General features: G+C 37.6%; 7 protein-coding genes across 16 annotated transcripts; 4 read left to right on the top strand and 3 right to left on the bottom strand.

The window, feature by feature from the left end:
* Positions 1-1,977: 1,977 nt before the first annotated feature.
* LOC103984127 (uncharacterized) lies at positions 1,978-3,497 on the top strand. The gene is made up of 4 exons (XM_009401564.3): positions 1,978-2,333; positions 2,509-2,708; positions 3,025-3,097; positions 3,208-3,497. The coding sequence occupies exons 1-4, from the start codon at positions 2,156-2,158 to the stop codon at positions 3,360-3,362; spliced, it is 606 nt and encodes a 201-aa protein (XP_009399839.2). The 5' UTR covers positions 1,978-2,155; the 3' UTR covers positions 3,363-3,497.
* Positions 3,498-4,293: 796 nt separating this feature from the next.
* LOC135598540 (KH domain-containing protein At5g56140-like) lies at positions 4,294-11,021 on the bottom strand. 2 transcript variants are annotated; one of them, XM_065092507.1, is made up of 7 exons: positions 10,723-11,021; positions 10,078-10,163; positions 7,932-8,035; positions 6,992-7,111; positions 6,796-6,912; positions 5,187-5,330; positions 4,294-5,050 (listed from the first exon to the last, which is right to left on the bottom strand). In XM_065092507.1, the coding sequence occupies exons 1-7, from the start codon at positions 10,989-10,991 to the stop codon at positions 4,901-4,903; spliced, it is 990 nt and encodes a 329-aa protein (XP_064948579.1). In that variant the 5' UTR covers positions 10,992-11,021; the 3' UTR covers positions 4,294-4,900. The 2 variants fall into 2 exon arrangements, with proteins under 2 accessions (XP_064948579.1, XP_064948578.1); XM_065092506.1 differs by having other exon boundaries at positions 7,932-8,080.
* Positions 11,022-11,590: 569 nt separating this feature from the next.
* LOC103984085 (protein PHR1-LIKE 2) lies at positions 11,591-16,177 on the top strand. 4 transcript variants are annotated; one of them, XM_009401533.3, is made up of 6 exons: positions 11,591-11,828; positions 13,844-13,920; positions 14,036-14,090; positions 14,690-14,759; positions 14,886-14,955; positions 15,643-16,177. In XM_009401533.3, the coding sequence occupies exons 1-6, from the start codon at positions 11,594-11,596 to the stop codon at positions 15,955-15,957; spliced, it is 822 nt and encodes a 273-aa protein (XP_009399808.2). In that variant the 5' UTR covers positions 11,591-11,593; the 3' UTR covers positions 15,958-16,177. The 4 variants fall into 4 exon arrangements, with proteins under 4 accessions (XP_009399808.2, XP_064948580.1, XP_064948581.1 ...); XM_065092508.1 differs by having other exon boundaries at positions 14,036-14,060; XM_065092509.1 differs by lacking the exon at positions 11,591-11,828 and adding an exon at positions 12,176-12,462 and having other exon boundaries at positions 14,036-14,060.
* Positions 16,178-16,887: 710 nt separating this feature from the next.
* On the top strand, positions 16,888-20,298 carry LOC135598541 (ubiquitin-conjugating enzyme E2 10-like). The gene is made up of 3 exons (XM_065092510.1): positions 16,888-17,028; positions 18,703-18,926; positions 19,755-20,298. Exons 2-3 carry the CDS (start codon positions 18,711-18,713, stop codon positions 19,983-19,985), a joined length of 447 nt encoding a protein of 148 aa, XP_064948582.1. The 5' UTR covers positions 16,888-17,028; positions 18,703-18,710; the 3' UTR covers positions 19,986-20,298.
* Positions 20,299-21,151: 853 nt separating this feature from the next.
* LOC135598542 (uncharacterized) lies at positions 21,152-38,772 on the bottom strand. Of its 3 annotated transcripts, none has more exons than XM_065092513.1 (13): positions 38,279-38,772; positions 37,917-38,183; positions 37,093-37,222; positions 36,892-36,994; positions 35,278-35,401; positions 32,269-32,334; positions 32,010-32,048; positions 30,962-31,042; positions 30,773-30,820; positions 28,725-28,775; positions 28,564-28,632; positions 22,058-22,300; positions 21,152-21,798 (listed from the first exon to the last, which is right to left on the bottom strand). In XM_065092513.1, exons 2-13 carry the CDS (start codon positions 38,073-38,075, stop codon positions 21,547-21,549), a joined length of 1,365 nt encoding a protein of 454 aa, XP_064948585.1. In that variant the 5' UTR covers positions 38,076-38,183; positions 38,279-38,772; the 3' UTR covers positions 21,152-21,546. The 3 variants fall into 3 exon arrangements, with proteins under 3 accessions (XP_064948585.1, XP_064948583.1, XP_064948586.1); XM_065092511.1 differs by having other exon boundaries at positions 38,269-38,772; XM_065092514.1 differs by having other exon boundaries at positions 21,409-21,798; positions 22,058-22,288; positions 38,269-38,405.
* An 882-nt stretch (positions 38,773-39,654) lies between these two features.
* On the bottom strand, positions 39,655-44,603 carry LOC103984041 (uncharacterized). The gene is made up of 3 exons (XM_009401449.3): positions 44,206-44,603; positions 40,901-41,053; positions 39,655-40,100 (listed from the first exon to the last, which is right to left on the bottom strand). The coding sequence occupies exons 1-3, from the start codon at positions 44,458-44,460 to the stop codon at positions 39,867-39,869; spliced, it is 642 nt and encodes a 213-aa protein (XP_009399724.1). The 5' UTR covers positions 44,461-44,603; the 3' UTR covers positions 39,655-39,866.
* A 1,470-nt stretch (positions 44,604-46,073) lies between these two features.
* Positions 46,074-49,047, top strand: LOC135583937 (protein RTF1 homolog). 4 transcript variants are annotated; one of them, XM_065092518.1, is made up of 2 exons: positions 46,074-46,313; positions 46,706-49,047. In XM_065092518.1, exon 2 carries the CDS (start codon positions 46,730-46,732, stop codon positions 48,728-48,730), a length of 2,001 nt encoding a protein of 666 aa, XP_064948590.1. In that variant the 5' UTR covers positions 46,074-46,313; positions 46,706-46,729; the 3' UTR covers positions 48,731-49,047. The 4 variants fall into 4 exon arrangements, with proteins under 4 accessions (XP_064948590.1, XP_064948587.1, XP_064948589.1 ...); XM_065092515.1 differs by having other exon boundaries at positions 46,094-46,232; XM_065092517.1 differs by having other exon boundaries at positions 46,102-46,238.
* The last annotated feature ends 11,766 nt before the right edge of the window (positions 49,048-60,813 follow it).

Here is a 60,813-nt window from a genome sequence, read left to right on the forward strand (position 1 = left end):
AATCTTAAACTCATCCTGATATTTTCTCCACTTTGTTTAGGAGTTTATATCTTCAATTATATTTTCATGGCTGGCCTCTCATGCTTGTGTAATGTAATGGTGATTTATACCTTTTAAAATTGTAATCTTATTCTGATTCTAGTCTCCTTGCAATCTTAAACTCATCCAACTAATTTCTGCTCTTTGTTTAGGAGTTGATATGTTCAATTATACTTTCATCTTTGTGTTGCTACTGCTGTTTATGATTTGGCACATTGGATGTGTTCTTCTGCAAGTTCGTAAGAACCCTGATATCTGCCTCTGTTTTAATTGAAGTTTACCTGCCAAGGTTTCTCCAGTTGAAATTCGAGTTCTTGCTCTCAAACATTGTGATAAAAATCTTTCTTCTATTAACTTCCATCAGCTGATGTGAATCTTTTTTATGGTTCATAAAAAAAATTGGGTGATATCTTTCTGGTTCTTTATATTATTGTCATTACTGCAGCTTGCTCAACCTTAAATGCTACCTGTTCTTACAGTGTTCATTCTTCTGAAGCTGCTCCAGCTTTAAGTTAAACATAAATCTTAGTTGATTAATCTTCCTGGTGTCTAAAAGTTTTGATAATTAATTTCTGTGAACAAGTGATTGGTTATTCTGCTTATGCACAAAAAACATCCTGCAACAAACATGAGCCAGGCACAGTGCATTGCTCAACCAAGAAAACTTTTGTTTCTTACCATCAGTGGCCTGACAAGACAAAACCCCACCTCTCATTGACCACCAAGAATGCCAGTGTTGGTTTCAGAGATGGTTGAAAGCAGTAGAGAGGAGAGGGAAAAGTTTGCTTCTACCTTCACTCTCCTCCACACATTCTTCCTCCTATGCCTTTATTTATAGTCATGTAAACCTTTTCATTTCATTTGTGGTGGAACTTCTTCATGATCAATGTTTTGGGTCACTGAGGTCATGAAGATCATGGTACTATAGTTTTTGGTGGTTTGACTGCAAGGGCAAAAAGGTCATTCCAGAGCACACAGCAAAGTTCGCATGGTCTTTATGTTCTGGCGATAGGATGAGTTTAGGAACAAGATTTCCTATGTAGATAGCATCGATTCTAATCCTTCAAACATATTGCTTTGGCAATAGTTTCACTTCCAGGTTGCATATTTCCACTGAGTTGTTTGACCAAAATTTCTTTTTTTTTTGTTTGGTGGAAGATGTCATTCTAAAACTTTATCCCTTCTCTCTATCTCATCTCTATCTGGTGCTCAAGAAGTTTTTTTTTTTTTTTTTTATGGTGAAAATGGAATTCAATCTCAAAATTTTGTTTATCAATGGTCAAAATTTGTACTACCCCAAACTAAGTCAAATATTTTAAATCTTTAATCTTTGATAAGTAAATCTAATACATCATATTGCAACTTAATATATATTGGAGTCTTTTTCTAACAACTTAGTTTTTTCGGATTGATGGTAATCCAATCAGAATCTTTCTTGCTATTAGTGGTGATAAGCATCAGAATCAGAAAATACAATGACAAAAATCATTTTGTTTAACCTTTTTTTCTTCTTTTCATATTGTTGATTTTGATTTAGGTTAAAGTATGCACATAACGATCATAATCTGAATGTGAATGATAGACCCAATTTTTTTTCTTGATTAAAAAAATTCCACCTCTATTTGAAACTTTTATGCTTGTGAGAAATCCAATGGACTCTTTTAAGAATCCATTCCAACAGTTCATTCTAAGAATTTAGAACAAAAGACTGTTCTTTCTAAGATTAATTATATATATATATATATATATATATATATATATAGTTTAGTTTAATCCCTCTTATCATTAGGGAAAAGGAGGAAAACTTGAGCCACAATAATTTCAAATGCTCAGATTGGTCTCCTAAACTCAACAACAGTCCTTCCGGGCTCTGAACTCAAGCCTTGCTTTTTTTTAGCTCAGGAAGAAAACAAGAGCAGGAGAAAAAGAAGGGCCACAGATAACACTTGTGGAGGATAGCATCCTACTTGCAGAAGGCTGAGCCCTGCCCTCCCTTCCTCTTCTCTTGCCAGTGGAAACAATTCCAATCCATTGCACACCTCACAGCCAATTCAAATACTCTTTATTTCACACTTGTGAAACTACTGGAGCTCCCTGTCATCTGGCCTTCTTCACCATGGCCTGTCAGTCCATCAACATTCACAGCGCCTTGACAAGGCAGGTGATGGATGCAGGCTTTTCCATCTTCTCAAGGGCTTCAATGGTTGGCTATCGTCGACAAGAGCCAGGAAGAATCATGCTCACCCATGGCACCGTTGTGTGCTCAGCCATACAAGAGTCCTCCACTGCTGCAGGTACTTGTGATTTAGCTGCTTCAATTGATTTCCTGTTTCATGGAGGTAAGAGGTAGTAGTGATTGCAGTGAACACGCCTGTGCTCATATGTATGATCGATAACTACAGCTCTTGGGGAGAAGTTTGATTTGTTGTTTAGGCCAACAGCTGAGTTGCTGTGATTTGTTTGTAATAGTTACTGATGTGAAGAAACAAGAGGTGGCGACCAAGGCAGAAGCACCAGCAGCAGCAAATGATGCTCCTGGGAAGCCCAAGAAACCCCCCGTGAGGCCATTGCCGGAGATGATGGAAGAGGAGGTGATTCCTTCGCTGAAGGAGTGTCTTGAGGCCCAAGAAGATGTCTCGGAGATTGAAATCTCCTTTCAGGATAACAGGGTCAGTGATTCTCCGAACCATTCCACAATATTTTAATTGGATCACAGGCCTAATTTTCTTAGTGCTAATGTGGACTAAAGAAGCAAAACTAAATTGTTCTTCTCATATTTGATGTGAGACCCATAGATAAGAAATGGTTTCCACAAACACCTCATCTAAATCAAGACAATGGATCATCTTTTTTTGCATCTCCCTTTCCCTGTATCATCAAAGAAGAAGCTTTCAGTGCACATAGCGTTAAATTCGGTGTTAAACGAACATCCTGCTTAAATTCTTGCTAAGAGTGATTTCTATTGTGGCCAATGAAAATTAACAGCTTGAAGGATCCTTCCTAAAGAAAGGCATTCCTTACTCCTTTTGGGCCTTCTTCCCCAACGGAGTCTTGACAGGTACCACCTCTCTCTCTCTCTCTCTCTCTCTCTCTCTCTCTCTCGGTGTCATGTCCTCCTCCATTGTGGCAACCCAAGAACTCACTGGCTTTCTCCCCCGCCTGCTGCAGGTCCTAAAGGGTTCTCCTTGTCGTCGTATGGCTCGGGAGTTAGCACGGTTGAACCCTTTCTCATCGATGAAAAGAGAATTAATGCCAAACTAGTAGTTTTCTGGGTGAAGAAGAGATTGGCAGCTCAAGGAATCCTCCCTGTTTGGACTGAGTAGATTGTTACTGGTATCGATCACAGTGGTAGTCACTGCACCAGCTGACTGCATCACCACCAATATTGTAAAGCTCATTCTTACCTTCACCGAGACTATGTTACTGGTATTTCAACAAAAGTTATTTGCTTTTTATCATGTGAATTCTTCTGCATCTCTTCCACGAAGGGTGTTTGCCTAAGCACTCGATATGCTTATAGCCCCGCTTGCAATTACTCGTCATGCAATGAGTTTGACTTCATTAATTTCTTCGATCGCGGTTGTACAAAATTCAAGATCAAGTATGTTAGGAAGATATACTCGAACAACTTCAGAAACTTACTTTTTGTAGCTATGATGGTAAGCAAATGCACACTCTGCATGCTGACCACATCAAGAAATGATATTATTGGACACCACCATCCGAGATGAACATTTCTTGGTGGTTTCTCCGCATCGATTTGTCTCTCCCACGAAGGAACTTCCTTCAGACTCTGCTTCTCCAACTAGCCATAGATGGCTCATGTCAACTTCACACTCCCAATACATTGATGAACTCTTCAGGATAGGAGATGAGCATATATCTTAGACTTGGCAATTAATATTGTTGTCAAGTTCATGTAATTTGCTTTTAACAAGGGTACTGCAATTATATTGAGAGAGCTTCATCTCATGCTGCATTTACAGCAGGCCAGCATCCATCCATTTTACCTTCCACCTCTGTTGCCTGCTTTATCTTGTGAAGCTTCACTAGCCAAAGTAAAAGAGAGTTCCTTTCCAGAGTTTGGTAACAACACATCCACCAGCTAAAGGAATAAAGACATGAAGTGATTGCTTATGAGTTGGAGGTCAGATTCAACATTCTCACTGGTTTACTTGTGAATTCTGAGGTGATCAAACATGTCATACTACTGGCAAAAATGGTTGCATCAATCACAGGATTGGCATCAACAGATGGTCCATAAAAATGCACTAACATTGTCAAAACATAAACAAGCAGTGTCCAGGAGACTTATTAACAGCCACAAAACTAAGAACATTATGACCAAATAGTCCAAATACAACTTAAAGAATCCATAACGACGGCACTCTGATGACGAAGATCTGCTTAGAGGGAATACCAACTCACTATTTGTACATATAGACCTGACTGATTATTCCATATACCTCCACACTAACATCAAAACTGTAATCACACAAAACAGTGTTTTAACTACATGGATTCATATCTGACAATCTAAACAAAAGCTTCTCTTCCCGGAAGGAAGACATTTTAAGATGACCATGGTTAAAGGCGTGTTCACTGATTCTTCTATACACCCCCGGACTAGTACCAAAATTGTAATCACACATTGCGTCAAAGTAACATGGCCTTTGTTCCTGACTAGGGCACATATATATGCAAACTCCACAACCCTATCTTCCCCCTCCAGCAGAAAGACACTGACATAACCATAGTTAGAGCCATGCCTTAGTCAAAGCATGGCTAACACTAACCAGCACATGACTATCAAAGATAAAACAGACACTCATAGCAGGGACAGCTAAATGACAATCTCAGTTTACCCCCTCGTCTTGGCTCTCTTCAAGCCAAGGCTGTTATGGAAAGGGGAGGCGGACCCTGATGTGTGAGAGCCTTCATCACGGAGGGTACCATTAAGCATGGCTAGCTCTCGCAGCTGCTGCTTCTTAAAGAAGTCTACCGACTCATCCTGCATTAGGATGGGGAACAATGTGAAATGACTATAATATAACTGAATCCTCTAGAGGAAAAGTAGGAAAAAGAAACAGTCCTTTTTTCTAGAACATTAACAACATTGAACTCCATGAATGAGAGTCGAGCAGTACCACAGGCTTCAGCATATCTTTGAGTATTTCGCGGGCTTGCAACAAGCGAGCATCAACAATTTCAACTGGCATGTCCGCTTCTACAAGAATGTGAAGGGGCTCATTCAGATGTTCATACCCTGGTTTCCCCCTCATCATCTCCTCCTATACATGATAGACGATGTAGATCCAGTGACTATTATGACAATTGACACAATCATACAAGAGACACATGCATACAATATGGTTTCATAAACATCACTGAAGCCAGGAATGCACCATAAAATTATAGGAAGCATGAAAAAGAAACTAAATGTCAAGTATCCATCCACACTAGTATGCAAGCAACTTTACTAAATGTCAACTATCCACCCATACGAGTATGGAATCCACCTTATTGTCTTCCTTTTCCTTAAGATGATAATAAAAAGCAATATCGAGAAAAATATAAAGTCTAAATTGGAACCAACATAAATCCAAAAGAACATTTAACTGAAGAACCATTGCTCGCCCGCTTAAATTGGGCATCAGCATACTACAACAGACTCCAAAATCTGAGACCCAATCCGTTCCCAAAACTTTAACAAGTTCCATGGTCTTAAAGAAATTTCTTTACCCTAAATGCTAAAATTTGCTCCAAGTAAATGGTATGCAAATAACTAAAAACACAAACAATTGAAGTATTTGTTAAGAAGATAATAGTGTAATGTGGCAAGAAAAAACATAGCAAAATGTATAATTTAAAGAAGTGAAAATTACATGTAGTATCTTCTAAAGAAGATTCAAGTTCAAAGAATTTATTGAATTGCTGAGCTGAGCTGAATAATATACTGACATGAACCTACACCCAAATTTCAATTAGCCTCAGAAATCATAGACATAATAGTATCCAAGAAATGGTCATTCACACCTCGCTATGACATCATATTTATTTTGAAGTTTTAGCATCCTTAAACACTAACTTCAAAGGTACCTCCTGTGACCATATCTAATCGAACACAATGGCTAAAATACTAATGACAGCAAAATGCAGGCAGGTCTGGCCGAGACAAAAGAAGGTTGTTATTCTAGAATAATTCAAGTTATCTTTACTGATAGAGCAGAATGAGAGAAGGAACTTGAGTGCAGAAGCATCTTTAAACTACTAAGAACATTTCATTAACCTAAGCTAAACAAGCTTCTATAGTTCTCTAGATGATGATACTAGTTGGGCAAAACCATGAACTTTTTGAGCTATTATTAAAACATCTAGCTACAACAACAACAACAAGATCATAAGTCTCAACTATTTGGGGTTGGCTATATGGATCATTTGCTGCAATCAGTTAAGATCCATGTTCATGAAATCTGACATAGTTTTAGGCTGGTTGTCAATGACCTAACACAACCCTCAATCTTTTTCATCCGAACTAGAGACCGACATTGGCGGTGTTTGCTAAAACATCACGCTATACATAAAAATAATATACAAGACCTGGCCACATCTGATAGTCACAGAATGACAATGACTAAAGAGCAAGCAGTGTCGAATCTTGTAACTTTATAAATTTTGTCTAAGTGGATCTGTTATCACAGTAGCATGAATGCATGCTCGATGCACAAGTACAAACAGCTGTAAGGAAATGATTACCCGTGCAGGATCTTTAATGCTGCCCCGCCCCCTAATTAGAACACGACAACCAGTATTTGCTTCAACTCGCTTGAGAGAGTTTCCTCTAGGACCAAGGAGCCGACCAACAAAGTTGTACTGCTCAACCATTAAAAGACAAATCTCATGTAATATGCATTTTTGATATACAGTTGAGAAGAAAGAAGCTGTGGCATACATTAGGGTATTGGTCAACTGGAATATCCACTCTAATAGTTCTCTTCACAACAAGACCAGAGGAGCTGCCTTGTGGCCCAACCCACCCATTCCCTGATGAAGGCTGTAATATACCCAATCTCTGCAGGATACAAGCAAAAACCATCACAAATGAAATCCATCGACTCACAACAAAAGCTAAGGACAACACATTTAGTTATATGAGGCCATGGAACATACATTAACTTCATAAAGTAAGAAAATAGTAAACAACAAAAAATGCCAAAATTTTTTTGACTATGAAAGTAACAGTGGGTCATTTGACAGACAATGGTGACATCCCAAGTTCACATGAAAACAAATAAAAATGATGTATCTTTTTCATAATATCTTCCAGATGCAGAAACCTAAAGCTGGAAAACCAAGGTAAGTTACTAAAACAAACAACAAATGCAAATACTTGGTTGGTTAATGCAAATAAGGAGACAATCAACCTGATTTTATAATAGATCAATGAAAAAGAGAGAAATATATTTATTTTCTGTACTCCATAATCATATGTAGCCTAGCATTTCTACACAATTGGGTAATTGAGTCAAACAAAATGAGCTTAAAAGAGGGTGGGACCCAGAATGCTTCAGTGACCTTAACCACTCACCAATCCACATTTTGTCAGAATCGGATACTTCAAATTGATCAATAATACTACAAAGGAGGCTAAGGTTCTGGACAACTAGGTTAAACTTAAGATGGATGCACATAACTATGCCGAGAATGCAAAAGTACAGACACCACGTCTACGGTTACATTAATAGCAAACAGTACACAAAGAATGGATGATCTGGATCAGGGTAGAAAATTTGTGTTAGCTTTCCACATCACCAAAATATGTAAGTTGCACATTACACAAGCAGCATACCAGATAAAAAAAGAAGAGTCATGTTAATGGTTAGTATCCGTACTTCAGATTGAAACGCTGATGCCCAGCCATTCATATCAGTAGTGCTTCCATTTGGAAATAATCCTCCACTGATTAGTGGGCTACCATGTTCAAGCCCAGTTTGATCTAAAAGAGAAGCATTCTCCAACAGCGTGGTTAAATGTAAAATTTCTGCTCCAAAATTTCAATTTCAAAAATTACCAGTTAGCTTTTGTAAACTAAATTAGTCAGCAGTAAATGGACAAGCATGGGTGAAATGATCAGGCAATCAGAACCATACCAATCCAAATGTCAAAGTTTGCAACATAAAACTATCACCAAGTATGAAAACAAGAAAAACAAGAATTAGCTTAAGCTAGTCCAATAAGAAACTAGTTAAGAGATATATTATCTGCAGAGAAAACAGAGCACATTAGATGTATGGCTTTCATTACTTCCAAAATAACGATCAACTCATCTTGTAACTCTGAAGTACAGAACTAGATAGTCATGTTATAGACCATTTTTATAAGTCTAATACCTGTTTGTGTTAGTAGCCCAAAATTTTCCCACATTGGATAATTGATGCAATGATAAGTGTGTTTGGTAGCTTGCATATTCCCAAAAACATACATTTACTTTTGTAATCTGCATGTAAATCACTCACTTTGTCGTTCAACCAAGTTAGCCACATGAATAAATGCATGCTTGCAAACGAATCTTGGGGCTCCATCTATATTTACTTTCTGCATCATCACTCCAAACATCTCAAGATATTCGGTTGCATTCTCAAACAACGTTTGCTAATACAAGTTGCCAACAATATCACCTTGCATTTTCAAAATGCATGCATTAGCTAATGCAATGCAAAGCATCCACAAGCCTATGATACGAAACACCCAGTTACTGTTGTCATAGTGATAGACAGAACAGGGATCACACAGTACCCTTTTTGTCTGTAATGCATGCACATGCACCCGAAACTCAGTAACTCACCACATAAATCAAAACTCATCACTAGACACGCATGCAGTATTTTCATGCTGAAACTATTCATTCCATATGAATTGAAAAGCTCAATGAATCAATGTCCAGTGATGCGTCAAATCAAAGTTTGGTTTTAGATGGTCTAGAAACCAGATTTTCAAAATAGGTCCTTTAGATTGTTCTATCAGAAGAGATAAATACAATTTCTAGAAATAAGTGCAGTTATCAACATTTCTAGACAACAACAAAAGACCATATTTTTTACATCAGTCCAGCTAGTACTGTTGTAGATCAAGGAATAATTTGTCAAAATATAATTCATACTAGAAGGGTAGTTTCTGTACATGTTTAATAGGAAACAGTTTTCCAGTAGGATAATCAGATACAATTATTTTCACAATAAAGTGTTCTTCAATTGCTTCACATAGACAAAAAAAAACATCTTCTTTTTTTTTTTGGTCAGCTTCCTGGAACAGTATATATATATATATATATATATATATATATATATATATATATATATATATATATATATATATATATATATATATATATATATATATATATATACCATGTTTATTGCCTTTTTATGGAACATCACAAACTTTTGGGAAAGATATTTATGAGATATAATGCCGTAGGACGTTAAGTTTTATATCCAATCAATAACTTATTAATTCTATTGCCTTCTATTTCTTGCTAAGATCTTTTTTAAAAGCAGAAGCACATCAAATAGTTCCCTATTTGAACATATGACGGTGTGACGATAGGATATACATTTATACATAGATATTCCAAACATTTGATCCTTCCATTCATTATGACCAAGTATTTCTTAAAAAGCAACTGAAATGATCAACAATGTCAGCTAGGACACTAAGAAACTAGGCAGATAGTCATGCTACTTGCATCTCACTGAAAAATATTATCAAGCTCTCGTCTTATGAATGACATTTGCACATCCCAGATCTTTCATCAGGAGAGGAGCAGTTGATGGGGTCAAACAGGTTTGTCATTTACCAAGGTTAACGTGGGGATGCTGAAGATAACATACAAAATTGAGAAGCAAACACAGGAATGAGGAAGCATAGTAAACGGTTTATATGGCATGAAATTATTCGAACCGACAGAAGTAGTGGATTTTAGACCATCGTAAAGCAAGTTCGGAAAAAAATTGATTTCCATAAGAAACAGAAACTCACCCTGATTAAGCAAGCGATAGCTGTGAGGCAGCACCAGCATAAACGGGCTCAGCTTCTGACGCTCTGTTAGCAACTCCGCTAGGTACCTGGCAAGTACTGCTCATTTAAGCGCTTTTCACAGGAAGTATGCTAAACAACTAACCACGCTCGTGAAATCAAAAGCACCAGATTCCAGCCAACTAACAGAGACGAAGAATACAAATTTTCTCAGCTTAAAGTTCACATCCAAAATAAGTAGATCTTCCATATAACCCAATACAAGTTGCAAAAGTAACTCTAAAAATGAAGCCTTGCATCGATTGAATGTCCCAAAGCTCATTCACACGCAAAAACGAAAAGGAAAAACTCTTTCTACAAAACATTCTTGGATCATACCACCAACAGCCCGCTCGATAGAAGCATCAAAAGCTCAAACAACAACAGAGAGATCTTTCTATTAGGATAAGCTTCCCTAAAGCCACAGCAAGATCAAGTCTTTAAAAGCTCCCAGCGATCCAGAAAGGACCAGATAAGAGAAACATAGCTGACTCTACTAGATGAAACCAAAGAAATCAAAACAAGCGAAAGAAATCGATCGCGAAGCAGAAAGATCACATCTTTTCTTTCTTCCGAACAAGAAGGATATCAGGAAGAGCGGAATCCTACTTCTCCTGCTCGACGAGGGCGCTACTGGCCGACCGCATGCCGGAGATGTGAGGGGACTGCGGTGCGGTGGAGGGGGACGGCGAATAGGCCATGTATCTGCCGGAAGCCATGGTTCCGGCCAGATCGGAGGCGGATTCCAGCAGAGCACAGCGATCGGGCGGCGAATTCCGCCGAGATCGCGATGCCGACGCCCTAAAGGAGCCGCCCTTTCTTACACTGGACGCGGTGGAAGAGGGACGAAGCCGTGGAAAAGAGGAACAAGCGAGCATTTATAGCGAACGACAAGAGACTCCACAGGAAAACTCCGTCCAGTCGTCACTGTGACAGCCAAAAATGGGATTTTGTTTTCCATTTTTATAAACATCAAAATCATAATTATTTTATCAAATTTAATGTGCTAAAGTTTACAAATATTAAATTCGATCATCAATCAATCCAATCCGTATAAATTGACTCTCATAACATCCATCGGTGAAAATATTTTCCATGGAGTTCAACTTTTTTTTACGTAATCAAGTTATTTTCGTAGCTATTTTTCTTTCATTTCTAACTAAATCACTGCCCAAAATTATCATCGACAGTCTCCATAGTTCAACTCAGCAGAAAGCCAGATAGGAAGAAAACCTTACAGAAAAGGCTGTAAATACATGTAATTTACGAAAATTAAGATATATATATATATATAATGCTTATATATTTATCTAACTGAAGCATTATTTGTTTTTGTTTGTTGTGATTACTTACCGGTGTGCGGTGAACTCGATCCTAAGAGTCAAGTCAGGAGCAGTTGAGAACATACATGCTTGATTCGATCCAATTCAACGGTTCCGCGACGCACGGCGAACCGGGTTCGCGTCAAGATTCCCGCTCGATGAGATCCTCGATGTTCTTGTGGTGTCGCGGTCCCCATGCTAGTTTGACTGGTGGGCCCCCCCAGGAGTCCCAGAATCATTCATCTCTCTCTCCCACAGCCGCCACCACCGACGCGCGCGCGCTCTCGCTCTCTCTGCTGCTGCTCCCGTCTGCGATCCCAGTCCCTTCCTTTCGACAGACCAGAAGCGTTCAGCGAAGGGCTAAACGAGACGGTCATCAGCTCGATCGAGCAGGTCCCTGCACCCTCCCCTGATTCGCTTTCATGCTGCCTTTTAGAATTCCGTTCCAAGATCCATTCCTTTCTCCTTTTGGTCGTGTTTTCTCTTCGAATCTTGGGGTTTTACGGATTCTGAGATTCGTTGGGTCGATTCGGATGAGAAGATGAGAGCGTCCTCGTTTCTGTTAGTCACTCTTTTGATCGTGTCCTCTTCTCGTTAATTTCTTTGATCGCACATCTCCGTCAACAACTATTATCCAATAAAAAAAGCAGAGAGAAAAAAAAAATACATATAAAAAACCTCCTAGCTTTCTATCTATTGGTCCACTGCCTGCACAAAAAGGGTCCAAATGCCATCTCGAATTAGTACGTGGAGGACAAAATGATATATAACTGGAGCTAAGAGCCAAAAAGGCTCGACCTTTCCCCTTTCTCTGCGGTTGCCTTTCTCCTCCTTTCCAAGATCGCTTTTCCACTAGAAAGGAGGATGTTTTCTGGCTTGATTCACCGACCGGAAGCTTCGATTCCACCGGAGGATGCACACGGCCCCAGCCTGGTACTCACGGCGGACCCCAAGCCGCGCCTCCGATGGACGGCCGACCTCCATGAGCGCTTCGTCGACGCCGTCGCCCAGCTCGGGGGCCCCGAAAGTTCGTACCTTTTTGCCTTTAGTCCCAAGTATTCGATGATTTTCCACCATTAATGGCCGAAAGGTGTGGTGGCTTCCGACGATCTATGGTTTGGTGGCCTACTGTTTTCCTCTTAGATTGGCAACCAAGTTTGCGTCTTTTTGTCTTTAGTCTGTAGAACTCGTTGACACTGTCCCATGAATGACGGGTTGGCGCGGCCGCTCTTGCTTTCCTTCTAGATCCCGTTACGAGTTCTTTGATATTGTTGCTTGTTCGTCCTTCTCAAGTATGATGCCTCCCGAATCCGCTCCAAAATTTGTCTCTTAAGAGGGATCACTCAACTCAAATGGCAGGTAGGCCATTGCTTTATGTTGCAACGAGTTTTGAACTCTTGACACCCTTGTATAATTCCAGAAAATGGAAGTTATCAGAATTGAGAAGTTTGATTTGTTTACGCAGACAAATTAAATAGATCCTGCAATTTGTTTTATATGAACAACTCATGCCACAGAAAACGAGATCAAAGATGCCCTAGAAATGATGAATCTGATAATGTTGTAGGCCCAAATATCGTCCCTGTTTATATATGGCAGATCTACTATGTAAAATACGCAAATGCTACAACAACAAAGTCCCAACTATTTCGGGTAGGCTATAAAGATCTTTTGCTGCCATTGAGATCCATAAAATATACAAATCATTATTGGATTTAAACTTATTATCTAAGAAGTATAAAATTAGAATAGATTGGTTAAACTAACATATGAAGAGCAATATATTAAATGAATATTTTGGAAAACAGTTCTTTGCTTTATGCCAAAGATCAATCATGTGTAGTATTTATGTACTAATATAAGTTGCATGTGATTGATTTCGAGAAGAGAGAGGATGCATATTTTGTATATCGATACTGGGCAGTTAGTAGACTATAGACTGCATAAGAGTGATATAACTGAGTTTCTTATCTCATTAGTTCTCACTTTTGTTGGCCCTAATTCACTGCATAATGAGAATAAAGAGAACTTGGGTCTGTTACTGTACCATTCTCTGTTTATGATGGTCAAAATATTTGTTCTGAGGTTTGTTTGCTTACAGAACTGTTCTGTACATGATTTCTCATGTAAATGAACTTCAATTACGAAAATTTAGTTTCTGTTTTCTGCTATAATGTAGTTATTGAGTATATTATGTTTTTCTTTTTATTTAGGCATTCATTTTTATGGTTGGTCTCTTTGTAGATAGATACACATTCTTTACAACATTACTTACCAATGCTATCACAGGAGTATAGGATATACAGAACCCTAAATACCTCACCTAGTTCTGTCATATTTTAGAAATTTGTCAAGGTTGTAAAATGTTGGTTCTAATTTACCATTTGACTGTAACATGATTATGACAGAGGCAACGCCAAAGGCTATCATGCGGACAATGGGTGTTAAAGGACTCACTCTTTTTCACCTCAAGAGTCATCTTCAGGTACTGATAGACATGTCAAAATTAATTCATTTCATGAAGTTCCATGTAGCCCTTTTTGTTGCTAAACTCTTAATTGTTTTCTCCAGAGTAACTTGTTTCATGTTAATGTTTCCAGAAATACAGACTAGGAAAGCAATCAGGTAAAGAAATGACTGAGCAGTCAAAGGATGGTGAGTCCATAAGTTTATCTTCTTTTCTCTTATCTATGTTGAAATTCTCTTATTGTTCATTACCTGCGCTTTCAAAAGGTTCCAAATAATTCAACAAATGATTTTGTTAGATATAGACATTCGGATTTCCTGTCTTCACTATGTAGATGCTATATTGGTTGGAGTTTGTCTCAGTTCAAGCTTAATTAGCTGGTTTATTTAAGACTCAATCACTCTCTTGAATTCCCTATTAAAGCCTCGATGCTGTTAACAAATCTTGCCACACATTTACTTCAAAAAGGTTTCTCGTGAGCTGCCACATGAGACTACAACACGGCTGATTGAATCTCAAAGTGAATGCAAAGACAAATTCCTGAATGAGGTTACTTTTGTACCACCCATCCTCAAAGTAGTATCTGGAATATCCAATTTTTACACGAGAAAATTGGTGGACTCAATTATATGGAGCACAAATTTCTATCATTCAGTATAAATGATCTAGCAAAAGCCTGATTTGTTTTTACATATATACATTTATTTCATTATTCTTTCCACTAATCATTTAATTTTACTAGAACCTTATCTGACATTGTCTTTAATTCTTTCAATCCAAATCTCAGCTTCCTACCTTTTAGAGAATCCAGGCAGCAGTTCTTTGTCTCCAAGAGTGCCTACTCCTGATGTGAATGAGTAAGATAGCAGTATCATGTCTTCCTAAGTTTGAGTTGTTTTTCATCGATTAATAATTCAAAATATTGTATGGTGCATGGCTCCGGTGTCGGAAAACACTAACGTGGTTTGTGCTCTTGCTTTTAGGGGTCAGGAAGTCAAAGAGGCACTTCGAGCACAGATGGAAGTGCAAAGAAGACTCTATGAACAAGTGGAGGTAATCTAGTTCTCTTTGCTTTCATTTTGGTTCTTCAACATTTTCTTTTTATGGCATAATGTAACAATTAGGCATCTTCTGGTCCAACATTATTAAATTGGGCCTTTAGTCTTTACAAATATTGCTAAGCAACATCAGGTTATAACAAATTTTCCTACTTTCTATTTTATGTGATCATAGGATACATATATACACATTTTATATGCTTGTATAAACACAAACATGCTTATATACACATATTATATATAGATATATATATATATATATATATATATATATATATATATATATATATATATATATATATATATACATGGACATGTATATCTATATATGTATGTCATAAACATATGCATATGCAGGAAGGTGCTTAGTATTTTGGAATGCTTTTGTCCATCTTTATTCTTTGGCTGTGATTATACAACTTATAGATCTATTAGTTTCTCTAATGAGTCTACCCTGTCTTGCTTGAGGTAAGTTTACATTTAATTAGTACCTAGGACTAGTAATTTGTAAGAATCCATCCGTCTGCTGCTCAAGCGAAACATAATCAACCTTGAGTGGACATTGGACTTAAAAAACAACTATAATCATGGATCTGCTTGTTTTGTCTATCTCAACCATTATCCCTGCCAATTGAGTACTTGATTCTATCATCCTAATTGTTGAACGCATCTATTTGATCAGGTTCAGAAGCATGTGCAGATTCGAATGGATGCTTACCAGAAGTATATTGACTCCTTATTAGCAAGGGCATGCAAGATAGCCTCAGAGCAAATTGCTTTAAATAGTTTTGGCACGGCCGAGCATGAACTTCCAGACATGACACCCAGAGTTGTTTGCCCCCCTTCTAGTCCGCTGAGTCCATCCATCCTCCATCAGTTATCAGTGAGCTCGATCAACTTGCAGAGCCCTGGTTGCAAGACTTCTCCATCATCATCAGCGATCGAAGGTCAGCTCTTTTGTCAGAAGCCACCTGAGCTAAAGAACAAACCTTGCTGAAGGACTGTTAAAATTCGTTACTTGCTAGCAAACCTTGCCGACCAAGAAGTTCCATGTAACTTGGGAACTGAAAACTAGCTTGATTACTGGAATCATGGAAAGTGATACCTCCTTGTAAGCTGATTGTGACAACCACTGCTGCTCCTCCAAAATTGTTGTGTAATGGTTTTTGGTTTGCTTATCGACTACTGTGCCTCCATGAAAGGAAGTTGCTTGATAATTGATGTTCTTTATCTGATTAGATTGTTGAGGGACTTAAAAAAGGATTGGAATGCCCTCAACTCTCTATAACTTCATAATAGCTATTTTCTTATCGATCCTCAGTTCGATTAGTGCTTATGAGTTTTTTTTTTTTGAAGTATTCTTAACTTTTTATTTATTAATCAAAGTTATTTGAATTTTCTTTAAGGGCATTTATTTTTTATTTTAAAAAAATGAAGAGTCTATTATATTTGTTATTCTCTCATCCTTTCCACGTGTCTATTCTAATTTTTGACCTTCTTCTTTTTCAATACATTATAAATTTTTTATATAATATATTCTTATTTTTATTTTTGACACAACATATCATTATTTAAAAAACAAGAAATTAACAAATCATTTCATCAATTTCTGATCTGATTCCGATAGTTATGATAGTAAGCACTGCAGAGCATATTCCAGTTCCCAAACTTCTAATGATTTCTAACATAGATATGATTAGAAAAAGAATATAATAAACTATCATATAAGGAAAAATATTAATCTCTAATGATCATGGCATTAACATGTCACAATCTAATTATGTAGCAAAACATTAGTTAGTTCGATGAGTGGAGATGAAGTTGCCTCCCATTCTACATCGTGCCTTAGAAATAGATTAAGCTGTTAATTACTAATCGTGTACATAATGTATATAATTGAATCTGACCGCATACGGCTCATCGAGGGGAACAATTGGAACCGGGAGGTGACCAGACCGCGAAGCGTGCGCCTAAAAGCGAAATCTCTTTCGCCTTTACCTTCCCTCCTCTCCCGATCTCGACTGCGATCCGGCAGTCCAGCGCGTCGTCGATCAGATTCTTCCAACCCGTAAGCAAAATCGCCTCCTTTTTCTCCTCAATCGCAGCTTAGATGTTCTCCAATGCCAGCTCTTAAGCATCCATCTTCTCCCCTTGTCTTAAAGAATTGTCTTGTTTTGATGGTTACAAAAGCCTAGAAATAGAGCCTATCTGAATTTGTTGGAAATATTGGGTTTTTCGTGTGGGTATTGTTTAGATCTCGTCGATCTGTCACGAATTAGCTCGTCGTCTCGCAATCTCTTGGAGTCGAATGGACTTCAGCGAGTGATTTGGTTAATTTTGATATCTAGAAGAAGGGTCTGTTGTATTTCTGCTCATTTTAGAGTTGTAGGCTTTGTTTTATTTAGTCCTTGGAACCAAAGTTTCGGTTTTTATTTCGACGGATCATATCTGAAAGCGGAAAGCTGATTCAGATTTGATGGGTCACGATTTGGGTACCGTGTATCACCTGGACAAAATACATCAGTTGATGTTAATAATAGTAAACTTCTCAGACCCTTGTAAGCCGATCTACAGGTAGCTGAAGTTGATAGTAACACTCGTGCAAACCCTTGTAAGTCAATCTTAATCTTAGCTACCGATACGAAATTAATCAGGTCCAGTAATGCAGATATAGTTCCAATAGTTTCGCTCCTCACTAGACATCCACATGAACAATGGAAAGGATAGAGAGAAAGCAAGATGTGATTTTGGTTGGAAGGTGAAAATAATTACTGTGATAATTATAGACATTAGGGAAATATAAGGAAAATGATTGTTAGTATGGGTTGGTAAAACTATTGAACAATAGAAAGGACTAATTCGTACAGGATGATGGTAATAAAGTTAGGAAATGAGGAATCAAGTAAAGTATTGAGGTGGATCGGTCGATGATCTTGATAAAGTATGTGAAGTTGATGACAGTCCCAATATTTTTGAAACATCATCATCTTAAGAACACATGCGGTGCACATCATATCATTATATGTTTCTGTATGTGCTACATTTGTGTGATTAACTCTTAACAATCTTTTGGGCTTTACATCTTAAAAGTCTTGATCATGCAAAAATAACTTTTCTATATTGGTCATTGTCATAAATCTGTTGACGGTAGTTATATCCTTTTTTTGTGTATGTCTGAGAGCTTTAATTTCCAGGATGTTTCTGTATGTTTGTACTTTGTGTCTTTACTGATGTGCTCGTGTGTGCCAGAAACACCAACTGCTACATAATTTATGCAAGAAGCTATTTATCTTCACTAAAGCTTCTAAGTTGGTTAGTTGGCAGGTGTCCTGCCATCAAGATTGTATTTTGACTTAAGGAACTTATAATATTACTGGTCATTGATTTTTATGATCCTGCTAGCTCTTTCTGTCATGAAGCTTTATAGAACTAAAGAGATGCCTTGCAATGATTTGAAAAGTAACTATTTGACCACTTATATTTGGAAACCACTAGTCTGGATATCTGTTGTCCACTTGTCTCTTATCTAAATTTCTGCAACTTACTGCATAGGTTAAGGGGTGATCAATTTCAGGGATTTTCTTGTGATTGAGTTGGCTTATCAGTGTCCTCAGCTGTTGCCTTTTATGTTCTGCAAATTATGCTCCTAAAGATTTAGATTATTTTTCCTTTTATCTAAGGAAAAGTTTTTTGTTTATTTGTAGAGATATTCCGCAGTCTGATGTCTTTTTTGAAAATTCAGGAGGCACTATGGCTAGCAAACGGATTCAGAAGGAACTAATGGATTTGCAGAGGGATCCTCCAACATCATGCAGTGCCGGACCTGTTGGTGAAGATCTGTTCCATTGGCAGGCAACAATCATGGGTCCCTCAGATAGTCCTTATGCTGGCGGGGTGTTCTTTGTTAAGATACATTTTCCACCTGACTATCCATTTAAGCCTCCGAAAGTCAATTTCCAGACAAAGGTGAGCAGAAACCAGTAATATGTATATATATTTTTTGATTTGCAGAATTTGTGCTTTATGATCTGACTATAAAGGTATTATGATTCTACTAATTGCTAATTGTTGTTATCAACATAACTATTTGACCCAAGTAATTGAGATTGCTATACTTTGGATTATTTTGATATTCATTTTACATACTCAAGTTCCCTGACAAATCCTTATGGCTATGGAAAATGGAAACTAAAATCAGTATCTTTATGTTATACTATTTAATAAACTGACACTGACATTAATCCATCTGTATGTGGAGAACAAGCATCTTTTATGAGTAGGTGATAGAAGCCTGAAGGGTAATTTTGAAATTCTACTATCTGTTAGTTTGAACTGTTATGACATGTTAACTAATTGCTGGGGGAATATCCAGTCTGTCATATCAATCCAAGAAACACTGCTGATTTGCTGGCTATGGTGCCAAGAAACTTGCAGTAATCATTGTGGGTTTCCGAATTATGCTCATGCTTTGCATTTCTTAGTGATCTCACTTCACTTACTGTGAACATTTTGAAGTGTCCTGCACTTTGTGCCACTGAATAATTTGAAGATCTTATATATATATATATATATATATATATATATATATATATATATATATAGTTGTAGGTGCTTAGAGGAATAGTTTATATTCCTATTTGAAGGATTGTTCATTAGATTATTTTGTTAATTACATGGACATAGTATCTTGTCAAGTCTTATTTCTAGAATATGCAACATTAAGCTAGATTTAAATAAAATGAGTTTGCTCATGCAAAAGGGTCCTTTACCGTTTACTGATGTCAACTGATGCAGGTTTATCACCCAAACATCAACTCGAACGGAAGCATCTGTCTTGACATCCTCAAGGAGCAGTGGAGCCCAGCGCTGACATTATCGAAGGTCCTCCTCTCCATCTGCTCCCTTCTCACAGACCCCAATCCTGATGATCCTCTCGTCCCTGAGATTGCTCACATGTATAAGACACAGAGTTCTCGCTATGAGGAGACGGCTAGGGCATGGACCCAGAAGTATGCCATGGGCTAATCTGACCAACTCAAGTCCAAACCATGTGGAATGTCTTTGTGAGAACCATGAAGATCAAATCTTCTGTTTCATGTTGTGTGAGGGGACTGTTCTAAAACATCAAACCTGAGTTCATGGCATGGCATGATGTGAATGTACAAAATCCAAAATGGGATGTCGAATGTGTTTGTGATAACTAAGAAGATGAAATCTTCTGTTTCATGATGTACAGAGAGGATTGTTCTGAAACATCAACCTGAGCAAGCTCATGGCATGCTCTGGATGTATATTAGTTTGGAATTGGAATACTCGGATGCAGGTTTTTCTCTTGATAGATGTTGCATCGGCACCTCAATGTGAACAGTGCTTTAAATCATCCTTGTAACTTCTTATAATTGCTTTTATCGGAACGTGTAAAATATAAAACATAAGATTATAACTGCATAATTTTAATTTTTGTTGCAAAGATATAAGGGAATAATTCGTAGAATTGGCAGTAGAAGAACTGTAGCATGACACCAAAATCATCGCTGTTGACATAAATGAACAGCTTGGGAGTTTTTATGCGTCAAGGAAATGTAATACCAACATCAAAAGTAGAAAGTATTAGTTATCATAATGACCATGTATTATATGAGAAAATTCTAGATATTAGAGAACCAAACAAGAAAAATTATAGGTAAACTCAAAAGGAGGGGTAGTAAAAGAAAGAACCCTTTGGAACGAGCAAAAAAATTTTAACCTCAAATTATTATTATTATTTTCTCACACTTCACTACATCAAACTAATTTCCTTTTACATATGTCACAAAGATTTCTGACCTTGGATGTACGATAGGATGCTTACACTTGCTTCTGTAGCTAGTCTTAGGATTCGCATATTGACAAATGATCAATGATGCAAATCCATTTCGAATCCCCCAAGTTTCCCAATATCACAAAGAAATGACATGGAAATCCATCAACTAATAGAATACAGGTGTAATCACTCATCAGAACAAGATTCTGGCATTGTAACAAGTCATTCACATGTTAGAATTGCATAAATTAAAAAGGCCTACAAAGCAAAACAAACATGGGAAATAGACAAGGTGGTGTGTATCCATAGAGGGAGTGGTGATTTAATTTATCCGTCATAAAAGATCCTACTAATGATTTTAAGTAGAAACCTCTGCAAGGAAAAAAAATAAAAATAACAAGTACACAATATGGATTATATGCCACAATTACAAGCCGAAAGAATGGACAAACATTGAGGTTAGAAAGTACTTGGCTTTTCCCCTGAGGCACAAGTAATTGCACAGTGGTGATGAAAAAAAGAGATGGCCATGAATAGCAATGAAGAATGGTCAGCATGCCTAACTCACACAAGGTCTCGTGTCCATTCCATGTGCTTAATAATTAGTGTTCACAGCACTTGCTGCTCCAATGCCACCTTTGTGACTTGTGAAACCCTAATGCTCCGACGATTGCTCTCGACTAAATCAAGTAATCTCAAGAAGGCCTTTAGCTGCTTCTCCAACCCATTAATCTTCACAAGCAAATCATGCATGCACATGAAGTTCAAAAAAACACCACCAGTCTAGCCATCAGGAGGAGAAGACCTCGGATATGCTACACAAGGAAGACTTTCCTCGCCAATTGGAGATTGTAAAAGAGGGTTGCAACGGTCAAAGATTATCCGCCCTCCTCGTCCAATCCTGCCATGGAAGCGGTATGTTGATGCTACGGAGCCATTCTCGGCAGGTGGACAAGGCGGTTGCATAATGCCTACAGCAGCAAGCTTGTCTGGATCCAGAGGTCTCGTAAATAGCAATATAGGCTCATCAGGATCCTGCATCAAATGTGATTATTTAATCTTCAGATGATAGTTCTGCAATTTCTGCCACTATCAAATTGTACAACACATTTTTAAGGCCTTAGTGCACCTTCACTTTAGCTAGATTAGCATCTTTAGGTTACATTTGAGACTAAGAACCAATACTCAAGAAAAATTGTACAACACGTTACTTAGGGCCTAGTGCAACTTCCTTTTAACTAGACCAGCATCTTTAATTTACATTTGAAACTTGGTCTGGCAAAAGAATGCATACCCTCTTCTGTAGCCACCCGTTTGAAGCCGATCTCTGTTTCAGTTCACGCTTCATTTGACCTGTAGGGACCATTGCAAACTTAGAGTCCGCATATTTTGGATGGGCAGATGCAGGCCTGGCATACGGATGACCATTTGTTGTATCATCCGAGTCCATATAGTCATCATCACTTGAGGCCAGCTTGCATGAAGCTCGTTGCAAGCTTGGGAACACCATTCGATCTTCGATAAGCTGTGCCTCATGCTAAGAATAGTTTCAAGTTACTAATCATCAAATTATTTAGAACAGGGAAGAAGATGTACATAACAGAAAAAACTAGGTATTACCCTAACAAATCATCAGTTCCTTTCTTCACCATTAAATGGTTTCTTCCCTTCTTTTATTGGTGATTCTTTTTATTCCTCAATTTCAAGAACTAGAATAATAAAAAAAACCTACTCATTACAATCATGCGAGCCTAGAAGACTGTAATACTTCAAAAAGATACATGAGACGAGTATGAAACATCCAATAAAAACCTTTGGATTTACCAAGTGAAACATTTCTATTTAAGACCAAGTAAACATTTTCTGATGCTATATTTAATTGTTTATAAATTGCCGTGGTTCATCTTTACACCATCTCAGACTTGACCCTAATACTACAATTTGCATAATCAGCTTTTCCATCATCATCTAGCACAACATAATCAATGATACACTCATTGATTTCAAAGATAACATACAAGAACAGCAACTACCAGTTATATAGACCTTTTGCCACCATTAAACCTTATAAAAAGTCATATCCTTAGTTAGATTACAAGTATTGGTATCCTTATTTATAGTTTTCAGTAAAGGTTTTTCACATATCCCTCTACCTCCCTTCGTGTCGTGCCACTATCAAGAATTGTCTCAACTCTTCCGATTGTAGCATCCTTAACACGTGTCTATACCATCTTAAATGATTCTTCGTCATTTTATCTTTTATTGAATCTACACTTAATTATTCATGAATGAAAATATTTCATTTCCAATCTTTCTAGGTAACTCCACATAATTATACAATAGACTATTTCACTAGAAAAACCTCTAGAGTGAGAAGCTCTTGTTCTAGAGCGAGAAACCCTAGCATCGATGATGGGTTCCTTAGAAGCTCTGCTTCCACCTCCTCCTCTGGAAACACCCCTTCCCCCAATGTTCCATTGGATTTGGCCCCGAACGTTGGCTAGCCAATGGCCAATACCTCTGTTACCATTGTGTCTACAACGGAGGGGGTGTTGAAGCCCCCGATTCCACCCCAATTACAACAACCCCTTCCTCCTGAGCTAATATTTTCATGAAAGCGAAAGGCATGGGTGAAGACTGAACTCCCATCTTGAGGAGAAACTATGCCGAATCGAGAACCAAGTTGCTCTACGAGGGGACCTTGATCCAAAGGAGGTGTACTCGACTTATGAAGAGTGGCAAACGAGCCTCTACTATAAGTTTCTTACTAAGATTCCTTCCCTTGAGCTTTTGAAGTCTACATTGCTAAAACTATGGAGCTTGCCGACGGGACGCAACACTGTGGACAAGGCCAAAGGATTATTTTGTTTCCAATTCCATTCTGTCAAGGAAATGAATAGGGTTCTCCTGGGTGGACCTTGGTTCTTGTGATGGCAGCACTTAACCTTAATACCATGGAAACTAAATTTCTAGCCATTACTAGAAAAAATAGATACCATACCCACCTAGATTCAACTGCCTGGACTTCCCCTAGAATTGTTGCAACCCAATTTCTTAGGGCAAATTGCATCCAAAGTTGGGAGGTTACTTTAGGTAGATCATGTTACTCTATCCCGATCAAGGGACAAGTTTGCCCAACGTGTGTGCTTCTAAACCTCTCCCTACTGGTCCCGCAAGGTCTTTAGATCCAAGTGGGTGATTCCCAATTCTTTCAAACCATTGCACATGAGAATCTACCAAATATTTGTTTCAAATGTGGAAAAGTTGGCCATAGAATGTCCTATTGTGAAGCTTACTTTGTTTCACCCAATTCTCCCACATCAACTACAGTGGAAACGCCGAAAGAAAACCCAAGGCGAGAGGGAGAAGATGAGATATTGTATGGGCCGTGGGTTCGGGTCCAAAGGCGAGCCAAGTCCAAAACAACCAAAATAGATGTGGTTAGTCAAGTGAAGGGGAAAGGTGCGGCTCGAAGGATTGTTGGACCAGACTTAGGACAGGGAACTGATCCACATAGATTGATTCAACCGAGGACCTCGAGCCCTATGACATAGTTGAACCGTGGGTCAAGGTCCTATTTGGGTGTGGTCTCAACAACCACGATTGTACCTCCCCTATAGGGAGTCATCAATGCTAATAGTATAGTTTTCTCAACAGCTAGGCCAGCGCCTTGCCCCTGTTGTTACCGGGACTTGCCCGAGGTAGAATTTGTTTCAAGGAGGCACCATGGAAGAAACCAAAGGCAAGGGTCAAGCTCCCTAGGGTGGATGTGATCGATGACGTTGACTCTGCAAAGACTGTTGATTAGGATTGGGCGCTAGGTGTCTTTCCATCAGTTGCATCCCAGCATTCCGTCGAGAGGCAGGTGACCCCGTGGGGTGCGAGGGGCCTGCTCTTGGATGACTTTCTCTCTCCAACCCATTTGTTGTGCTTGGTGCCTCAAAAGAGGAGGATCTCGAGGCTATAAACCCTAGGGGACAAGGTTCTTCCTTTGTCTTCAAGGCCGACAAACACCAAGAGCGAACTTGATGGAAAGCCTAGGAAATTTGGAAAGGCAGGGTATATGTCCTACGATGGGCTCGTGGACAAGGTGGTGAAGGCATTCCAGGAGGCTACAATGCTAGCCGATGCTCTGGAGGAGTGTTTCCTCATTGACGAAGCAAACTTGGAGTGGATCAGGACGAATAGTGAGGAGGGACTCAAGACCAGACGAACTCTAGTACAAGGAGGCCTCCAAACTTTCCTTAGTAATCTCAGACATCATAACAAAAAGAAGTGTGAGAATAGAGGGAGGTCGGAGATGGCCAAGGAGGATGGGAGGGACCCTAATGTTTAAATCTAATGAACAACCTTTCGTGGAATTGCAAGGGACTCAAGAAGTAGTGCAGCAAAGAACACCTCTTCTCGCTCTTGAGGAACTTTAATATCTCAATGTTGCTGTTGTTGGAGACTCATCTACAGGTGGATGGGCATGAAAAACTAAAGAAGAAGCTAGGGAAGGCTTGGCACTTGGTAGGGGGACTATTACAAGGCCAATGGTAGATAAGAAGGATTGTTCGTTGCCTAAAAGGCTTCTCTTCGCCATGCCACGATAATATACAAATCTTCCCAATTGATGTCTCTAGTAATCGAAGGCTTAGGTACGTCGCACTGGCTTCTAACAATTGTTTATGCAAGTAATTTCCCTAATATTAGAAATTTTTTATGGTGAAAGCTTTCTTAAGTTAATATACATGATGTTCCCTGGCTTATATGCAATGATTTTAATGTGGTTAGCAACCTTGAGGATAAAGTTGGGGGTAGACCTTTTGTGCTTAGTAATTTTATTACCTTGTTTCGGGATTTCTTTTTCCACTCACAACTTTTTGATTTGGGATTTAAAGAGCCTAAATTTACTTGGACCGATAACAGAAGGGGGCCAGCCCAAATTCTCGCCCGCCTAGATAGAACGGATAATTAAGAAAATGAAGAGAACAGCTAGAGAATTTATCTGGAATCAAGATGAGAGTAGCAACAAAATGAACCTTATAGGGTGGCAAACAAATGCTTCACCTATTGAGGAGGGTGGACTAGGGATTAGGGACTTGAAGCCAACTAGGAAAACTAATTGTGCCAAGAGACTGGTTCCTCTACTCAATAATGAGAACCTACTTTGGGTAAAGGTGCTCATGGCAAAGTATGGAACTATGACCCCTTGGAACACCTTAAGATCAAGAGGCTACTCCTAGAATTGGAGGAATCCGTGCCATTTTATGACTGCTACCCAAACTGGATTCAAGAAGTGTGTCGCACCTGGGCAGAATGCCAACTTCTGGGTGGAGACCTGGATAGATACAATCCCTTTAAGTTACTGGCCTACATTTGTTAATGTGAACATTGCTCAAACTATTCTGTGTTGCTGATTTAATGGATGACCATGGCTGGAATGTTGAGACATCACAGGCTTGTTTTCATCCTGTGCTAGTAAGGAGGGTAACTGATCTCTACTTGGCTGGGAACCCCGACAATGATAAATGGGTTTGGACCTCAACTCCAGATGGCTGTGCCACTGTGAGTTGTGCATACCACCTGTTGAGATGCAGTGTCCAACCTAAATGTGACAAATGGCCACGCCGGAAGGCAATGTGGAAAGTGAAGGTTTACCCAAAGGTTAAAATTTTCTTATGGAAATGGTTATGGAATAGGCTGCCAGCTTCAGATTATATTGCAAGTATTATTCATTCACAAACTATGTTGTGTCCTATTTGCAAAGTCTGTGATGAACCTGCTAGGCACATTCTCTTCCAATGCAGATTTGTGGGGTATGGTTTGGGATAAGATTGCAAGGATGTTTCAGTTTGATAGGGGTAAATGTGAGGACCGGTATGATGGTAGTTGGCTTTTGGATGAACAGTGTAATGGTCCTGTTGACAAGGAGGTGTTTCTTGCTAGGGTAACAAATACTTTGTGGCAGCTTTGGGTAAACAGGAACGAATCCCACTTCCACAACTGCTTGCTTAGTGTCGACACCCTCTTCAGGAGGGTGATTGCAGCTACCGATGATTGTTTGAGGGTGTTTTATAAGCCTGAGGGGACTGCCTGACCAAGTCTGGACCAAACCCCTACAGTGGTGGATGATTACAGGTACAATATCGAATGTGATGACTCATTTAATGAAGAGTTGTGTAATGCAGCTACAGGATATGTGATCAAGGATGTTGGAGGAAGGATGGTTGCAGCGGGGTGTGCAGCCTGCTCTGCAGACAACCCTGTGCTTGCGGAAGGATTGGCCATTTTTAGTGGCCTTAGCAGAATGAAGACAGAAAGCTGGGAAGGGGCAAGGATTTGCAGAGACTCTAAGCAACGGGCTGATATTGTGAATAATAAAGCACTTGCTCCTTGGTTTTTGAAATCCTTGTATAGGGATATTTTGAGCTTGGTCAGTGAGACCAAAGCTATGAACTGTTTACATATTAAGAGGCAGTGTAATGGGAATGCTCATAGGTTAGCAAAATGGGGAAGAGTCCAGGGGGTTTCATCATCCTGGGGTGGAAGTTTTGGCTGGGCTCATTGCCCCTCACTTTTGTAGCCTCTGGCTAAGTTTCTTCAAATATATTTCATTTTGTTTAGAAAAAAGCAACTGTTTCACTGGTCTCTGAAGATACTGAGGATAATACTATAATAGTATGGAGAAGTTGCAGGTTCTCCATGAGTCCATTAATGGTTTGAAGGCTAATGTTTTAGTGTTTTGTTTGGTGTTTTCATTTCTTTTATGCAGAGGATGTGAAAGGTCACCTTCTATGTTGATCCAATGCCAGAACTGTGTTCAATTCGGGTTGACTGAGAAAAAAAATTTACACTGAGACCTGTACTTCATTCGGGCTTCAGAGTCTAACAAAAGAATACAAAGAGTAACAACAAGAGCTTCTTTCTATTGTATATCATGCTTCTAGGAAGGTAATCGAAGAAATGACCCTCTGGTACCCTAACTTTTTTTTTTTTTTCATCTAGCCACTTTCCCTTTCACATTTGGGCTTACATCCTGCATGTCGCTTCATATATAACCATACAGGCATACACTGTATTCTCATTCATCAAAAAGTTGTTGCATCTCAATAGGTTCCATTTAAATATTGAAATGTTCATTCTCCGCTGACTTATCATATAGCCTTGTGAAACTATTAAACTTCGAAGTACTTGTAAAATTTTCTGGTTAACTAGATCCAATGTCTAGAAGCTACTTGCAAGATTCGTCATACTGCAGCATGCTGCCCGATATGGGTGATACATATCGATCCGATAGAAGATTGGTATGGGCGATACATATCAGTCTGTCGGAATGCCCCACCGTACCATATGTCGATATGTCGGTACGTATCATATCAATGACCGATCGGTACATTGTCATGGACCAGTAAGGCGAATCATGCCTACTTCCTTATATTATTATCTCAAAACATCCCAAAACCAGGATACAGATATACACGACATAAAAATTCCTGTCTTAACCATTATTTGTACGTCTGCTCAATTTTCTATTGGATGCTAAGATTTGTTTTACATAGGTCCACTGTTGCTTATGCAGGCAATCATAATTGGTCCAGTACATACTTTTTTTTTTTATTTATAGTTGTATTGCTAGAATTGCCTTACCGCTCACAAAGTTTCTCCCACATGAAAGCAGGTGAATTAGTTAACTCCTCTAGTACTACAATAAATTACCAGATAAAAGTATGAAACAATAAGTTGCCACAGAAATTAGCAAACAAGAATCTAGCATGGTAATTAAACAGATAAGAGACTATCATGTCTTTCATATACCTTATACTTCATCTGGACGCGTTGAAGATTGACCTCACATTCCATGAGCAATCGCTTCTTCCCTTCCCTCTGAGAACACAATTACTAGTAATGAATTATGAATTTCTAATTACTTTGAATGAATTATAAAAAAGAAAAAAAAATAATTTGCAATTAGAGACCTTAATTAGAGCTTCCACTACTCTCTTCGCCTGGTCAAAGCTACGTCTAACCTGAAGCAGATAAATTTTAATGCAAGGATGATAAAAACTACAATGGACACTATTACATCACCAAAAATTACACTAGCAAAACCAATTTCCACAAGAACAATTATTTACAGAGACTGCACAACATGAGGCCAATAAAGATATTAATTTTTTTTTCTTGACTAACTTATCAGATGATTGCTGATGTGCTGGATTGTCTCATGGATGTTCTTTGCAGAAGTACATCCTTTTATCCCTTGATGATCATTTATTGCCACCTATACTCCATAAGCTATCTTTCAAAAAGGAAAACCAGAAAAAAAAAAAAAAAAAAATATCGCGTCATAATCATCAGCTTTCCAGCAGAAAATTTAGTTCTAGTCACAGACAATGAACTTTCATCTAGAACTACTAGATACTGCTTTAATGTTCCCCAGAATGCAAATATGAAATAGAGGAAGAGTTGCTATCTAAAAATGCTAGATAATGTCCTCAATTTATAACCGGACAAGCTGCACAAAGCAGGTTACTTCTGCTTGTTGCAAAGAGATCTTGCAGATGATGCAATTTGTCCCTTCCAGAGTGACTGAGAATGCATTTGCACTCTCCACACTCACAAAGGCTTTTAGCTACTTCTAAAGATGAGTAAGGAATGACAACAAGCATGATAGCACACTGGTACAGCGACATTTATCACCAAGGTTCGTAATTTCGTACCGTATTGGAGTATCATGCTCGGCTTGGTACAATACGATACGAGTATACCGAGCAATACGTTTTGGTGTACTGCTCGGTATATATACATACATATATATATATATATATATATATATACACATATATATATATATATACACATATATATATATAAAAGTAAAAAAAATGCGACGCCGTCTTGTTTTTCCACCCACATGGGGAGAAGAAACTGAGGTTTCCTTCTCCCCACGCAAATAAGGGCGACGAGGCAACATCGCCGCCTCGTCCTCGTCGCCTCGTTTCTGCTACCAGCGTGAGGAGAAGAAACGTTGCCTCAACGATGCTCGGTTTCTTCTCCCCACGACGTCGCCGAGGCTTCTTCTCCCTGCACGGATGAGGAGAAGTCACCAACGACGCCGGAGCCTCGTCGCCTCAGATGAGGAGGCGACATCTCATTTGCGACGTCAATGAGGGAGGTTGACGACGGATCGGGATCATTGAGGGAAAGCAGCGTCGAATCTCCAGGTTCTCCCTTTTCTTCTCCCTCTTCTTTTTTTCCCCCTCGACTAATACCACCCGGTAGCGGGTGACATTATTTGAAATTAAAATCCTTGATTATCACAAAGATAAAGATAAATAAGAATGTGCAAGTAAAATGTTCTTCATTAGATGAAAAATTGGCAATAACAATTTCAAATATCCCAAGTCAACACCTGTTGTGTCAACCAGTTATTTAAGGGAGACATGGTTAGCAGTGATGCGCCTTGGATAATGAAGATTGATGCTGCTTTAAAAATGACTCAACATCAAAGGCTTTAAGGACTCAATTAAAGGTATAAAAAATCTTTCTGAAAGAGCTTGATTTTCTTTTACAAGGTCCTAAAGGACATACACAAAGAACAATGAAGTGGTGAATGTTAACGAAAGACAGACAAGACATAAGATATCAGTGTAATCTCCTGCAAAAAGGTTTCATGTCAGACTCTTTTGCTTCAATTTAACTGTCACCACAAAAAAAGCACAAAGAGTAATGGAATAAAATCACATACATGTACAGATACCTTCACAGATTATCTCTGAGATATACACCAATTTAAATTGACATAAAACAGGGGTATGATTACTGTCCAGTGAGAAATAGACAAGATACTAACAAACGGGCATGATTACAAGAACAAACTTCAGATGCATACAAGTTTAGCATTGCAATACAACAAACCGGAAAAGTACAATCTTCTACTGCAGGGTATATATGGTATACAATATTCATTCAAGTAAATAGTAACCAACTGAAAAAAGAATGTGTTGAAAGAGGTGGACTTTACCTGTCTAAGTTTTTCAAAGGACTGAACATTGTTTTCCCTTCTTTGCATCTGAGAAACAGAGTCTTCATGAGTTTCCAGAAAATTAATTATAACATAATATGCCAAAAAGAACAGTGGCATGGAGAAGACTTTTTAACATGTTTGAAAATCAGTGATCACCAAAAGTATACATTTGCACTGAATGCTTACCCTTCTTGTGTGAAGGCGGTGTGCCTTTTCCCTGGGTCTGAACACATTATATGGATTTGTATCATTAACCGGGGGAGGAGGCTGCACAAGCACAAAAACAACCATTACTAGCTTACTAATCTTCAAAGGACAAAAACATGCTCATGGAGAATCTTATTTAAGAAACAATTTTACAATTCAATCAGCTCGATCAAGGACAAGAAAATAGAGTGATATAAAGAGACAACTTCAGAAATAAAGAAATGCATGTGAGACCATGAATAAAACCACAAACAAAACTGAAACAGTTAGTAGCTGCACAATTTTAACTCGCACAGGAGAGTGTGAATCTTGATAAGGTTAAAATGCTGTTCCTTTTTTTCCCTTTTCATTCTAGCAAACCTCAAAAGATTATTATTGCAGGTCTAAAATTAAAACAATGTTGAAGAAACATTGCTAAATATATTGCCATATTCCAGTTCTAGATGCAGTACGATTTGTCCGCAAGAAACTAGAGGGAAAAGTACAGCTGTTCTAGTCAATACTCCAAAAGCAGATGAAAACAGCAAATGGAACACTCATTATCATAATGCTAACAAGAAAATATTAAAAAAAATCCAACAGATGATTTTAATCAACATAACTGCCAGACAGAAAGTTAATTGTTTGATCAAAATGTTGGATACTAACAAATAAAACATACAAATTTATTATTGCCAAGGTGAGAATGTCAAGATGGATGTGTGGTATTACGACAATGACATAGAATAAAAAACTTTTACATTCATATACATATATATACATATACATATACATACATATACATATACATATATATACATATACATATACATATATGCAAGTGAGAACTATAGATGCCTTGATAAGGCAGTTAAGATTAGTAGTGTAAGGAAAGGTAGAAGATCTAAGAAAACTTTACCAAAAATAATAATAAAAGTCCGATTGCTCTTAATTTGACCAGTGATATTACTTTAAATGGATACACATATTTTGTGAAAATAGAAAATGACTACCACTGCTGTTCCATGAAAAAGGCAATGGAGCTAACCTGCAAGCGGCGCAGAATAGGTTTTTGCCACCGTTCTCGCTGTTCAAAGATAAATAAGACATGCATAAAAAAGGAGGACAAAAGTAAAAAAGCTAGCCTGAACAAGATCTGTGTTTTTACAGAATAAAAGATATGAAAAAATATTGGGATATGGAAAAATTCTCAGTAAACAAGATTTAAAAAATAAATTGCAAAAAATTAATGCTCAGTACCATTTCTAAAATGATTTTCTATATTGAATACTCAGTATGATTTATACCTTTGTCTTCCAATAATTATATACTGACTGCAAAATTGCAAAACGTACAGACAGCGACTGTAAAGCCTGAAAGAAAGCAAACTGTTAACAACCACTAGGCTTTTTTTTTGTGAGAAACATAATACACACTCAAATCTCAGATAAGAGACTCAACACACAATACAGAGATTGACAAAGGAAGAGGAGCATGTATGTGAGCTCCTTGCAGTAGAAAACATAGGAGATAATCTTATTGACTTCACATAGATGCACACTAAGCTGATTATCCTTTTCAAGAATTCTCAGAAGTTATAACAAAGATACCCTCCAAAAAACAAATTACTAGAACGAGACACAAGTAACATACCGGTATGTGTTAAAAAAAAAAATAATGACTCACACACGTCTGCAGTTAACTGGAATGGCCTTGTCAGTTAAAATTAACCACTACAAGTTTGATAATTGTCAAAACTTCAGAATAGCATTAATAACATATGACATATAAAGATCAGAAGTCAACAAGATGAAATATTCCGTCATTATCAATTATTCAATTAATGTTTGCCATAGATAATGCAACAATATTACGGAAAAGAAGTAACAAGGTCCATGTCATAATCTGAGTCGACTTACTAGCCAAACAACTGCATAGAAGAAGCCATTCCACAACATGGCTCAGTAAAAAATCTATTAAGGTTACATACCAATACAACCCAATATATTCTGTGGGATCAATAGAAATACTACATTCTAATCCATGAAAAGTTTTGACATCCACATCAAGGCCCGACATACCCCAAATGCACCTTTGAGATTCTCATGTGTATATGACTACAGGAGAATTCCATTTCAAATATATCTAGCATATTACCAAGAAAACCTGACATCTTCTAGTATGGGATTAACAGAAATACCATTTTCTTCTTCCCCCAAGGTTTGATGTTCTCATCAGTGCCCAAAACGCATGGTACTCCCACGTGCACCTTTGAGACTTGTCATAAGGGTATGACCCAAAGAAACCTCTACGACTCTATCTCAATATGCACGAGGTAAAACATATCACAATATATCTCAACTACATACAGTGTTTTTAAAAGCGTTAGGTTCCAAAAAGCGTCAAGATCCCAAAATGCCCGAGACGCTAGGCGCTCACCTAAGAGATGCAAGCCGCTCTAGAATATTAAAATATAAAAAATATATAATATAATTTTAAAAATATAACAAATATATAATATATAATATGATAACAATAGTTAATAGTAGTTTTAATTGTCAGTTCTAACAATTAACAATCCACTATTAACAATAGTTAATCCACTGAGTTATAATAATCTACAGTAGGGGGGGAGAAGGGGAGTCATCGGTGGTAAAAGGTGGGGAAGGAGAGGGCTACAATGATGAAGGAACCTTCTGATGGCGCTAGCAATGATGGAGGAAGCTACAAACAACGACAACAACGACAAAGAAAGTTGTGAACCTCTCCCTTAACGGTGGAGGTAGCTGCACACGAAAGATTAGGCAGTAGAGGGAGTTACACATGAAAAAAGCAACGACGAAGGGAGCGCAGGTGTCGACAACGAAGGCGGGGAGTGGATGCGTTGATGGTGGTTGCCTTCGGCGGACCAGAGGTGAGTCGAGGTGACAAAGCAGGGTTTGGGGGTCTCGCGCGCATGGGGGAGGGGAAGAAGGAGGTGGTTTTACTATAATGTTTAGTTGGTTCAATCAAACTAACTAGGTACTGTTCAATCGAACCAAAGTCGACCATCTGGTTTGATTACTCACCTTTAACCGAGCACTCGCTCGAGGCGCCTGGCTTTTACGCAAGGCACTCGGGCCTTGCCTCGCCTCATCTCGCCTCACATGAAAAAAGCAGCGACGAAGGGAGCGCAGGTGTCGACAACGAAGGCGGGGAGTGGATGCATTGATGGTGGTTGCCTTCGGCGGACTAGAGGTGAGTCGAGGTGACGAAGCAGGGTTTGGGGGTCTCGCGCGCATGGGGGAGGGGAAGAAGGAGGTGGTTTACTATAATGTTTAGTTGGTTCAATCAAACTAACTAGGTATTGTTCAATCGAACCAAAGTTGACCATCTGGTTTGATTACTCACCTTTAACCGAGCACTCGCTCGAGGTGCCTGGCTTTTACGCAAGGCACTCGGGCCTTGCCTCACCTCATCTCGCCTCACTCGAGCGCCCAAGCACCTTTTTAAATCACTAATCTCTTAGAAAACAGTTGTTATGACCTGATCAATAGACTTGTTCAACTGGGATAAGACCATTTTTTTAATGTGTGGCTCAATTCTTAAGTCACAATTACTAAATTTATACACAGTCTTATACAGTATACAAATCCAATATGTACCTACAATAGGGAGCTTAATGGGGATATCACAACCCAAACCTTTATTATAAAAAGCAAATATAAAAACAGTAGGCGTAAATTCAGTATGAACAAACCTAAGCCTACCATGGGATTTTTTTAATGTCATGTAATTTTAGTAATTTCTCCAGTATAAATTCATTTAAGACATCAAAAACAATAATCATAAAAACTTAAAAAGGTGAACCTAGTGCATGAGGATCTAAAGAGGATGAACGTAAACAGGCTTACCCTTATAAGCAAGTAGAGTTATTTCAATGACTCAAATCTTGGTCAAGCGCTTAAGAGAAATGATGCAAGAGGATTCACCTTAATATATTCCCAATTAGTGCATGAGGCTCCCGCCAAAACGGGACTCAGGAATGGATAGTGTATGCAGTCCTACTCCTACAAACATAAAAGTTCTGTGTATCGGACCCCGAGTTCCCAGGTTGCACCTTTAAACTTTACCAAGGCTCACCCTCCAAAAGTAATAGTCACAAAAAAAAACTATTATGTTAGCATCAAGATCATTGCTAAAATAACCTGGTTCTTAGTTGATACGAACATCTATGTGAATGTACTCTGATCCAGCAAATCATACATAACTCTACCTAGTCTAATCAGCCAAATTCGGTACAAATAATTAATGTCTAAAATGAGATAGTCAATGACCTCTGCTGCAGAATCAAGGTGTAAAAGAACAGAAATAGGAGCTCCAAAAGTGGGTGTTATAACTCCTGCTCTTTCTCGAGCTTTGTGATCCAAAACCTCCAACTTGAAGAGAAGGGTCTCAAACCTGGAAGAAAGCAAATAAAAGCATATAAAGAAATTAGTAACAGAAAGAAAATAGGAATTATAGGTAAATCTAGATATCATATCTACATCATGTATTTTAGGAAAGGTCCTGTGGTGGCAAAGTGTTACAATCTCCTGAACATTTATGTAGTGTAAATTCCATATGAACAAAAAAGAATAAATAGAAATAAAGGTGGAAAATTTTCGTCTCATGACCAAATTAAAGAGAATCCTTAGTGCTGTCAGCTGAACAAGCAGGTCTATACTTGTAAAGTATCACGCACATTGAACCAGCAAGCAATAGCAAAAAGAAAAGTACACACATATTACATAGACATCTGTGCTATCCAAATATGTTACAACCATACTATCCAAAAACCAAAGAAAGCTCAAACTTCATAAGCTATAACACTTTCTGTAAATCAGGCATTTATAGTCAGACCTTACTGCATAATATATTCTTTATTATGTAATGCATGTTACCTCATGCAAATTATGCCACAGTTATATCCATATCTTTGTAGATACCTCAATGGTAGAGGTAGGAAACTCAAGCTAGATCAACATGGCAAGTTCAACTAATTGAAGCCAATCCACATGTCAACAGGTCACGTTGAAGCCAGGCTGTCAGATCAGTCTGGATCAAGCATGGGATCTTTCCAATAAGCTTCAACCCAACATGAAACAGGCTGTGTGGATGGTAAGTGAATTGTGATTTATGTGGCTTGGTATTGTACCGATAACAAATCATCTTCAGCCATTGCCATGTATAAGTTGCCGCTATTACCTTCCAAAAGAATTGTTGACACTGCTTAAATGATTAACAGTGACAAACTGACAACAGTCTTTCCTTTAACATGTTGCACAAGATAACTAGGTCATCATCATCAGATTACTTTGCCAAAGGCCAACATCTCATTTTTAGCTGCAACCCTCCACTTAGACGATATTACCCTGGAGTAGAGCAACACCAACCAAAGTTTGCTAACTTAGCAAGCTGATTCTGACACTAATACTTCCTTAGTTTTGGTCCTTTAACAGAATGACCTGCAGCTTCTGGACTAAGGTGAAACTCCAAGCAAAATAAAAAATAAATAAATCACTTAGAGCAACAAATATATCTTTTCTGCAAAAGAAATGCCTACGAGAGATGAGGATGCATATAAATCTTTTAGTTGATCTACTAGTTGTATCATAAGACTAAGAACTTTACTAACTTAACTGAAAGCTATATTTTCAATTTAATGACTTGCAAGAAGGTAAGACTCCAGTAAAACAAAAGTGACTATCCTGAATGGAAAGCACTTATGTTTCAGTAAACTGAAAGTTAATTTAACATATGAAAACTTTAAATAATGCATCTCCTGTGGTCCTATGAAGTATGATACCAAGTTAGAAACACAGGACAAACTACAAAGAAGTAGAAAATATAATTACTTCTAAATATATTAAAATATTTTCAAGACTTAAAGCTTGAAGTTTAGTCATTACTTATCGGACGAAATAATCTTTCTTTCGTTGTTAAACTCTTCAAGCCAGTCCTCATCCTCATCATCCAAATCATATTCAACAAATTCACCAATCTCAGCCCTGGCTGCAAAGATAATTAAATACTCAACGAACATCAGCATGTGAAATACATGTAAAAATATCATGTTTGTAGTAACTTATGTCAAAAAGGTAGTGGCAAACCTCCTCTTCCACGTATATATGATGTAGTTTGAATGAAGGTGCGAGAATAGTCTCTTTCATATGTTTCCACAGTGTTAAATTGTGGAGTAGGAATTTCATGTGAAGATTTCTTGCTGAGTGTTTGATTCGTCTACAAAAAGCAAACATCATTTTCAGTAAGTTAGCTCCCTTAATAGCAAGTATATCATACACTATCAATCATACAATTACATATCACAATTTTGATACTATAGAAAAAATTTCACAATTCTGGGAGATGCGAACCTTAGCATTTTGCAGTCTATCAGTACTCTACTTCATCGTGTCAATCAGCAAGACTTTTTATTTTCTGACTTTATTTTGTAACCATTCACATAATTAATTCATAAAGAAATGTAAGTAAATGGCATTGTTTTGTTGTTACAAGTGAAATGAACCCCATCTAAGAGAAAAAAGAATAAAAAATTTGTAAATCATGCATCAAAAAGCTTATAACTATCTCATCTCAAGGGTATCCAATTTCAGTAAATTATGTCACACTCATTGCAAACCCTCCACAAAAACACTAGATCCTCCAAATGAACTCATCTACAGAAGAGTGTGGGCTTTATCTCATCCAAACTTCACTTAGCCAACATCACATGTGACCTAGACAAAGAGTTTGGTCGTTGGATTCAATACAGCGAGAGAAGAAAACTCTTTTTCATGTTCTTTGCTCGATATTTAGATAGAATCATGATCTTTCTTGACAATCGACCATGACTAGTATGTCACAAGATCATGAAGAACATCAGTAACAAACATGAACAAATAAATTTCAACACTGGCACAGGGATAAGCATTACCTCGGTGTCATTTTCAGGTGCAAGACGATGAAGCAGAGAATTTCGAGTGGAAGGGGTGGTACTAGGTGCCTCATCATCCTCAAATTCTTTAACAGATTTTACAACAGGGAGCTTCTTGTGAATGTCGAGAGGACGAGGCCGGAATGACAGCCTACTCATATCCGCTTCATTTCTCTTCCAATACCTACCACGTTCCCTGCTCACTCCACCACCCTCTCCATTGGAGCGTGATCCACGGACACAACTCGATTCACCAATCTAAACCATCTACAATAAGCCACCTCCAATTGATCAGAAGCTACCAAGTACCTCCAGCTCCAAGAAAGCAGATCACAGCAGCTAAGATTCAAACCAGGGCTTACACCGAAGAAAACCCTAGGCTCCCAGCGCCGAAGACTCCAACGACCAGTCGAGGAAACGTGCGAGACCAACGCAAGACGCGATTTTTCTTCAACCCACCGATGCCCTAGAACCGAACCAGCGTGGAAGACCCACCAAGACGCTGGCTTTTCGACAACCCGCCACTTTTCGCGTCGTCGGAGGGCCTGCAGGGCCGGGCGAGGGGCAACGCAGCGCCAATTCTAGGAGGGGCTACGAGTCGGAGTCGGAGTCGGAGCGGGGGATTTAGGGCACGGGAGCAGGCGGGAGGAGATACGCGTCCAGGAGATAGGAAGCCGCGGTGGAGAGGAGCGGAAGATTCCAGGAATCCAGCGGAGAAGGGCACGCGGAAGAGGGACACCGTTCGCTTGGTTGTTCCTTAGGGTTTGAAAGGGAGGAGGAGATGGAGGAGGAGGGAAAAAAGGAGGGAAGTGAATCGAAGAGAGCGCAGAGGAGCCGGTAAAAGAGAGTCTCGTTCTCAAACAGAATACTAACCAGCCCATTGTCCGAATACCCAACGATGTACACATTAATTAATTCTGGTGGGGTATACTATGGACATACATCGGTAACAGTAGAGGAAGTGAGGTTAAAAAGGTATATGTAACGGATGTCAGAGGAGTAATTGCCAACATATTTACTTAATGGTGTCAACACAGTCAATGAGAATGCAACACGTGGACTAGTCCATGACAATAAAACAATAAATAATCACACCGTACCATTGTAGATTCATGACATAATCATCTGCCACGTTTTCAAAAATGTCTCGATTTAAATCGATTCGATTCGATTCGATTCCCTTAAGTACTATGTCGATTAATCCTTCAAATATATTATTCCACGTACTAAACAGTGTTATGAGTTTTGACGTGGATTCCGACATGAGAGGTAATATTCTATTTCAGCTATTGAGCTAAGCTTTTAGAAAGAACGATTGACGTTCAGAATTTTATTTTTCTTAAACAAGTTTTTTATGTCACAACAAAAAATTTAGTGTCATTCTCGAGTTTGTTCTTGGTGGCATTACCCAATCACTGTGTTCAAAGTTCGAGTTATCTCCTAAAAACTTTAAACTCTTGGAATTATCACATAATCAAATCACTATACAATAACCCTTTTCTTCATTTGAGCTTGCTCTATACAACCAAGTTTTGTTCACATGACTACACTGAACTGACTTCGGATGTTATAAATATATATATATTTTTTCTAATAGGTTAACCCTGTGGGATTAATGGCCACACAATCAAATCTTTGTCACACTGTTCTTAAGCTAGAAACAAAGTTAGTGAATAAAATTTTTCTTATATTATATTTTGTAAAATAATACGCACTTAAACTGATATAAAATTTAAAATAATATAGGATACATATCGACACATGTATATTATATGTTGCTGGATACATCAAAGAGAGTTCATTGTTCAATATATTTCACCGACCTCATTAACCAACAGAAGAAGGTCACAACACAAAGCAGCAAAAATTGACAAATGCAACACAGATACTATTGTGCCATGTAGAGAGGACAGCATCACAAAAGGATGAGTCGAAACCAAATACAATGTGTCATACTTTCATTTCAAGGTCAGGGGTAACGGCCTTCCTCTTCAACTTCTTGTGGGTTTCAGAATTTGTTGTGGTCTTCATCGCAGCTCCCTCGCGTGTGCTTGCTTTCACCAGCTGATCACCTTCATCCTGCTTGGTGTGTCTGGATTTGGTTTCCAGATCACCATCAGTAGCTTTCAAACCCAGATTCAAGTCCAAATTAGTTTGGTTGATATCATCATCCTTGTCTGAAGCCTGGAACATGATATCAATCTTAGGAGCTCACTCTTATATCAGGAAACCCGGAGACATGAATACCCTTGGTGTATACACTTCAGAAAGAATAATAGTTAGAACTTAGAACAATTCTGTAGCGAATGAAAATACAAGCATCACAAATGCTTTGGTGTAAATGAACAAGATGGTATCCAAGCACAAGGAAAAATCATCTCCTAGTGGGGAAAAAGCCACAACTCCACAAAAAAAAGGGTGCATGATTCAATTTATTTATAGCAATCAAGGCTGGCCGAATTATTGCAAGATGACGATAAGTTGAAATGCAACCAAATATTAAGCTTAAAGCATATGGATTAACTAATAATTGTCTTCTATGGACCATCAAATTGGTGGCTAACTTTGAGAAACAATATAATCCCACTTAAGTTCAGATGCAGCCATTGAGTTGACTTGATCAGGGTAGTCAAACCAGCTTCTAATCTTCTCTAGAGTCTAGGCTCCTTTTCTTTGATCATCCAAAAACTAAGCCAACCAAGCCCCAAATCACACATCCATCCCACTTGAGAAGATGAAAATCCAGAGCATCAATAATAGGCAAAAATAACATCAAGCTGTACATTTCTGTAATCAGTGATCAATAAAGACCAGCCCATTCAATAGGACTCAAATTTTGCTATATTACTAAAATGATAATAGATGTAAGAACTGAGTGCTTATTTTCCACCGACCCTAATAAACCTATCAGTCCAGTCATCTCTAGAATATATTATCCAAGAATAAAGCAGCAAAAAAATGATAAGAAAACACATTATCATAACCTGAGCTTCTTCCATTGCAACATCATTCATGTCAGGTTTTTTTTCAGAAGAATCATTCTGGGTTGGCTGTGAGGAAGGATCAGCTTCATTAGGTTTATTCTTATCATCTAGCTTTTCAGCAGCCTCTTGTTTTTGCTCTTCAATTACAGAAATCTGCATTGTTCATAAAATCCGATAACCATCAGCCAACTAGTCTATTATATAATAGATAGAAAGTGCATAGCAAACTTAGCTTGCTTTCTGTATTGATATAGATGATAACTTATACCTGATAGAATAATTATGAAGGAAGATGAAAATGGCACAAATATACTTCATTCCAATAAACAAAGACAAGACAGTCATATGATATTAACAACCCTAGTTGTTAGGGAGAAAGTATAAATGCATAATCAATGTTTTTAATAGGCGCTCGGGCAAGGTGAGGCAAGGCCCAAGCACCTTGCACAATGTCCGGGCGATGCGCTTGATTGAAGCATCGCCTGGGCGCTCACCTAAGCCAAGGCACCTTGAGCAAGTGCCCGATTGAATACCAACAAATCAAACCAGAATATGAACTCTAGTTCGATTGAACAATAACTTAGTTGGTTCAATCAAACTAATTAAATTAAACCCTAAACCCACCCCCCCACCCGACCCAATGAAACCCTAGACTCTCGCCACCCGACCCACCTTTGGTCCGCCACCACTGCCTTCATGTGTAGCTCCCTTTGCCACTGACGGACAGTTCTAAAGCTTCCTCCACCACTGTTGTTTTTGTGCATAGCTCTCTACGCCACTACTTCTTTCATGTGCAACTCCCTTCGCCACCGAGGGACAAGTCCGAAGCTTCCTCGATCGTCGACAGACACATCCGAAGCTTCCTCCGCCCCCGATGCAGCCATTCACAGCTTTCTCCGCCATTGTTGCCATTCGCAGCTTCCTCCGCCGCCACTACCATCTAAAGCTTCCTCTGCCATCTAAAACTTAGTTGGCCTTGCACCAACAGGTCCCTCTAATATATGATAGAATTTAAATTAGCTTCCATATGAAATATTAGATGAGATTTTATTTTATAATCATATTTATCAATCGTAATATATATTTCTTATATTTTAATATTCTAGAGCATCTCGCTTTGCTTGGGCGAGCACCTAGTGCTGCGGGTGTTTTGGGACCTTAGCGCCTAACTCTTTTAAAAACAATGTGTCTAATAGAAAAAAAATTATTGTGTTCCCTAGATTCTTGACATATCATATGGCATTATCATCAAGAAGCATAGAATATTCACACTTTGACATGCTACCAATATTAGCTAAAAAAAATTAATACCAGAAGATGAGTTAAATTTCTTCATATATTGATTAAGAAAAGCTATTGAGACTGTAAGAGGTCAAAAGTATACTGGCATATGCCAAGAGAATTAGAGAATAAGATATTTCTTGGATTTTAAAAGCTTCTATCATATTTTGACCTACAAAACCAAGACAGGGGAAATCCATCTGACTTTTCAAAAAAGAGCTAATACGAAACTTAAATTTTATAATAAATCAATTGAATTTGAAATTGATAATAGAAAACAATGTTTAACATACAGCAGATTTATACAACATGACTTATTAGATTGGAAATGGATACACTGTAGACAATACCAAACAAGATAAAGTCTAGTTCATTGTTTTTCCTTTTTTGAGTGAGAAAAAAAATCTGGCATACCATATTTAACATAATAAAATCTTCACAAAAGCAAAGACCATTAATGTTCATTCAAGCATTATTCATATCTAGTAGTCTAATAAATATTATTCTACAGTATCATTTAAACTCAACAAACACTTCATAGTTCATAATTCTGTTTATATCTGTCCAAAAGATTGAAGAAACAAGAAAATTTCCAGACTCAAGTAGTCCTCATATATACATATAAACATTAAAATCTCCAGAAACGACACATATTTTATCTGTTCTTGCTGTTCCATCAACAGAAATTTAAGCATTCTATGGTTAATGTAAAAGTAGAAACAGAAAAGGATCTGAATTTGGGAATTGGAACAAAGGACACAGAAGGTTACCACCACAACAAACTATCTTTAGATTTGGGAAAGTTGAGCAAGTATAGTTCCATAGACAGAACACCTTTGATATATATGACTACAAAGTACAAAATTGTTGAAGCCAAAGCAACACATTCAACAGGTGGCAAGAAATTCTCTAAGTTGGTAAAGAGTATGATGTTTTCCGGAGAATTTGTTTGTGTTGTTTTCTCTCCCAAAATTCTTGAGAGACCGAAAACAGAATAATGCAAGAGCCATTTTCTTGACTGAGAATATATGCCTAATGGGGAAGAATTATATGCAGACATATTGCCCAGAAAGCCCATCCACACATTAGAAATCTAAACTACATGTCAGAAATTGATTAATGTCAGCTCACTAGACATAAGTTGAGGCTAAGTTATACATTTTGGGTCCTTGATAAACTTTGGAGAGTTGCTCCTTGGTTGTGCAAGTTTAAGCAGAAACCTAGTAAACAAATTATTCTTACATCCCAACTAGATTGTTTAGCTTTTGAAAAAGAAATTTGCTAATATTAACTAAGCTTCCTTGACTAAAAATTTGACACCAGGTTCAGGGATTGATATAACATTCACAACCAATCACATAATTACATTAAAGCTCCAACAAAATATTCTGACATTTGTGTTGCCCTTCATAGCCTATTCCCTAGTGTCAGTTTATTGTTGTTGTTGTTGATGATGATGATGATGACAAGGAGGATGATGACGTCTCCAACTTAGCAATTAATTATTCTGCTGCATCCACAAAAGGAAAAAGAACGATGGCTTTGATCATATTATGTCATCTTGAAAGTAGAGAGACATTGATAGCTCAGACAACAACCTAAATATCCGTCCGACACCAAACCCTAAAAGGCCTAAGCAACAAATAAAGCATCTGAAATTTCAAATTTTGTGCCAGGCGCATCGGGTGACGAACACATGGAGCCCAGTCATACCTCATAATCTAGCTATCCTGATCTTCCTTCGGGTTGGGAAAAAGGGTAAAGAACAGCACACAGAGAGAGAGAGAGAGAGAGAGAGAGAGAGAGACAGACATTTTAATCGATGATTTGCTTCCCTAAGAATAAGACCAATGATCTTGAGAAACAAATCGATAAGAAGAAACGGTAACGCAAACCCTAAGAAAAGCCAGAATTATAAACCCTAGAAAAAGCCAGAGATCCAACACCACAGTCCCCAGGAAAGAACCAAGCTTTACGGTCGGAATCGAAATGAGTAGCCATGAGGAAGAAGGGGGACCAGTTACCGGGACGAATCGGAACTTCCGGGGCGGCGGCTCCTCGGGATGGGGGGCGCCGTTGGCGGGCGAGGAGACAGGGGCCCACTTGTAGAGGAGGAGGTGGGAGCGGACACCGTTGGCGCTGGCGGCGGAGGAGGCGCTGCTACTGGGGTGGGCGAGGGGGACCCACCTCTTCTTCCACTTCCTCACCGGTCCGCTGAAGACCGTCGCCGGCCCGTACCGGGTCGACGACCGCCCCAGCCGGGCCCCCACCCCCTCCATCCTCGTATGCTACGTTGCGATATATACTCCCTTTTGCGTAGGCGGAGAAAAGAAGAGTTCGGGGGGGGAGGAGGTGAAGACGCCGGTCTCGTCTTCCGCTCTTCTAAACTCTCGCCGTCTCGTCTTCTCTCTTCACGGTTGGTGGAGTGGACCAATCAGAAGTTTGCTTTCAGCAACTTAACTATAAATTCATAAAATATAATAAAATATTAATCATAAATCATACCCTCATTCAAACAATTCTTTATTTCATCCCCCAAACTCTTACTGTACTAATGTTACTCTTCTTCGTCACTCTCTCGTCCAACACCAAATGACTCGTTGTTCATCACTCGTTGCTCGACAAACGAAGAAGAATTAAGTAAAATAATAAGTAGAAAGAGGAGGAAGACGAGTCGCTCTGTCTCACTTATCGCTTACCATTAGGGGAATAAATTAGTAAAAAAATCCAAATAGAAAGAAGATTACTCTTTTCAACCCCTTTTTGTTATTTAAAATTCCATATTAAGAATTTTAAATATTCATAAGTTATCCATTTATAAATAAACATATACCATCAATTTATAATTTATTTTTAATAATTTTTTTCATTCATTACTTATGAATAATTTTTTTCTTCTTCTCCTCCTCAGCCTTTTAATTATTGGAGGTGACGTAAGAGGATGAAAAGAAAATAAATAATAAAATAAAAAAATTAAAGATATAAAAAGATAATATAAAAATATATTTTTAAAAATTATTATAATAGTTTAATAATTCAGGATTATGTATATTTAATAATAACACAAAATATACTATCTTTTAAATTAATTGTATTATCATGTTTTAAACCTTTGTATATCTTATAGAACATGCAAACGATGGAGACGATAAAGAGTACGGGTTATGAAAAAAAAAGAGGATTAAATCAGAATTAGAGGGATTATGAATAGTAAATTATTTTTATTTTATTAATTTAAAATGAAAAATGAATAGTAAAATAATTATGAAATAAAAGTGGAGCTCTAAATAGTAACATCTAATAAAAATCCTCACCAATCAAAACAAAATTATTAAAAGTGCTTATCGATCCTTGTAAAGTTTTACAATGACATATTTACCCTTATGAACCTAATCCAACATATGTTTAAGTACTCTACTTACATTCATACAAAAAAAAAAACTTAGAATTATCATATTTTATTGATTATAATATGATTAATTATTAATTAATTATGTTATTTATATCATAAAAAAATAATTAAAAATTTTAAATCTCTCACTTGAAACTTGTTTGCTAATGCAATCCATATTTTATAAGATCAAGTATGACAAAAAAAAATAAATGGGTAAATGAGTCAAATAAATTGTAAGGTTTTGATAAAAAAAAATCATAATTTTTTATATATATCTACCTTTTCAATATTTGAAAACAACTTATTTTTCCTTACAATTTTAACATATATAAATTATTCTCTTCATATATATATATATATATATATATATTATATATGACATGTGACATGGACTTAATGGGCCTATATGGGCCTTGGACGACCAGGCTTTATAACTGCGGATTCCAAGTCCGGGTGCTCGGCAGGATTTAATTATCCAACTCACGTCCGCACGGGAACAGAACAAATGCCGCATCATTAAACAAAGAGAGAGAAAAGATCAATCGAGAGGGTGCCGCTTCGCCGTCAGCGCCATCCCTAAATCGCCTCGATACAAGAAAATCCTCGACGATTTGATTTCCCTTCCCATCCGGAGTCGATCGATTTCGCCTCTTCGCGGTTTGTGTTCGTATTGCTCGTCTTGGTCTGCGAATTCTTCAATCAGCCATCTTGGTTATCTTTCGTGAATATTACTTTTGGGTATGTGTTTCTTGTTTGATTGGTTTCGTGTGAAACATGCCGATCTTGATGCGATTTTGTGCGAAAAATAATTTTTTATCGTTTTTTCTTCATGATCCGGGGATTCCGTTTTCGATTGCGGTATCTTCGGTTGAGTTGTTGTTGCCGTCTTCTTGATGAACTGAGGAGCTTTGATGACAGGAAAGAAGTGTCTCTCAATCTTCTGAGGTAATTAGTCCCCGATAGCACAAGGATGGCTTTACGTCTACCCAAACTGAAACCTGTAGACCTATTGGGAGCATTATGGACCCTGTGTTCTTGTTCTGATATTTTGCTTCTCTTTTGTTGAAGAAATGTCGGATTTTGATCTCGTCTAAGCTTTTGCTGAATGATTAACTTTTACTTTATTGCAGGTCTTTGAGAAAGAACGGGCGGTCATGGCCGATTTGGAGAACTTGCTATTGCAGGCAGCAGGGAGAACTGGATCTGGTCAGAAAAACAATAATTCACGCCCACAGTCAAGATGGAAGCGAGACAACTCTTATTCCGATGGAAGTGATTCAAGGGACGACGACTCTGATGATCCCAAGTACACTAAAAGAAAGCCTTCTGGATCTCAGGTTCCACTAAAGAAGAGGTTTGATCCACCTGAGAAGGACAAGAGGGGCGGCTGGAGGGATGGTGACAACGATGACGGTGGTGGCAGGCACAGCGATGATGACTCTGACAGTGCCCCTTCAGTTGGGAGTGATCTTTACAAGGATGATGCGGATAAAGAAGAACTGGGGAAGATGTCTGAATTAGACAGGGAGATGATATTGGCTGAGAGGAGTACAAAGATAGATGATTACAAGTTAAAGAAGATGGCACGAGCATCATCATCAAAGATGGAGAAGAGTCGAAAGGAGAGGTCTCCCCCTCTGCCGATCCGTGGACGCTCATCAGCCCAGAACGACAGGACAGCTGCCAAGAGTGCTTTGAATGAACTAAGAGCCAAGAGAATGAGACAACAAGATCCAGAGGGTTATCGCAGCCGGTTGAGGGATTTGACCGGAGAGGGAGCCATTGGTGGCTTCACCCTCCGTGATTCTTCTCCCTCCAAACGCAGAAATCTTGGCATGGCTGCTAGTCCACCTAGTGATATTAGCAACGAAGGTGAGAGTGGAGGCAGAGCTGATAGTGATGATGATAGGTTCCATGAGGACAAAAAAATGGATGATGATTTGTTAGAGGATCTGTCGCCATCTAGATTAGATGCACCTAAGTTTGAGGATGTTAAAAACATAACAATTAGAAGGTCAAAGTTGGTTAAGTGGTTCATGGAACCCTTCTTTGAAGAGCTCATTTCTGGGTGCTTTGTCCGGCTTGGCATTGGGAAGACACGATCTGGGAAACCCAAATATAAGTTATGCTTGGTCCGGAACGTGGACGCAACCGACCCTGGGAAACACTACAAGCTGGAACATTACACTACGTATAAGTGGTTGAATTGCATCTGGGGTAGTGACTCCTCGGCAGCTAGGTGGCAGATGGCTATGGTCTCAGATTCTCCACCATTAGAAGATGAATTCAACGAATGGAAATGGCAGGTGGAGAATGATGGTGGCCGGATGCCAACCCATCAGGAGATTCTTGATAAGAAGGAAGAAATTCAGAAGATAAACAATTTTGTGTATTCAGCAGCTACTGTAAAGCAGATGCTGCTAGAGAAGAAGTCGGCCTCCCTGAGACCAGTAAATATTGCTGCTGAGAAGGATCGGCTGAGGAAGGAGATGGAAGTGGCACAGAGCAGGCGAGATGAAGCAGAGGTGGAGAGGATTAGAGCAAGGTTGAAGGAGTTAGAGGACATTTCTCGGAAGACAAAGCAGGTTGATGAAAAGGCTGTTAGATTGGCAGAGATGAATAGGAGGAACCGAGCTGAGAACTTTAAGAATGCTTCAGAGTTGAAACCAGTCAACACGAGCTTGAAGGCTGGGGAGGCTGGTTATGATCCATTTTCAAGGAGGTGGACAAGGTCAATGAACTATTATGTCTCGAAGCCTGGGGGCGATGGTAATGCAGCAGCTGCAAATGATGATCATGAGAAACCTGTGGTGGCAGGAGTTGCAAATGGGGTAGTGACAATAAATGGGGTGGAGGCTGGTGAGGCAGCAACTGCAGCAGCTCTGCAAGCTGCAGCTGGTGCAGGCAAGTTGGTAGATACTAGTGCACCTGTAGACCATGGAACAGCATCGAACTTTCTGCACAACTTCGAGCTGCCAATCTCTTTAGCTGCCTTGCAGAATTTTGGGGGCCCTCAGGGTGTGCATTTGGGGTTGATGGCAAGGAAGCAGAAGATTGAGGCGACCATTGGGTACAAGGTGCCTGATAATGATGGGAGGAGGCATCCCTTGACTCTGACAGTCAGTGATTATAAGCGTAGGAGGGGTCTTCTTTGAATCAATGCTTTTTATCAGCCTGGACCATCATTGTATCCGTTTCTACGCCAGTGTGCTGATACATCATCTGCAAGTATTTCTCTGTCGTCAAACAGGTAATTCAAGTTTTATTTCTGGTGAATGAAAGCACACCCATTGGACCTACTGGTTGTCTGATGAATGATGTCCTGCTGGCATTCGCAAATGAGGATTCTGTTTGTGCACTGGTTTTTTCTAGTCAAAATCTTCTGGGTGGAGTCTTTCTTTAAATTTCATCTAGTTTCGTCATCAAGCTATTCAAGTTTTACTTCAGATGAATGAATTCACTTTTTTTTTTATGAATGAATTTACCACTGGTGATGACCTGCTAACATCGGCAAATGACTGACTCCATGTCTCTCTTTTGTTAAATCAGACAAATTATATGATGTGATGTCATAGCTTGCAATAAGGTTTTTTTGAGTTTCCTGGTTAACTAAATTATACATCAATCTGTGTTATTTCAGCTATAAGATTTGCATCTGAATAGGTAACAACGTCATGTTCCAATTAGTTACTATTTCATCTATATAGAATGCGTGATTTTCAGCACCTTATAATGTTTTCCATTTATATTAGCTTGGATGTTGGTACAAGTTTAAGCCTTTGTTTCTCTTACTGCTTACAGCTGTGGTATGTGGACAACATAAATGTTCATGCTTATCAAAACATACTCCGTTTTTTATGGTTTATGTCCTGTGCAAAAACTATCTGCATGTGCTTCGTAGCAATGTTAACATGTTTGATGTGCATGATACAATTGAACAGATGATGCAGTGGAAGCTACTGCAAATAGATGTGTATTCTTAGATCATGCATCATCAAGTGCTTTGAGGCACTTTTTCAAATGTTGTTTGCCCTTTATTATGTTCTTGTGTAGTTGATTCAAGAAAAATTTTCCAACCCTACTTCAAGAATCACAAGTATGTGAAACTTTAAGAATCTAATTAGGGTTCAAGAATCATGAATGTTAAGTAAACCAACTCCTACTTCCATTCCTTTTCCCTAGAGATTATGCTTGCATTGACGGGGATTGCTCAATCCGCAAGTCTTCACACCAGATTTAATCAATGCTCAACTTAGAACATAAGGTTTAAAAAAAATGACAGAAACTGGCTAGGCCTCGGCCTAGGTGAATTGGTTTTTTTTTTTTTTTTTGTGAGATTGAAGATCGTAATTTCTCAATTATTCTAAATGAGTTATATAGAATTTGTCATCATAGTTCATGAGATATGATATGATATAATTTTATTTCATTATCAATGATGTAATGCAAACCTTTTTATCTTTTCATAAAGGAAATGAGAATGACATTTGCAGTGTTTGTACAATTGATATGGCCATTTTAAATTATCAAAAATTCTAATATAGGTGTCTTGAGTGTATGTTCCTTAATAACAGTATTTTTGTATAGGTGATGCCTATCGTGTTTTTGTGTATGAAGCAAAAGCACTATTAACTTTATTTTTGCATGTTCGCCTCACAAAAATGGATAATTTAGTTTGATTGTATTTTGTGTCTTTGTTTCTCAGCTATAATGTTTTAGTATAGGATTATAATGTTTTTGTATATGTATCATGATAAACTTATTGAAAAATACTTGGATTGATTCACCTTATAGATATGTTAAAATCTTATGGGCCGATATGTACAGAGGGCAAATGTTTTTTTAGTTTGTCCTTTCAGAGTCGTTTTGGGATATATGGAAGGTAGGTAAGGAGCATTTGCAAAAGTCCCTCATTTTCGATTATTTTCGAGAATTATTTATTTATTTATTTATCATCATCAATTTTTTTCTTTCTTTTTTTTTCCTTTCTTTCTCCTCATTACTCTTCAACTTTTTCAATGTCCATACTAAAGTGTGTGCACCCTTAAAATTGATAGGAAATATGGCAGAAAATGTTATATATTATTAAATGAAAAATAGAGAACATAATCGCAAATCATCGTCGTTCATCCTTAAATTGGCGTGGACGACAAAAATATTGCCTGGATAAATTACAATAAAGAAACCGAGTTAGCCCCAGCTGTCGATGGTCCTCACACCCTCGTCGGAGGCCTTAATCAGTGCGGGTAAACCTGCCGGGGTGGTCCGCTTGCGTCCCTCTTGTTAAGAAGGTCAAAGTCTCAAGAAAGTCCCACCAAATTTTCACATTTAACGACATTGCCATTCTCCTCCTCTAGATTTGCCTTTGTGAAGAGACAGTTAAATGGGATCAACCTTACTCTGCCCGCACAAGTCCACTACTTCTCTGCTGCTATTTTTTAGGGCAGGCAGAACCCTTGAGGACTCCATCCACTATGATCTTATGATGAATTGATTTGGGGAGGACAATACTTGAGAAGAGTCTTGAAGTGAGCTAGTCGCTTTGAAGATAGCAGGCGCCAGCCCTGGGCGATGTGGATCCATCCTGCATGGGTTACGACACTACGACGGTCACCTACCAGCCTTACTTCACGGAACACAACAACCAATTCATGCCTCCAACAAAAACTCTCTAACATGGCCACGCATCCTCTTGCATGAGCTAGTGACATCCATCCCCATGGTCCTTGTTATCAGCGAGTGAGATGGGTCTCCAATGGCGAGATCCCCCAACTCTCTCCCATGCACGTCCGCTCCCCTCTGTGTGTCCCCATTCCGAGGTCTCCAACACTATATAGAATCCTCCTCTCTTCCACACAAACACCTGCTCAACTCTTATATTCGGAAAACAAAAAAACCATGGACGTTTCTTGCTGATATCTTCGTACAAGATCAGTAGACCTTTTGTTGAATTTGATAGGAATAAGGGAAGAGTAAAGCTTCGATCTTTTATATTTCTCTTAAAAAACTCTTTATAATTTTAGAAACTTTATCTGTTTCATAACCTAATATTTCTCTTAATTTTTTTTTATAATTTTAAAAACTCTATCTTCATGACGCAATATATGGAGTTTATATAGTCCCCAAAGATACATTACATTAATTGTATTCAAAATGAATCTTTTTTTTTTCAAGAAACTCTTTCAAGAACTAATAATCAATTTGACTTTTCCTTCCATAAATATTTAATCTATTTTTTCTTCTTGATGTAACGAATCTTCCTCTTGATACAATGAACCTTTCTTTTGATAAAATTAATCTCTTTATGACATTTGAATATGTTTAATTCTAACATTCTCCCCCCTTCAACTTATTCCATCTAACATATCAAGTTTCTTTTGAAGTTGTTTAAACATTTTAAATTTGAGAGGTTTTGTAAGTATATCGGCCACTTGTTCACTTGTTTTGATATGTTATAACTCCACTTCTTTATTTTTGATATGATCTCTTATGAAATGAAATCTTGTGTCGATATGCTTCAATCTTTCATGATAGACTAGATTCTTGGCTAAGACAATAGCTGATTTGTTATCAACATAAATCTTGGTTGACTTATCCAGTAGTATATGAAGTTCTTGAAATAATCTTCTTAACCAGATTGCATGACAAACACTAGAAGAAACTGCTATATATTATGCTTCACAACTTGATAGAGCAACGATTTGGTGCTTTTTTGAAGACCAAGTGAATATAGCTTTACTAAAATAAAATATATATCCAATTATATTTTTTCGATCATCGTAGCTTCCGGCCTAATCACTATCATTATATCCAATAAGCTCCAACCTATTAGATGATGAATAGAACATTTCATACTCAATTGTTCATTTAATATATCTCAAAATTCTTTTAGTGACATTTAAATTAGATATCTTAGGAACTTCCATATATTTATTATTAAACCAACTCCAAATAGTATATCAGGTCGAGTGCATGTTAAATACCTTAAACATCCAACTAGACTTTTATAACAAGTTGGATTAATGTATTTACCTTTACATTCCTTGGTCAACTTGGTGACATATTCAACAAGTGTATCTGTAGGATGATAATCTTCCATAGAAATTTTTTTTAGAATATCTACATAATTTTCTTATAAGATAAAAATTTCTCCATTATCTTGTATAACTTCAATACCAAGGAAATAAGTCATTAAGCCTAAGTCGATCATCTCAAACTCTTTTTTTATAGAGTATTTAAAGTCTTTAATCATGGAACTACTATTGCTTATAAATATTAAATCATATACATACAGGCATACAAACAAGATATCTCCATTAGAGTTAGATTTTGTATACAGAGCAGAGAATATTTATGTGGACATTTAGAAAAAAATATTTGAATAAAATAAGCATCTATTCGAGAATTCCATGCTCGTGGGACTTATTTAAGCCCATAAAGAGCTCTCTTTAACTTGTATACTTTATCTTCTTATTCATGAATAATAAAACCAGGGGGTTGTTGAATATATACCTCTTCTTCATGAACTCAATTAAGAAATGCTAAATATCTATTTATAAAATTTTTCATTTCATTTGAGCTACTAGAGAGATAAGTAATTTTACTATCTCTAATTGAGCAATTAGTGTAAATACTTCTTCATAGTTAATTCCATATCGTTGTTTGTATCCCTTTGCAACCAATCAGGCATTGTATTTCTCCATCTCTCCTTTTGCATTTCTTTTTGCTTTGAAGATCCACTTAACACTATAGCTTGGTGATCTTCTGGAAGTATAGTAAGCTCCCATGTATTATTTTTGTTAGTGACATGAATCTCTTCATTCATAGCCTATCGTCATTTTTCTTCTCTACAAGCTTCTTCAAAGGTTAATGGATCAAATCCCGTAAAAAATATAAAATAAAGAAAGTTCATCATTATTAGTATCAATCTTTGAGTCACATCATATAGCTCCTGAATTGATATTGTTCTTCTTATAATTGGACTTCTTGAATCATGTGACCTAGTTGATTTGGGTGATGATTCCGGTAAAGCTATTTCAGTGCTTATTTGTATTATATTATCATCTTTTAAAGCTATAGCTTTCTTATGTTACTTATCATTTTTTCAGTTCCAAATCTGTTGTTCATCAAACTCAACATCTCTTGACATCACAACCTTATTTGTGATAGGATTATAGAGTTTGTAACAATTGGAATTATCTGGATAACCTAGCAAAATGCATTTCTGACTTTTATCCTCTAATTTTGTTCTATTTTCTTTTGGTATATTGGTAAATGTGATACTTTCAAAAATTCTCAAATGATCAATTCTTAGTTTTTGTAAGCTCCATGCTTCTTCTAGTATAACATTACCAATTCGCTTTGTTGAAACCTGTTAAGCAAATAAACTACACAAGCAATATCTCTCCAAAAATTTTTAGGAAATTTTCTTTCCTTTAACATGCATCAAACTATATTAAGAATAGTTCTATTTTTTTTTGAGACACCATTTTATTGAGGTGTGTATGGCATAGTAAATTGATGTAGAATTTCATTATTTCTAAAAAAACTTTCAAATTCATTTGATATATATATCTACCACCCTTATCTATTCTTAAACATTTAATCTTACAACAACTTTGTCTTTCAACAAAATCCTTAAAATTTTTTAGTTTTCTTTTAACATGTAAACCTAAGTTTTGCCACTATGATCATAAAGGTAAGAAAATATTTGTTTACTCCAAGTGATATTAGATTGATAGGGCTACAAATATCTGAGTGCACTAGATCGATTTATAATCATTTGTTCATGAACTTGAAAAGAACTCATAAGTTCTTCTAAAGATATTTTTTCTAAATCTTTAGATTATTCAATCGCAATAGCAATAAAATCAAATTTTAGATCTAGAGATCTCAATATTTTTTCTATTACTCTTTGATCACTTATTTGTTCACCATTTCATCTCATATGATGAACAATAGAAATGATTTTTGAGAAGTAATAAAAAATAATTTCAAAAGTACCTTGTTGTAATTTTTCAAATTCAGCTCGTAAAACTTGTAGACAAAGTTTCTTTACCTTATCAATGCCACTAAATGCTTTTTAAAGAATTTCCCAAGCCTCCTTTGAAGTATTTGCTGGAGCAATGATCTCGAACATTGTATCATCAAGTCCTTGGTAGATTATAAACAAAGCATTTTTCTCCTTCTTCCTTCTATCTTTGAGTTGCTTTCTTGCTTCTGTATTTATTGCTCATTCTTTTGTTGGACTTGGTTCAATATATTCATCTTCTACAAACTCTCATACATCTTGGGAGCCTAGAAGAACCTTCATTTAGATGCATCATGTATCATAATTTTTTTTTTGTCAATCTTAGAATTTAAATTTGGATGATACTTAGGGAAGAGGCTATAGCTTAACCTATGCTCTGATACCAAATGTTGAATTTTATAGGAAGAAGAGATAGAGATATCAAATAGAGGAAGAGTAAGATAAGCTTCAATCTTCTATATTTCTCTAAAAAAACTCTTTCCAATTTCAGAAACTTTATCTGTTTCATGATTCAACATATGAGGTTTATATAATCTCCAAAGATACATTACATTAATTATATTCAAAATGAATCATTCTTTTTTAAGAAACTTTTTCGAGAACCAAAAACTAATTTGACTTATTTTTTCATAAATATTTAATTTATTTTTTTTAATGTAATAAATTTTTCTCTTGATACAATGTACCTTTCTTGATGAAATTAATCTCTTTATGACACTTGAACATATTTAATTCTAACACCTTTAATAGTATTTTTGGTACTACATGGTTGTTCTTGTAACTAGTTGGTAATTAACACCATTAATTTGGGTCGATTCTGGCTTTCAGGTTCAGTCAGCAACAATTGCATTGTCATAGAAATGCCTCGACGATCATGCTGTGGACGTCGACGAAGAGCCAAAGAAAGAGGAAGCGATCCATGTCACAAATGATGAGATAACGGTTCAAGAATTCGTAGCCAAAGTGGAGATAACACCCAGGCTAGTACTGTCGACTAACGAGACAATTGTCGAAGAAGAAATGGTTAAAGACAGTTGAGCTGCCTGAAGAAGCAAAAGCTCCTGATGTGGCGATGCCTATAGAGGGGACTACCGAATCCACTGTCCCAGACGAGACACCAACAAAAAAACCAGAGAAGGCATTTGACGAGGGAAAAGAGGACTCGGAGGGAAAGCCTGCAGACGAGAAAGCAAGCAACGAGGTCCCGAGCAAGAAGAGTGAGGACTGAGTGGGGGAGCGTGTTTGTTGCAAGTAGATTCTTCGTTAACTACTAGTTTGGCTATTGGCTACCATGCTGTTGTCATTTAGATCACCGTCGTTTGTGTTCTGCTTGAAATATTATACGGCTACAAATTGCACACATATAGCTTCATGGAAATCATATATAATTATTTTTTATTATAAATATTCGAAAAAAATATAATTCTCATTCGAAAAAAATGATAAGTTATATCTATGTCGATATTCATGATCAATCATTGGAATTTTAAATTTAATTTAAAATATTTTATATATTATCATGTGTTACTAAATGCACATAAAGGTTTATGTTTATAGTATAAGTTGACAAGATTATTTTTATCAAAATTTATGTGATTGAAGTTTTGTTTCTATTTGTTAAAGTTTTTTTATTTTTTATTAATTGTGATATTTTAGATTTTTTAAATAAATTTTAAATTATTTACATGTTTTAAAGTATTTTCATAATTAAACATGAAGTCTGACTTGTTGACACAACGTTACAACTAGTGACCTAGGGCTTAATCGAATAACAACTCGGTAATATTAATAACTATACTTTATAATTACAATATCACTAAAATTTAATTTATATTTTTCATAAAAATATGAAACTAACATGAGATATTCATGTTATAAACATGGGATGTCATTTTGCATGTGGACAATTTCTTTATTTCTTTTTTTGTTTATGATACAAGGCATATACTCAATGTAACAAAGAGAAAGCAGAAAAAAGTAGGGATAGGAACTCTTGTGTGGAACAGTTCATCACTTTTGCCTCACAACCCCATAATGCGAAATCAGATGCACGGGTCAGGTTTCACATTGCCATTGGAGCTACCAAAGACATGAACACAAATAGAAGCATTTTTGGGTTGCTTTTCGTTGCCGTTGTTGTAACACCCCTCATTTCCGAATTTTCGTATAATATTTCTGGTGATAATGTAAGCATCTATTTTTAATTGACACAAGAAATAGAGTATGAATCAGAGGTAACTTATTTTTAAGATTTGGGAGATCTGTTCAAAAAAAAAATCTGAGGATCTATATGTAAACCCTAAGGACCTAATCGTGAATATGATAAAAACAAGGACTAAACTGCAAAATGCACCAAATGACAAATTCCACCGCTTAAGCCTCTCTGCCTTCGTTGTTAAGGAAGCAGAGGAGGCAGCTCGTGGGTGATCAGGGAAAGAAAGAAAGAAAGAAGAAGAAGAAGAAGAAGAAGAAGAAGAGAAAGAAAATTGGGGCTTTTAGGGTTCTTGCTTTAATCTTGTCATTTCGGGTCAAGATTTGCAAAGGCAAGTGTTCTAACCCCATCCTACATAAGTATTTGACTCTGTTTTTATGTTGATTCAAAATAAATTGGAAGATTTCTATTTAGAGACTGATATATCTCTCTTTGGACTTAAACCATTGGATTCTGAAAGTCTTTCGGTAAACTGACCCCTAAGCACTGTTTCGGCTATAAGTTTTAATATAGAATGAGAATTTAGGCAGGAACTATTTTGTTTGAAATTAGACTCGTATGTGTTTCTTTTGACACCGATTTTGTAGATTTTGGACACCGAATACTTACCCAAAAATTTGTTTCAAAAGAGCCTATAGACGCTGTAAAACAGAGTTCAGATTTCTGACCTTTCGATACTAAAACGCCTATAACTTCCTGTTGAAAATTCTGATTTGTATCAAACTGATTTTATTTGAAAGTAGACTTGAAATTCTCTCTTTTGACATATAGTTTGAAAATTTTGGAGTTAAATTGCCCACCCTATCGTCTGTTGATTCCGACCCTATAAATTCTGTAACACAGTGATTGTGATTTTGACCTTGTGTTACCAAATCAGAGGTAACTCAGTGTTGGGAGCCCTGTTTCATATGAAATCTGTTCCATCTTAATATAGATTGATATATGATTCGACCATAGCCTTATTTTGGGTATTGGAGCATAATTGTTACTCTAAAATATTTGTTGATGTGCCACTGGAATTCTGTCCGAAATCGAGCTTTGGTCGATTTCGCGTATTTGGTTCCATTCCTTTGGATATCTGAATTTGTCTAACCTTCTTATTGGAATTGAGCTGATTATGATTGCTTGGAATCCCTGTACACTCTTGCTTTCAATTCTTTCCTAAAATGAATACTTTTGTGAGAGATTTGTTCCTTGCATCATTGTTTTGAAAAGGCACATGTACGTTTGGTTGTTCCGCGTGTGCTTCCGTTATATGCTGCTTATTGTTGAAACTGCCTTCTTGTACTCTGGTGTGTGGGATATTGTGAACCTTTGCCAGAAATGGTAAAGGGAGTTGTGAACCTTTGCCAGAAATGGTAAAGGGAGTTGTGAACCTTTGCCAGAAATGGTAAAGGGAGTTGTGAACCTTTGCCAGAAATGGTAAAGGGAGTTATGCATAGAGCCTGCGATGCTCTGCCGGCCCCCTCTGACTTCACCTAGACGTGGGTGGATGGAGCTCCCAGACGTGGGAGACTTTTGTCAGGTGGTCATTCAGAAATGGATGAATCACATTCTGACTGAGATCCCACTACACCCTCTATATGTTTGATGTGACATCCAGAGTTTTGGTGAGTTATTTCTGTTCGTGCTCTGGATAAGTATGATATGATTGCAACGTCAAGGACGACGTTTGAGCTTCTGTACGACATATGAGTTTGATATGCTCTGAAATGCTTCATTCACTATTGAGTTTGCTTCGTAATGTTCCATAGATCGTTGATGTGTTCTGGAACATTTTATATGCCATTGATAAGCTCCGATATGTTTCCTTTGTTTCTGATATGCTCCAATTACTCTATGCCCCATCTGTCAGGAACCAAATATGTATGATTAAAAAGGACAATTATGATTCTGCTCCTAATGATATTATGTATACGAAATCGTATATTCTGCTTTTGTGTTTTGATACTGTATCTCTTTGGAAATTGTACTATTTTGATATGGATATGTTAGTCACTTGCTGAGCTCTTTATGCTCACCCCGTTTGTTGATAAATTTTTCAGGATAGCGTATCGCTTGCTTAAATGTTAAGAATGGGCTGAGGCAGTGGAAAGTTTAGAAGACGTTGGGCAGAACTTTTGTTAGCATATATGTAGTTGTGTATAAGCTACCTTGCATCTAATGAAATGTGACTATGAATCTAAACCTGTGGATTTTGTGTAAGTTAAAGGATCCCTCATGTATAGGGTTTTGGAATGTTAAATTAAATTTGTGTAATGATATGAACTTATGGTAAATCGATGATTGTGGTGACTGCATAGATTTCCCCACTTGTGGACTTATATTGTGGTTTTTATTTTGATGAGTCGGGTTCAGATGGTATAAATGTTCGAGTGATGTGTGCTATGTTTATGAATTGCACAGGGATATGAATTGGTAGATTATAGAAGCGAAATTTTTGATTTGAATGTTTTCTTAGTGACCTCAAATGTGTGTTTGGATCCTGGGTTAGTTGTGACGAAAGATTTTAAATATCATGGATATTTTTAGGGGTGTGACAGAGGTGGTATCAGAGCATGATTTGAGAATCACTAAGAATGTTATGTTTTTTTTTTGAGGTTTATTGACTATCATTTAGAGATTGATCAAAGAAAATGTTCTTTTGATGTTTTAGGAAGCAAGGATGACGAGATCATCTGGTTCTCCTGTTGCATCTACTACTGAGCAATTGAGTGGTATTATGCGGACTTTGGAGACTATGGCACAAGTGATGCAACAACAACAACAACCTGTCCAACAAGGAAGTAATGATGGAATAGAGACATCAAACCGGACGGGGTTGGGAATTGGACAGTTTAAGAAGCTTAGTCCTCCCAGTTTCAGTGGTGAGTCTGATCCAATGGTGGCGGAACGATGGATGATGCAGATAGAGAAAATATTTGATGCCCTAAGTTACTCTGATGAACGAAAGGTTTTTCTTGCCACCTTTATGCTGGAAGGAGAAGCTGAACACTGGTGGAGAATGATTAAGAGGATGTCTGAAATCAAACATGAGCAAATGACATGGAAGTTATTCCAAGAAAAGTTTTACGACAAATATTTTCCCGATTGTATGAGAGAGCAAAAAGAATTGGAGTTCTTGAACCTTATCCAGGGAAGTATGACGGTTACAAAGTATGAATCTAGATTTACTGAGCTCTCCAGGTTTGCCACACATATGACTGATGATGAATCTAGAAAGGCAAGAAGGTTTGAAAGGGGATTACGGCCAGCAATAAGAAGCCGAATGTCAGCTTTAAAATTACAAACATATGCTGATACGGTAGAAAGAGCTTTGAAAATTGAAAGAGACATGGAGGAAATTCAAGAAATCATTGGCAAGAGCCAAAGGGACAAATTTACTAGCAAAAGCAGGAGAGAAAATAAATATGAAGATAGTAACAAGAGGTTTAAGACATCTGGATTTGAGAAAAGGAAACCATGGGGGAGGACTCAGTTATGTGAAAAATGTGGATCAAATCATGAAACGAGTCGGTGTTTTCGGGTGACTGGAGCATGTTTTAGTTGTGGAAAGCTAGGTCATCAAATAAAAGATTGCCCACTGAACAGGAAAAGAGAGCCACTGTCTCCTAGACCCTCAGCCCATGCTAGAGTGTACGCTATCACGGAACAAGATTCTAAAGCTTCTAAATCTGTGGTGGAAGGTATTCTTCATGTTTCTAAAAGAAATGCAAAAGTTTTGTTTGATCCCGGCTCCAACTTATCATTTGTTTCACAACACTTTGCTTGTCACTTGGATATTCTACCTAAACCCTTGGATTATATGCTATATGTAACAACTGCTGTTGGAGATTCATTGGCAACAAACGTAGTCTACCCATCTTGTTTGATCTCTATTGGAGACCATGAACTCCTTGCTGATTTGATTCTCCTAGAGATCCAGGGTTTTGATATTATACTTGGCATGGATTGGTTATCTTCTCATCACGCTAGTATTGACTGTTACAAAAAAA

The sequence above is a fragment of the Musa acuminata genome, chromosome BXJ2-1 (assembly GCF_036884655.1).
Source record: "Musa acuminata AAA Group cultivar baxijiao chromosome BXJ2-1, Cavendish_Baxijiao_AAA, whole genome shotgun sequence".
Lineage (NCBI taxonomy): Eukaryota > Viridiplantae > Streptophyta > Magnoliopsida > Zingiberales > Musaceae > Musa > Musa acuminata.

What these genes read in the sequence shown, in the direction of transcription:
- LOC103984127 (XM_009401564.3), top strand. Translation starts at nt 2,156, where the DNA reads ATGGCCTGTCAGTCCATCAACATTCACAGCGCCTTGACAAGGCAGGTG. An exon ending in TCTCCTTTCAGGATAACAGG is followed by an intron (nt 2,709 to 3,024) that starts GTCAGTGATTCT and finishes GAAAATTAACAG; the next exon opens with CTTGAAGGATCCTTCCTAAA. An exon ending in CCCCAACGGAGTCTTGACAG is followed by an intron (nt 3,098 to 3,207) that starts GTACCACCTCTC and finishes CGCCTGCTGCAG; the next exon opens with GTCCTAAAGGGTTCTCCTTG.
- LOC135598540 (XM_065092506.1), bottom strand. Translation starts at nt 10,991, where the DNA reads ATGCTCGCTTGTTCCTCTTTTCCACGGCTTCGTCCCTCTTCCACCGCG. An exon ending in CTATCGCTTGCTTAATCAGG is followed by an intron (nt 8,081 to 10,077) that starts GTGAGTTTCTGT and finishes ATTTTGGAGCAG; the next exon opens with AAATTTTACATTTAACCACG. An exon ending in AAGATATGCTGAAGCCTGTG is followed by an intron (nt 5,051 to 5,186) that starts GTACTGCTCGAC and finishes ATCCTAATGCAG; the next exon opens with GATGAGTCGGTAGACTTCTT.
- LOC103984085 (XM_009401533.3), top strand. Translation starts at nt 11,594, where the DNA reads ATGAGATCCTCGATGTTCTTGTGGTGTCGCGGTCCCCATGCTAGTTTG. An exon ending in ACCTCAAGAGTCATCTTCAG is followed by an intron (nt 13,921 to 14,035) that starts GTACTGATAGAC and finishes TAATGTTTCCAG; the next exon opens with AAATACAGACTAGGAAAGCA. An exon ending in GACTGAGCAGTCAAAGGATG is followed by an intron (nt 14,091 to 14,689) that starts GTGAGTCCATAA and finishes TCCAAATCTCAG; the next exon opens with CTTCCTACCTTTTAGAGAAT.
- LOC135598541 (XM_065092510.1), top strand. Translation starts at nt 18,711, where the DNA reads ATGGCTAGCAAACGGATTCAGAAGGAACTAATGGATTTGCAGAGGGAT. An exon ending in AAGTCAATTTCCAGACAAAG is followed by an intron (nt 18,927 to 19,754) that starts GTGAGCAGAAAC and finishes CAACTGATGCAG; the next exon opens with GTTTATCACCCAAACATCAA.
- LOC135598542 (XM_065092513.1), bottom strand. Translation starts at nt 38,075, where the DNA reads ATGAGTAGGCTGTCATTCCGGCCTCGTCCTCTCGACATTCACAAGAAG. An exon ending in ATATATACGTGGAAGAGGAG is followed by an intron (nt 36,995 to 37,092) that starts GTTTGCCACTAC and finishes TTATCTTTGCAG; the next exon opens with CCAGGGCTGAGATTGGTGAA. An exon ending in ACCGCCTTCACACAAGAAGG is followed by an intron (nt 30,821 to 30,961) that starts GTAAGCATTCAG and finishes TCTGTTTCTCAG; the next exon opens with ATGCAAAGAAGGGAAAACAA.
- LOC103984041 (XM_009401449.3), bottom strand. Translation starts at nt 44,460, where the DNA reads ATGGAGGGGGTGGGGGCCCGGCTGGGGCGGTCGTCGACCCGGTACGGG. An exon ending in GGAAGTTCCGATTCGTCCCG is followed by an intron (nt 41,054 to 44,205) that starts GTAACTGGTCCC and finishes TGAACAATGCAG; the next exon opens with ATTTCTGTAATTGAAGAGCA. An exon ending in TTGCAATGGAAGAAGCTCAG is followed by an intron (nt 40,101 to 40,900) that starts GTTATGATAATG and finishes ATCATGTTCCAG; the next exon opens with GCTTCAGACAAGGATGATGA.
- LOC135583937 (XM_065092518.1), top strand. Translation starts at nt 46,730, where the DNA reads ATGGCCGATTTGGAGAACTTGCTATTGCAGGCAGCAGGGAGAACTGGA.